The 53835-nt window shown below is 48.0% G+C and overlaps 2 protein-coding genes across 2 annotated transcripts; both read left to right on the forward strand.

Moving 5' to 3' along the window:
* The first annotated feature begins 10888 nt into the window (after window positions 1-10888).
* Window positions 10889-15939, forward strand: sox21b (SRY-box transcription factor 21b). Its single transcript, XM_056289038.1, has 2 exons — window positions 10889-11070; window positions 15179-15939. Exon 2 carries the CDS (start codon window positions 15196-15198, stop codon window positions 15937-15939), a length of 744 nt encoding a protein of 247 aa, XP_056145013.1. The 5' UTR covers window positions 10889-11070; window positions 15179-15195.
* Window positions 15940-42892: 26953 nt separating this feature from the next.
* dct (dopachrome tautomerase) lies at window positions 42893-51826 on the forward strand. Its single transcript, XM_056289023.1, has 8 exons — window positions 42893-43262; window positions 43361-43660; window positions 44232-44332; window positions 45153-45319; window positions 48232-48411; window positions 48865-49000; window positions 49113-49314; window positions 50389-51826. Exons 1-8 carry the CDS (start codon window positions 42950-42952, stop codon window positions 50562-50564), a joined length of 1575 nt encoding a protein of 524 aa, XP_056144998.1. The 5' UTR covers window positions 42893-42949; the 3' UTR covers window positions 50565-51826.
* Window positions 51827-53835: the final 2009 nt, after the last annotated feature.

Consider the following 53835-nt stretch of genomic DNA (forward strand, 5'->3'; position numbering starts at 1 on the left):
CACACCGGTACCGGGCGAGGCCACTGCAAACGTGAATGTGTGCCTCCATCTTCCCTGTGCGCCTAACTGACTCCATAAGATCAAATCCTTTTCGCCTCCCAAACACCAAGATCAGCATCTCTCAAGTAGTTTTGATATTTTCACTCCCGCTGCCAAACTTGGTGTCTGTTTTAACCTGGCGCGCATGCATTTCTCTTCTCCTAATATTTTTTTTACCTCATACGCTCCTAATGTTGCTGATGTGAGGGTACCCTTTCAAAGGTTTAAAGTGCAAAAGTACTCCCCCCCCTTTTTCTCGCCAGTTGTACCTGGCCAATTATCCCACTTTTCCGAGCCGTCCCGGTCTCTGCTCCACCCCCTCTGTCGATCCAGGGAGGGCTGCAGACTACCATATGCCTCCTCCCATACATGTGGAGTCGCCAGCCGCTTCTTTTCACCTGACAGTGAGGAGTTTCACCAGGGGGATGTAGCGTATGGGAGGATCACGCTATCCCCCCCCCAGTTCCCCCTCCCCCCTGAGCAGGCACCCCAACCGACCAGAGGAGGCGCTAGTGCAGCGACCAGGACACATACCCACATCCGGCTTCCCACCCGCAGACACGGCCAATTGTGTCTGTAGGGACGCCTTACCAAGCCGGAGGTGACACGGGGATTCGAACCGAAGACCCCTGTGTCGGTAGGCAACGGAATAGACCGCCACGCCACCCGGGCGCCTGCAAAAACACTTTTTGATCGTCGTTAATTTCTTCTCAAATGTGGAATTAATGCGGGAAAAAGGGAAACAGTCAAGGATACCTGCTCACATTTGCAGAAAAGCTTCTGTGTACAATATGAATAATCATGCATCACTCACATATACACACTAATGTGAACACACACACACACACACACACACACACACAGATACACACCAAGAGCCGACAACATATTCTGTAACCTTCAATTACAATGTGTTTTGAGGAAGGTCCCCTGTTGCATTCAGAGGAGAAAGCACTCCAGCAATGTCATTGTACAGCAGATTTCAGTGCTTCAGAGCCACACAAAGCCCACTCTTTTCACCAAATGATCAGGCCATCTTAAATATTACACAATGCACCTGAGACTGAATAGGTGTATAGTGCACCGCCGAGGACTCTTTTCTTTCACCTGCCCCCGCGCAGAGGCTAGGGAAGTATTAATGAAGCCTTACCCCTTCTTCTTACCTTGATCCTCTCCCAGAATCGGAGACATCGTCTCCCTGTCTCTCTCTAGTTTTTACTGTATTACCATAACCCTGGTGCGAGGTCCATTTAGCGTCGGGCCTGAAAGACCAGCAAAGGGGGCATTATTGTGAGAAAAGATGTATAAACAGCTCAAAAGAATGGAGGGCACCGCTCATAATGGAATCCCAAAGCTTTCATTTTTGTTCTCATTGTCTCTCCTTCCTTCTCTAAACAACCTTCCCTTTTCCAGCTATCAATACAAAGTTCTTCTAGAGAAAATGAAGTGCATTCATTCCCCCTGAAAGGGGCTTTTAAGGTTGAGTACAGCTCAGACAAAAGGGAAGGTAGGCTAGCGCTGGCCTGAGAATGACTCGATGTTTATAACCTCGCCATGCAGAATTCAAGAACACTGAGGAATGGATGAATACAAATGAACGAGGCAGGCTATTGAGCAGACCCCAACCACAATGCCGGCAGTCTTATTGGTATTCATCGACAGTTTGTATGGTGGTTGCTAAAGCGATGTGATGTATTGCAGGTTTTGTGAAACGTCTCCCGGTTATTAAATACAAGCTTTTCCAAGACACACACACAAAAAAAAAAAATATTTCCGTTGAATTTCAGTTAGCAGAAGTGACGCCCCAAAAAAAAAAAAAAAAAAAAAACGGATACTGTCGTCGTCCCCCCCCACATTTCTCTTTTCTCAGCGGAAACTGTCCTTAAGAATAGTATAACTGTATTTCTATTGATCGGGGGTCGCCGAGGAAGATGTGCATCTCCAAGATGAATGTACACTTACGATAAGATACAAAGAGCATTTTTCTTAGCCGTCACCCCCCCCCCCACACACACCCTCTCTCCTCCTCCTCCTCCTCCCCCCCCATCGCTCCGGGCCCCCTTCTCTCCCCATTTTGCTAACTGGTGCTCAAAGCCTCTCCTCCGCTGACCAAGCATCAGCTTCCCTGCTCTGATAAATGGGCTCCTTTGAATTGATGGCAGGCTGGAGGAAAAAGAGATAATCCTAGATAATGTGGACACAGTTTTCATTTCTTGTCACCCAATTAAACCGCAATTATCCCAAGTGCAGGAGAGGAGAAAAGTGGAAAGAATGGCCGAAGAATGGAAGAGCGGGGCTCCCTGGGACACCCTCTACCAGACACATTAGCCCAGATTTGCTCCGTCCTGATAAAAGAGACCCATTCCTTGCACTTGGCAGTGCACAGCGAGTGGCGGACCAGCTGCAAACCTGGGGCTTAGAATAGAAAAGGGCTCGACAACGTTTGTGCCGCGCCTTCAATGTGGCCGGGAAGAAAAAAGATCAAAATGTGTACAGGTTGTCTCCCCGCCGAAGCGGTGCGGCGTTTGTATGGCCTTCTTTGTGCCCGGAGCATAGCCGAGGACGTCGAGGTTTGATTCCCTACAGGGTTTTTTTTTTTAACATTTTGTTTTATGATGCTAATGCCTGTGACACGTCGGCGGGAGGAACACAAGTCGGCCTTCTCGAAACCTTTTGTGGACGCCACCGGCGAGCGACCGGTAAACGTAGGAAACCCCAAAAGCAGACTGCGCGGGGGGCGGGGGGGGGGGTTCGGGGAAACCTTCAAACATTTCCTGGTCATACTCGAAATCTGCTTTGACCCGGCGCTTGTGAGGCCTCCCCCCCCCCCCAAACAATGTTTCGAAAAGGAAAGGAGGGGAGGCGGCCTTGAGCGGCGGTTGCCCTTTAGAGGAGTCGGGGGGCTGTGTGAAACCCCTTCCACTGGCACAAAATCCAAGTAGTAAATGAATGTCTTTCGTAATTACTGTTCCACACCGTAATTAACACACCGGACAATTTATGCATCGCCTTATTGATTTGACTTGACCCCTGGCGTGGGGGGGGGGGGCTTCGTTTGGACAGGGAGGACACTTTTGGGCCGGCGCTGTCGAATTGCAAACGGGCCCTCGGGGGGCCCCGTTGCAGCTTTTCACCCCCAGGCCTGGCGTGGCCATTTTTTTTTTAGCCGGGGGATCTCCCACAGGATGACGGTCCAGCTCTTTGAGGGTCCGGGCCTTTGGTTAAGGCCAGCTATTTAGGATGGAGCGCTGCATGGGTATCACCTCCTCCTCCTCCTCTTTTTTTTGCCCAACATAAAAGCTGCACTGGTGCAGGAACGAAGAGGAGCGTTCATAATAGTCCTCCGTTAATCTTGACGCACCCGATTAGGGCTTTGAAGTCTTTGATTCGTAAAAAGCCCCCCCCCTCCTCCCTCGCTTCGCTACCCCTCCCCCTGGCAGCCTCTTTAGATAAACATAGGAAATAAACAGATTATTTAAATCATTAGGGCTGAACATTATCTTAACACACAAACTGCCTCCTCTAGGACGCTGTCAGTGTTGGCGGCACCGCAGTAATGGGTCGGTGATTATGGGGAGAGGAGGACGCTCCGTCAAGAACCGGATCAATACTTCCCATAAGCGTCTAGCGGCGCCGTGCATGATGAAGCAACGTGGGAGAGGCCGGCGTGAATGCGACCTTCTCCACTGCCGTGCGTCCATCAAATAATGAGATCACCGGAGACGGCCACTGTCAATACAACCCCCCCCCCACCCACCCACCCCGGCCACCTCCACCGGCCACCCACCCCCCACCCACCCCGGCCACCTCCACCAGCCACCCCGGCCACCTCCACCTCCACCGCATCACCGCTAACACCCCCCCCCCCCGCCCCGGGTGTTGGGTATTCGCTAGGACGAACTCTTCCTCCGCCGGCCGCCACAAACTCCAAACGCGCCACGAGTTTAAGGAACGGTCACGTGTTTTGCCCCCCCCCCCCCTGCGCATGTCAGACGGCATGACTGGGACGAGGTTTACCTCGAGGGACGTGACGTCCCGCTCCCGCAACGAGCCATCTGCGGGAGTAACTCTGTTACTTCGCCCTATTGAGGAGAGGGTGCTTTCCCCTCCCCCCCCCCACTCTCTCTCCCACAATGCCATGGTTATTATCTTGGTCACTTAATCTCCTCAAATAAGATTGATTTTCCCTTTCAAGCAGTGTTAAGAGTGCCTCCGTCAGAAGGCATCCGGGCCATGGGAACCATTGAGTTCCGACGCATTCTCACAGTGTCTCCCGCTTGATAGAGGTCACAGTCTGCCCGGCTGCTTCTTTGACATACTGATGAGTACACGTACAAAGGGTCTTTCATTGTCACGACTGATACGGAGGAGCACGGGTCCGTCGGCAAAACGACAGGAAGATGGGCTGCGTGTCGGCGGCATGAACACGAACGTGCACCCCGATGCGTATTGTAGCGAATTCGGGGGGCAACCACAGGAGTCGCCGCAGCCGGGACGCGAACCCGTGTCTCCCGCACCATGGGAGACATTGCTAACCGCTTGACTAAGTTAACGTAGTCGCCCACAGTGTGGGAGATACATGTTGCCGTCCCGGCTGCGGCAGTTCCTGTGGTTGCCCCCCGAATTCACTACATTGGTGTCAGAAGTGGGATACGCGCTTTCCCGAAGGAGGGGGGGGGGTAGTGTAACGTCCATGGATAAGTAGACACCTTGGCTGACGGGTCGGACCCCTTAGTCGACCGGTTAACGTTGTCAGTTGCGGTGCGGGAGCCCCAGGTTCGCGTCCTGGCTGTGTCGATTCCCGAAGGAAGGGAGCACGATCACGGATAAGTAGAAACGTTGCCTCACGGGTCGGACCCTTTAGTCGAGAGGTTAGCGATGTCTCCCGCGATGCAGGAGATACGGTTTCGCGTCCCGGCTGCGGCAGTTCCTGTGGTTGCCCCCCGAATTCGCTACAGTATTTAAGCACGAGCGGCTCGGGGGGGGGGGGAAGTTCACCGGTAGCGTCTCTGAAGGCCAAGTCAGAGTCTTGACGCACCCCACATGGACCGGGGTCCGCTGGGGTCCACGCGGACTAAAATGACGCAATAGCGAACCTCAGCGTACGTTCGCCTGCCCATGTCTTCTTCTTCTTCTGTTTTGTTGGCGAATTGCAACCAGATGGAGCATTATCGCCAAATACTGTAACATTAAAGAGTCCTTCATTCATATCCTTTCCATCAGTCCAGCGTCTTTGAGAAAGGTGAAGATGTATTTAAGCACATCATTCCCAGTGTTCCTTGTGAAAATTGAGTTTAGGTCCATGTGCACAATTCCTTTTTGCTCCAATATAGTTTGTAGTATGAATCTCTCTCTTGCATATGTTGGGTAAATAAAAAATAAATGTTCTATAGTCTCTGGTTGGCGGCAGACATCACAATTCCCAGTTTGATGTTTCCCGATGAGTTGCAGTGAGGAATTCAGTCTAGTATGCCCTAATCTTAACCTGCTAATGATGTTCTGTTCTCTCCTGCTCTTCCCCCGAGTCCTTTCTACTCCTACTTCCTGTTGGATCCGGTACAGACGTCTTCCTTTTCGATTATCGTCCCATAATTCCTGCCACTGTGGCTTGATTTTGTGTCTTAAACAAAGATGTTGTTTCTGCTTTGCTGACTGGTACTGACAGTTCTGCATGACTCCCTCTCCATCCGTTTTTGGCCAATTGGTCCAGTTTCATTTCCCCTAACAGCTACATGAGCTGGTAGCCACATAAACTGATGTAAACTACTGATAAGACACGTTAGCCCCTAGCTAACGGGTCTGACCGTTTAGCCTTGTGGTGCAGTACACCCCGTATCGAATCCCGCACCTGGCAAGAAAATAACCGGTTACATTGGTGGCAGCGGTGGGATCCGGAAGTGTGCAGATCCTCAGAAGTCTCTTCGGAGCGCGGGAATAACAAAGCGCGAGGGCGCGCTTCCGGGGAGGGTGACGACTGTAAACTACTAATAAGACACGTTAGTCCCTAGCTAACGGGTCTGACCCTTTAGCCGAGCGGTTAGTGACGTCGCCTTGTGGTGTAGTACACATCGTATCGAATCCCGCACCGGGCAAGAAAATAACCGGTTACATTTGTATATGTATTTTTTAAGCTATTTAAGGCTGCACTCGAGTCTGGACAAATTAAAACTCGCCTTGGTTGAACGTCCTGCCCATGTCCGCGCCAAGCTAATTTTTTGTGACCGCGCGTACCCAGCGTTCGCGTACCGGTGTCACACAAAACGTGGCTCGGCATGAAACTGCTTCACATCGACATACATTTCGTGCGGCACCGGAAACCTTATTTGTTTCTTCTTCGTGGCTTTACAACTTTTATACAGTATGGGGGACGATGTTTTTCCTCGTCCGTACTGCTCATATCCCTCACCAACATGCTGAACTGCCCCTCTCTATCGCCCCCGTTCGTTTAAGTGGTCGAACATACCACCTCCGCGGGGGGGGGGTTTCTTTCCAACATAGCCTGGCAACGCTGCAGAGCGCGTGATTTTTTTTCGTACCCGTTTTCCGTGAACTCTGCCTCTGATTGGCTAGTACTCGTTGCCTCCGCTGATTAGGTTGGTTAAGGTTAGGGTTAGAGATAGGGTTAGCCAATCAGAGATAGAGTAGGGGCGGGTCTTCCCGGAATCCACGTGAACGCTCTCTCAACGAGTACCAGCCAATCAGAGGCAGAGTTCCCGGAAAACGGGTACGAAAGATAGAGTAGGGGCGGGTCTTCCCGGAATCCATGTGAACGCTCTCTCAACGAGTACCAGCCAATCAGAGGCAGAGTTCCCGGAAAACGGGTACGAAAAAAAATCACGCCAGCAAGCCCTTCTTCCTCATCCGCGGACAGCGCCATGTTGTTTACGGCCTCTAACTTCCGGCGGAAAAGGAAAACGACGCGCAAAGATCGTGGGAAGTAGGCCTTGGGTACGCGTTGGTACGACTGGCCAATGAAAAGACTATGAAAAGGTGTGGCCCGTCCGCACGTAAGCTGTCACGTCGCTAATATTTTCAGCGTTAGAGGGCGCTACTTCAAAGACGGACGCTAGTTTTGTGCCGCTACTTGGTCTGACGTCATATCCGGTCTGGGAAGCGCAGAGCGCCCTAGCTGAGGTAAGCGCCGATTTACCCTTTTTCGCGTTCTAAAGTGGGAAGAATTGAACTTGACATTTTTTTTGTAATAATCTTCTAGTGAAAAAAAATCTTCACAATTATACATTTGTACGCCATTTGTAAGCAGTAAAGAACACAAGAGAGCCACAACAAAATACATGGAAAAGCCCGTTTTATCCCGTTATGAATGTTTTGTCTGTTTTAGCGAATGGGCTTATTGGGGCCACCACGTGGGACTGGGTTTCATTTGATCAGGCACTGAACAAAATGTGAACGTTTGCAAATCCGGCGATTGTCTTTCTGATTTGATTTTGCTTCATTCGGTCGTTTAATTCCCTGCAAAAAGCTCTTCTGCGAGACTCGCAAGCTTACCGGATCGTGATTTATTTATGATTATGCTCGTGATTTAGCCGTCTTAAATACTTGTCTCACACTGGGTTGCGTTTTTTGATCAATCGCTATTTTCGCAAGTGACTAATTTCATGCAAGCTCATTGAAACCGTTGTGAATTTGAACGGGGTCCTTTACTCTTCATCAGCCAAACTGTTGTTACCTTTTGTTTTCTCGCATTGTGTTATAGATGAACATCGATCCATTCAGGCTGCACGGATCCAAATCCAGGCCCGGCACGTCATTTCGCAGCGGTATCATCTGTGAATCTTAAGAAAGTCAAAGGCTGTCGACAAAAGCTACACAGACGTACTGTACTGGCAACTTTTACACAGAAGCGCGGGCGTCTGCTGCCCCTTGACTGTTATAGATGAACAACGCCAGTGGGTTTTCTTTCCTCTCCCTCTTTCTCTGAAGGACGATGGCACACTATGAAGGCCCAAATAGCATGTCACGGCGCTGCCACGGGTTCAAGGAGATTGGATCACTTTCTGTTTGCCAAGCGGCCTCAATTCTGCCTCCACATAAAGCGAGAGAGGGAGCGAGAGAGACTGGGAGAGAGCAGTCTATTGTGAGGTTGAAGGGAAAGGGGTGGATAAAAATTGCCTGGGTGCATCAGTTTTCTCTGATCCCAACTGGAACTATGAATGTATCTGAGAGATGAGCTATCTACAGCGGGCCGTGCCACAAGCGGGCCTTTTCTTTCCCTCCCCCCCCGTCCCCATGATGAGTTAGCAGGACCTGCAGTGATAAAGCTGATGGAAGGGGCTGCTATCAGGTGGCAGTCTGGGTAATTACAACTCTCTATTTGGGGCTTTGCAGCGATGCTGTGCCGATAAGGGGGATATAATGAGAAAGAAAGGCCGGCGATAATGTATCCGCTAAATGGTTGGAAATGATGTATCATGGGAAAAGTCATCGCGGTGCCTGCAGGGGAACAAGTATCTCTGGGTCTGAGCCGTGGGGCTCGGTGACAGAGAAAACGCGGAAGGTTTAAGCTAAACATTTGCCCGGTGGGTGGCGGGGAGAATTGCCGTTTTGGGAAATCTGACTTTTGACCAAAAAAAAAAAAAAAAAAAAAAAAAAGGCTGAGGAAGGCCGTTTGTTCTTTAACGATCCAGGTTTGACTTCAACCGTTATTTCGTTTGCCCCTCGAGGTGCGGAGATACTCGGCAGTGGGAGATTATATATTATCCTCTGACGAGATGCGGTTTAGAGACGAAGGTCTTATCAACCATACGGACTCATTGCCTTTCTGTATAGCTATTCTCCTCCCATAATGTGCTTTCAAAGTTTGTTGTATCTGCCAATTCAAGCCCTTGAAGATTGAACTGACAATCACTAGCCTTTACCCCCTCTTTTTTCTCTCTCGCACACACACGTGCACGCACACACGTACACACACGTGCACGCACAAACACACATATTCCTCAGGGCCATCCATGCCAGCCCCTAGTTTTTAATACACAGCGCAGTGTTTTCTATCTTGTATGGCTGTGTTATTGTGTGGTAGAGATTCACACACTAAAGGATCATGACCACTATCAATAGTATTTCCACTAATGTGATTAAGTTAATACTGTGCTCTATGAGAGGATTATTTCTGAATTCCTCTTGATATGCGTAATATTTAGGTTGTGGTAGAGTAAATATTTTGGTTCTTCACCCGAAATAATTCCCACTGAGACAAAGACGCGGGAGTCTGCCCTAAGGAGCAATGAGGACTGTGTAATTAGAACGACTACAGAGCCGCACAACTAATTTGGCACTTATTGAATATATTTTGAGAACACAACATTCAAAATAGGTCACATCTTTCAACCACGACAAAAATATTAACTTTATTCCCATTAATTATGTATTTATTCGGGCGTTCTGTGTGACTCATTTGAAGTGATGCCGAAGTCTGCATTGTTTTTTTTTTCTTCCCCCAATCCAATAATTATGTTGCTTTGCACCTATAAGCGCGTTTTCTACGTATTGTAAACACTGTAAAGAGAGCCCATTAGACAAAATGACTCCTAATCTCGGCGCAGCCATCTTTAAATAGAAGTCAATTGGATCCCTCACAACGCTAAACTGTTTGTCATTAGCACTTTATCAGAGGCTCACACCGGATGAGATTCTGCAGCCCGCGGCAGATCCACCGCCAATACTGCCCGGCTCGCCGCATCACGCCGGGGATGTTTTGTCCTCCAGCATATTTAACGTGCGCTTTACTGTGAAACGTCCTCGCGTCTCGTGAGACGCCCCTTCTTACTCTCTCCATCAGCAGCAAATTTATTTGCAGCGATGATTAATAAAACTAGGCCGCACCACCAGAACAATTAATCACATAGAATTATCAAAGAATATATATATATATATATATATATATACAAACAAAACATTTGCATATCTCCCTTCTTAGCTTCAGTGTCGTTGGCGCCTATAAATTGCTCTCATCCAAACCGGTGCAGTAACAAAGTGTCAGTGAGTCCTTAAATCAGAAAATCGGCTGTGAAAAGTGGAGCGGTTCGGCATCGCCGTGCACGGGTTGAGGAGAGCCGTCGCCGTGCGGAGGAAAACCAAGACCGCTGCCTTCGACCGTGAGGCGTTCGCGTCCCCCTGCTGTATCTGAGGCCCGGCCCTGACGCGCCCCGGCTGAGGGGACGGTGAAGGTCCCTGCGAGCCGGCGGAGGGGGATGGACGGGCCTCAGACCAGCAGAGGAGACCACATCGGGTACACAAATCAGGACCCCCCCCCTCCCTCTCCCGTCTCCCCGAACCTCCTTAGAGAGCGGGCAAACGTTTCACGTTTGGGTAAATACCCTCCAGTCCGTGGGGTCTGAAGCGGCTGACGCAGGCCGTCATCTTTTACCCCCCCCCCCCCCCGCCACCCTCCCCCCTCCCCGGACTGACTTTCAGGTCCACAGGAGAGATATCTGATAGCGAGAGGTCAGCTCCTGTTCTCTCCAAAGCCATTTCTTTCATGTGAAACGTTTGATTCACCCTCTCGGAAGAACACCCGCCCCCCCCCCCACCCCGGTTTTAGAGAAGGACAGTAAACACTGTAATTATCTTGGGGAGGAAACGGGGGTTACGTTCTCCATCCACAACAATTATTTCATTTAGACCAACCGTGATTATCTGGGGGGGTCCTCATCGACCCCCCGACCCCTTCTCATGAGACGTACCGGCTTTTCTCCTACAGGGGTAGTGGAGTGTTGGGTAGTATCACTGCTTGGTGCTATCTTCAAGGTTCTTGCACCTCGGGGTGGTGTGTGTGTGTGTGCGTGTGTGTGTGTGGGAGTTACATTTCAGAGTGATGGCTTTAGTACTTTAGAGTGAACTGTGTGCGATCTCTCCTGGTAGGAAAAAAAAAAAAACCCCGTCCCCATGGGCTTGTTGTGCTGCTGTCTGCTGTCTATTTGCATGATATTTTTCTATTCAGTCTTATCATCGGCGCGCTGTGAGGTGGGAAGTGCTGGCTCCCTCTCAGAGGCTGGACCCGGGTTTTATCGGCAGGTAATTCTCCCTCTCTCACTAACTCATCTTGAATTATTTAAGCGTTATTTCAAGGATCCGGGCAAAGGTAAACATGACGGAAAAGGGGAGGGGGGGCGGTTTATCAGGGACCGGTGTCATTGTTTTGGATTTGGTTGATCATAATTACATGACGCTGTTCTTGCAAGCTGAGAAGATTTTGTATCCCGTCATTAAATAGATCCACTGGATGATGGACACTCAATTGATAAGAAAGCATGCCTTCTTCACCTCCCACAAATGTACCATTTACCATATGAAGACCATAAACACATACATACATACATACACATATATATATACACACACACACACACACACACATATATATATATACAATAGGCTGTGCGTGAGCAACAAGACAAATTCTCCACAATGTCAGATAAACCTAGATAATAGTAATGAAAAATAAAAGCCTTTCAGTGAGAAATGGAAATTTTGAAATCTTGGGGATGGGCCAGAAATGTAAAAAGCATGGTGCTCAGTGGACTGTGGACCTATACCATCAACTAGTCCTACTGATAAGAAGAGTCGCTGTAACTTATTCATAGTATAATTCATAGCAATTTTTGCCCGTTTGTGTCACTGGAGTATAGCTGCTCCTGCAAAGAGACTCATCGCTGGAATGTCATCGGAGTAAATGACAAGCGGACAAAAAGGGATGTGTGTTGTTGAGAGATGCAGCCGTACACTCCATAGACTCCATACACTCTGTAGACGCCATACACTCCATATACTTCATACACTCCATACACTCCATAGACTCCATACACTCCATACACTCCATAGACTGCATACACTCCATACACTCCATAGACTCCATACACTCTGTAGATGCCATACACTCCATAGACTCCATACACTCCATACACTCCATAGACTCCATACACTCTGTAGATGCCATACACTCCATATACTTCATACACTCCATACACTCCATAGACTCCATACACTCCATAGACTGCATACACTCCATACACTCTATACACTCCATATACTTCATACACTCCGTAGACTCCATACACTCCATAGACTGCATACACTCCATACACTCTATACACTCCATATACTTCATACACTCCGTAGACTCCATACACTCCATAGACTCCATACACTCTGTAGATGCCATACACTCCATATACTTCATAGACTCCATACACTCCATACACTCCATAGACTCCATAGACTCCATACACTCCATAGACTCCATACACTCCATAGACTGCATACACTCCATACACTCTATACACTCCATAGACTGCATACACTCCATACACTCTATACACTCCATATACTTCATACACTCCGTAGACTCCATACACTCCATAGACTGCATGCACCCCATACACTCCATACACTCCATACACCCAGAGACTCCATACACTCCATACACTCCATAGACTGCATACACCCCATACACTCGACAGGCTCCCTACACCCCATACACTCCATACATTCTGTAGTGTCCATACACTCTGTAGACTCCATACACTCCATAGACCCCATACACTCCATAGACCCCATACACTCCAAACACTCCATAGACTCCAAACACTCTATACACTCCACACATACCATACACTATAGACTCCATACACTCCATACACCCCATACACTCTGTGCTGTCAGGAGGCTGGTCCTTCTGACACGCATCATCCCCTGCTTGTCATCAGGTTGCCTACCTGAGACAAAAGCACAGCCTGTCAGAGGGCTTTCTCCCATAATCCTTTCAAAATAATGTTGATGATAGACTCAGCCTTGTTAGCCAGAATTTTAAAAAGCCACATTTCGCCACCTTGGACTGGGGTTTAAAAATACAGCTAATTCAGAGGAGCACTGTAACGTCTGCATCCTCATACAACTTTTTGCCTCTTACACAATTTGGTTTTATGTATAAACTTCATTGTAAAGACATTACACACACACACACACATACATACATTTATCTATCTATTTATATATATGTGTGTGTGTGTGTGTGTATGTGTATGTGTATATTCTGCAAACAACAATAAAAACGACAATAGCAATAATCAATAAAAATAATTATAATAACAGTAATGATAATTCTATTTCTTTTTTCAGTCATTCTTATTGGACACAGGCATGTTACTGGCGACTGAAATTGAAACAAGACGAAATCGTTAAAAAAAATAATAAAAAAAACCCCAAAAAAAACAATTCTGGTGAATTAAATTTGACATCATTTGTATCGACCTGTATAGCCTGATTCGTCATTGGTAATATTGTTCGATACAACCCCTTTCTCTATTCCCTTTTTTTTTTTAATGTTTTTTTTTATTATTATTGTAGAGCCAAGGTGCCGAAACAAACCACTTAAACACACAATTTGCTCAACAAGTCTTTTAAGATAGCTGTAATTGCGTAGTTGAATATTCGACAACCTAATTTCCAGTTGTCGATTCGCTGCCCTTGGGAAAGTCCTTTGAAGTGGCGGTGAAAAGGATTCCCGGAAAATAATTATAATTTCACCAGGCGCGATTAGAGACACGCCGGCCCCCGCGCCACGTTTTTAGGAGCAGCCTATTTGTGACAAAACGCAACAATATCGCAAAATTAAAGGAGTCGCTACATTCTTTCCTCCTTTACCTTCGCACGTGTCGGTGCCGGTGCCACCCACGGGGCAGGGAGAGCACGCACGCACGCACGCACGAGGGACACTATACTGTACTATAGCGCCACGTTTTTAGGAGCAGCCTATTTGTGACAAAACGCAACAATATCGCAAAATTAAAGGAGTCGCTACATTCTTTCTTTACCTTCGCACGTGTCGGTGCCGCCCACGGGGCAGGGAGAGCACGCACGCACGCACGCACGCACGCGGGACACTCTACTGTACTATAGGGGAGACGGAGAATACGCACAGGTGCGAAAGCTGCAAGGTAAAGCGGACACGAGCTGCTCTGACGGACAGCTGGCCGGACGAAGAAACGTCAAGGAGACGGGAGAGAAAGTGTCTCTCCCCCCCTCCCCCCCCCCCGGCTGCCCCACCTCGTCCTCGTCCACCGCCGCTACGCGGCCGGCATGTCGGGCCTTGGAGCCGGAGTAAAAACGAACGTTTAAACGGGAAAAGCCAACTTCCGGCCGCACGTGCACTTGCCAGTTTCGCGCGCCCCCCCCCCAAAAAAAAAACAATCGGCGCGTGCGTCCACCTCGGGGCAGGCCGCATCACGCACGCTGCCACCTTCAGCCGGGCCGAGGCGCCGCGGCGCGTGGTGCCAAATAACAACAAAAATACAAACGGGAAAAAAACTTTCTCGTCTCGCAACGGGTCGCCACGGACGAGACGGCACGAGCTCAACACGCGTCACGACACCGCGGACACGCACGCCGCAGCCGCCGGGACCTGGAGACGGGAACGGGTCCGAGTCCTGCTCGGGGAATGTCGTGGCCTGATTTTAACCTCTCCATCGCCGCGGATACAAACGCAAGACAGCATCGGATATACGTCCCCCCCCCCACCCCTGGACGCGCCCCCCCACCCCACCCCGCGCCGGCTCAGGGTGGGATTAGAAAGCGCTCGCTGGGCTGCGTGTCGGGCGCTACTGCGCATGCCCGAGCGACACTTTCACTACCTGCTGCCGCACGATCCTGTATTTCACACGGGGCAGCCGGGAGTTCTCGTCCACTTGCGTGAATGCTGCCGCCGCTGCTGCTGCAGGGTGGTGCTGCTGCTGCTGCAGGGTGGTGCTGCTTAACAGGCGACGGGAGTTAAACAAGGAAGCCCCCCCTTTGCCCCCCCCTCTCTCTGATGGATGCCACCATGAATCAGAACACATAGCTTCTGCACCTTCATGAGGACGTTTCCGCCGCGCCTCCGGCCGCTGGGATGAAGTGTTGAAGTCTCTGTAAGTACGGCGCCACCTTCACTCCACCCGCCTGGAGCACGCGCTGCATGCTGCGCGCCACGGCTCGCTTTTACGCGGGATCCGCTTGTGCGTAATGCGCTTCTGTGTTCTGCCTGCGCAGTTTTGAACTTCCTTACCTGTGCCACGTATTTTGTTTAGTTTTTGTTTTGTGTTTTTTCTCTCCCCCCTCTCTCTCTCCCCCCTCACCCCCTCTCCCCCAGCAAAACGTCGTGCCGATATGTCTAAACCCATGGATCACGTCAAACGCCCGATGAACGCTTTCATGGTGTGGTCCCGAGCCCAGCGGAGGAAGATGGCCCAGGAGAACCCCAAAATGCACAACTCCGAGATCAGCAAGCGGCTGGGCGCGGAGTGGAAGCTGCTCACCGAGTCGGAGAAGAGGCCCTTCATCGACGAGGCGAAGCGGCTGAGGGCCATGCACATGAAGGAGCACCCAGACTACAAGTACCGGCCGAGGCGGAAGCCCAAGACGCTGATGAAGAAGGACAAGTTCTCCTTCCCGGTGCCCTACAACCTCGGGGAGCACGAGGCGCTCAAAGTCAGCGGGCTGACGGGCGGAGCGCTGTCCGAGTCCCTCATCGGCAACCCGGACAAGGCGGCGGCGGCGGCGGCGGCCGCGGCCGCCAGGGTCTTCTTCAACCCGTCCATGTCGGCGAACCCCTACTCCTTTTTCGACCTGGGATCCAAGATGAGCGAGCTTTCGCCCCCCTCGTTCCCCTACGCGTCGCCGCTGGGCTACCCGGGCGGCGCCACGGCGTTCTCCGGAGCCGGCGCCGTCACCGGGGGCGCGCACACGCACACGCACTCGCACCCGTCGCCGGGGAACCCGGGCTACATGATCCCCTGTAACTGTACGGCGTGGCCCTCCGCGGGGCTCCAGCCGCCGCTGGCCTACATCCTGCTCCCGGGGATGGGCAAACCCCAACTTGAACCCTACCCCGCATACGCCGCGGCGTTATGATAGCCCGTGCAGGCCGCTTTTTCTTTTTTTTTTTTTAAATCTTTTTTTTGGGGAGGGGGTGTCGGGGACTGAAAGAGACTGAAATGTGAAAAAGGAAGAACAGAAAAAAAAATATCCATGCAAGAGTTTATTATGCATGCACCAACTTGTACATGTGATGAAGTGCTCGTCGTCTCAGATATCACATGTGAATGTATATTGATTAATGCCTTTATCTAAGGTCACGCGTATTTAGAGAGCTCTCTAATCTCTTATTACCCCGCCGTCGCCTCTCGGAAGCCAGAGGGGGGGGGGGGGGAAAGGGCACTTTAGGATGGCGGCGGTGCGCAAATTGGAGAGAGAGAAGTAACAGGAGACCCGGTTTCGCCCACGTCAATGTGAAAACCCGGGTGAGAGGCGCACCCGCCGCCCCGCGTGCAACCCCCTCCTCCCCGATCCCCGTGTCACGCGAGCTGCCGGACCTGTCGGGGGGACCTGGAGCCGCGGTCTAATTAGCGAAGGGCAACGCGTTAATAGCGGCCGTGTAAATCACAGGCTCGTCGCCACGCACGCTCCCTCAGACCGGGTCCGGGTCCGGATCCCCGTCCCTCGGTGTCTTTAGCTCGAGAGGAGGAGAACGTCATGGCTCGTGGTGCCCCCCCCCCCCTGGGGAGCAGCTGTAAATGTGTACAGAAAAAAAAACAACAAACAAGGGACCCCCCCCCCCCACTCTAGTTAATTTGCCATTATAGGCTGTAGTGTTTGCGGTAGGGCCCCGGAAGTTGCGTACCTGTTTCCCTAGAAACCCCGGTTGTACATCCTTGAGTTTTTAAACCCCCGTTTTCTATAGATGTCTGTAATATTTATTGTTTTAGTGGAATCATTATGGTGACCCGGACAATTCAAGGACAAACCTATAGTTCTGTACCATTTTTGCACACGAAATGTAAGAGGATGTAATTTATTTTGAAGGTGGTATCCAATTATTGCAGCACCCTTCTTTTTCTTTTTTTCTCCTTCTTCAACGAAGTTCCTGCAGCTGGCTGGAGTTTATTATCAAATGACGAGATTTTTTCTTTTTTTTTTTTCCTGACAGCATCCTCCCTCCCCTCCCCCCCTCCTCCCCCTCCTCCTCCGCCATCATGTGCAACAGAATGCGTTTGACTAACTCATATGGAATTTGTATGTTTTGTGGTTTCTTTTAACACCGTTGTGTATTTCAAAGCTGTTGCTACTCTTGTTCACTTGTCGAGCACAACTGAGGACTCCAAATAAAGCGTGACTCTGCGGACGAAAAGGGCGGCGTCGCGCTGCAGTTCTTGACGGTGTGTTGGGTGCAGGTGAGCCCGGGTGTGTGTAAAGGGATCCCGCAAAGGCCGCTTTTGTCCCGCGCTGGGGAATCTAAATCAGCCCATTGTGACCAGGAGCCAGGAAACAGGGGGGGGAAAGGGAGGCCTAATTTATCACATTTTTTAATCGCGACATAGGAAGGGAGGAAGAGGGAGGAAAAAAAAAAAAAAAGGAAACTGGGGTAGGGGGTCCCCCCCCCCCACCCCAGTTTTCCCAGGCTGGGGAGAAGAAGGTGCGAGAACAAGCACGGCTTTGAGGCTTATTTAAAACCGGGTGTCCCGTTTCCAAGTGTTTAAAAAAAATAAACCCATTTGAAATAAACTGAAACGGTTCTGAAAAAACAACAACAAAAAAACACGCTGATCGGCGGCCTCCGAGGCGCGCGCGTGTGCACGTGCACACGCGCGCCTTCTACGTATCCATCGTGAGGTGTGTAAAAGGAGATATAGAGAAACGTGCTGTAGGCCGTCTAAGCGGAGTATTGCCCCCCTCCCTCCTCCTCCCCCCCCCGGTCACATTAAGAGATTAATTCATAAGGCTCAGGCCCCGATTATGCAAAACTAATTTGGACAGTCCAGGGATAATTATCTCCGTCACGCCTAATTAAACCCTTTCACCGCCGCGCATTCTCCGCGGTTGCGGCCACGGTCATCTCTCCCCACGGAACTTCCGGCTTCGCCCCGCGACGTTAGCGCGCGAGTGACCTCGTGCCTCTTCCAGCTGACCAAAAAAATAATAAAAACAAAACAAAAAAAACAACCTGACATTTAGCGCGTTTTTAAATTTTTTTTGCTTCTTTCTGACGCCATTTGGACCCGGGCCTGCACGACCAGAACCAGGGCACGTGGACCTGCACATTTGTAATTTTCACGACATTTCAAAACATTTTTTTTCCAAAAAAAAAAAAATCCTGTTACATTTTTTTGGGGGGGGGGGTGATTGTGGAGATGACGAGAGAGGGGAGGGTTGGGGGGGGAGGGGGGAGGAGGGTATTGGGGGGGGCAGCCAGCAAGTTGTGTGATTAGAACACAGGAGAGGTCGTCAAGTTGGCATAAAGGAACTTGCGTTGCTTGTTCGGTGAGCGTTTCCCTCTCTTTCTTTCTTTCTGCCCTTTTATTATAGTTTACTTGAGGCAAGGGGAAAGAAATCTGAAAGAGCCCCCCTCTCTCTCTCTCTCCCTCTCTCTCTCCCCCTCTCTCTCTCCCTCCTCCGGGAGACGGTTTAGACGGTCGAGGAGGTTTTGTGTGGGAACAAAACGCGGGTTGGGAGGTTTTGTGAGAGTGTTGTTTGTTGAAGTGCAGCTCGGCAAAGGCGGCTGCTTTCCCTCATTGTGATGAAAGCAATCAGTGGTATTTGGAAAACTGTTAGCATTGTGCACTTCTTCTGTGTCCATTGTGGAGGATTTCTTTTCACAAGGTTTTTTTTTCTTTTTTTTTTTTTTTCTTTCCTCCTCCCCCCCCCCTTTCTTTTTTCAGCCCATCCAGCTGGCCGGAGTGAATAGCAATGCAATGTGTACACGCTTTGTCCCCGCCAGCCCTTCAAGTAGCCCACAGTGAATAGAGTGAGTTGACACTGCATGACAGCGAAACAACATAATAAAAAATACATGAGCGCGTCAATAGAGGCAGCCGCATAAATAAATAAAATGGGTGGCCAAAACTGGATAAAGTGAATGACAAAACGGTGAAAGGGGGGGAGGGAGGGAGGGGGGGGGACAAAAAGATATTTAACACGCCGGATTAGCATCAGAATGCAATCTACAAGCCAGAACAATTGATGAATAGGTTTACCGGCCAAGAAAGAAATGGACTAAATGCCTTTTGAATAGATAGCCTATATGCTTTTATCTATCGGGGATGGTGAGTGAATGGGGGGGGGGGGGGGGGGGAGACAGGAGATGCAGCTATCCAAAATAATTGGGGAGGAAAACTTTCTCAGAAAGTGTTTTTTTTTTTTTTCCTTCTTCTTCTTCTTCTTCTTCTTCCAGGAAGGGACGTCAGGACAGACTGGCGGGTGGAGGGGCGAGGGAACGTGTTTCATTTGAAAATAAGCTCAGGAGTTATTTCACTGCACGTTTTTACCCCCCCCCCTTTATCATCTATTATCCAAAGTGTGCAAAGTTGAGCACATGCACGCACGCATGCATGCAACTTTGCATGCATGCATGCGTGCATGTGCTCAACTTTGCATGCATGCATGCACGCAGACACCGTCACGTCGGATGGGCTCCAGTTTGGCCCCGCTGCACCTCTCCCCTTCCTGCGAGTCGTCATCGCACATTAAGCCTGAATTCGGTATACGCGTCATCATTATGTTCGGGGAACAGACGTGTCGTGACATCTGCTCTTAAATTACCCGCCCAAATTGACTCCCCAGCCATCGAGATCTAATTACACTCAGGTTTTCATTTGCTTGAGTAAATGATATGGTTGAATACCAGGGAATAAGTGTCTGGTGCTGATGTAAATACAATTAAGGGGCTGTTGAACCATAGGAGCACTTGAACAATATTGTTAGTGGATGCAGCCAAATGCTGAAGGGGGAAATGAGAACCTATAATTGAATGAAATTAAACTAGTTGTCAACTTCTGCACGATCCGCCGCCTGGATGAAATAAGAAGACAAAAAGCTTCCTCCGGTGGAGGAGAGGTCAGATATTTATCGTTTCACAGTGTCAAGGAGGGTGTTGGGAGTCACGCTGTCACACACGTTTTGCATAAAAAAAGCAGTTTGGTCATTTTGTCAGTCATTGATAAGTAGAAGAGTTTGCTCCCTAATTTATGAAATTCCGATTGCATAACGACGCAGCCGGCCCTTACACAAACTTTCCTTATGTGGACGCCGCAAGACACAAAACGAGGCCCGGGCTGCACCGGTACAGGCTGACATGAAATCTCACGAAGCAGCTTTTCTTTTTAGAGATGCAGCGTTGGGGGTCACATGCTTGCGTGTGCAATTTCAGCTCCATAAACCAGCAGCACGTTGACAGACAGACTGCATAAAGGTTCCTTGCGTGAGATTTAAAGCTCTGCCTGCCTCGTATTTTCCTAAACTAACCCCCCCCGCCCCCATCTGATGCCCTGATATCATTATGTCGTAGTGTTAAACCCTTTACGTGCCTGTAAGACATTTGTAGACGTGAGATTACTAGGCAAATTAACATACATATGTAGCACCGGTTCAACCATGTTGACCTCAGAGGGATGCCACAATGGTTTTCACATCCCTAATTCGCCCGGGGCTGCCCTGCAAGGATATGGATTATCACCTAGCTTCAATGGCTCGAGATGGATCGCATTTAGCTTTTTTTTTTTTCTTCCTCCCCCTGACATGAATAATATATCAACATCGTCCCCCCCCCCACCCCCACCCCCCTTTGAGGCTCCTTTCCTCTATTTGTTTGCAGGAGCCTCACCTGGTTGTCATATAGTCGTGGTATGTGCTGCGCTTTGCCGAGAAATAGACTGCCGGGGCTGGCTTCTCTGTTAGGAACCTCAAACGCTCCGATCACCGACTTCTCCATCTCATTTTAGGCAAATCAAAGTGTGAAAAGTGTCTCCTGCAGCAATATCTTCATCATCAGGCTGTGTCGAGAATGTTTGTGAAGGCTGTGTGTGTGTGTGTCTGTGTGTGTGTGTGTGTGTGTGTCTGTGTCTGTGTGTGTGTGTGATATTACCTGTAATCTGCAGAGCAGGGCCTGCTGTATTTCTTACTTCTCTATGCTCCCAGGGGGGGGAAGGAAGAGAAAAAAAAAATGCCAAAAATTATCTTGCATTGCACCTTTTCCACAACACCTCAAACATGGCAAATCAAAGCCTCGAAACCGTACGTGTCGCTGTGCCCAAGGTCACCGGCAGAAATGAGAAACTCCTGCTCCCTTGTGCAGACCATCCCCGTAAACACGCCACACACACCCTCTGAAGTCCGACTCCGCTTTTAAGGGCCCCCGAGTTTGTTTAACGGTACATAATGCAACGAGCAGATGGACCCCCGCCGGACTTCAGAGATGGGTTGCTAGTCGAGGTTGCGGGGAAGGGGGCACCTTAGGGCACAGCTACCTTTGCAGCTGAAACGGCATATGGTCAACAACAATCCCTCCATGTGTACCAGATTGCACGCGGCAACAATCTGCAGATTAAGCACGTTGACGTAAGTTTTGACTCACATCTCAAGTTGATTGATAAATTATCTAATTTCTGCCCCCCCCCTCCCCTCCCTCTCCATCCCACATACTGTTGCACATCTTCACCGGTATGTGGCACAAACTGTGCGGCGTGCACCTTGGCTGCACCCAGTTTGACGACACACCGACGGCGTCGGTGACCCGAAGACGACAGACTTTCAAGTGCCGCGCGAAGGATTCTCGCGCTCTTGCTCATCGTGACGCATGTCCGCGCTGATTGTCCACAAATTCTTCTGTATGTTAAGACGTTGCACACAGTGACTAGGCTCCGCAAGCTCGACACTGATATGTCTCTGATGGAGAAAAGCCTTGCCTGAGATTTACACGTTCCTCACAGAGCAGAAAGGCCAGTAGTCTGTCTGTTCTCTGTGCAATCAAAACAATGCTGGGTTCAGCGTTAAGCACCTACTTCAGAGTGTCTGTTGACCCCGTGTCAGCTTTAAACGGAGGATGTGCTGTGAGAAACAAGCGCTCTCCTGCAGCTCGCAGCAGGCCCGCCTGACTCCACGTCGCCCACTGCTGTCTGAAACGAGGTACTACACGTCCGAGGCTACTCCCAGCGTTGGAGCGTTGCGAGAATAAGACAGACGGCCCAATTTGAAATCCCTCCTCACATACGGGATGATTCAAGAATGACAGGACGCTCCTTAAAGGTGAGGATGCAGTAAACGAGGCGCCAACGACACTCGAGGATCACCGAAAAGTTTGCATCTAGTACTTCGCCAGCAGAATCAAGTGCTATTTTGAAGTCACTTCAACTAATCCAATTAATAACAGAAATAACAGAAGATATGCAACACTGGATTATTGTCTGAATCCCATCAATAAATTAGAATAACATTGGTGTGCAGTTAGAACCCCCCCCCCCACACACACTATAAACTGACATGACATTTTTTGTTCCACTTCCAAAATGACCGCTGGCAGAGATTGCCGGCTCTTGCATTAAATTCTCAGGTTTTTAAGGGGGGGGGGGGGAATATCTATCGCAAGTAGAAATAATGAAGTTGAAGAGCCGATGCCCCGAGGAGCAGTCACAAAGAATTATGTCCCTCTATAATACAGGACACAGGCGAAAGATAAGTACCTGTCAGTTGGCACATACTCTCTCTCCGCTGCTGCTGCACGTGCCCACCAATAAAGGAGATTATTTCCCTGCTTATTCCGCCGGAGATCTGCGGGGCTGCAAGATTGCACCTTTAATGAGAAGGAATGATTCCCTCCTGCACACCCGCAACTACACCGAAGTGAGTGAGATGTAATGCTATCAGCTCTCTCTCTCTGTAAACCCCCCCCCCCCACCACCACCTCTCAATTTCTCTGAAATCTCATTAAAACAACATATTGGCCACGTTACATTCGCAGGCATTATTTGTTATTGCGTTGCAACAGGGTCACGATGAGCCAGACTTGATTCGGGAGTCGCACCCTGCGCCGCGGTGCCGCGGTGGGGTCTAATCTCCATGTGCCGGGGCGTCCGGATCCCGGAGGGGGGGCTTTTCAGCGGATGGTGAACTTGGGTTCTGGTTGTAGATATCGGTGGATGGAGGTGTGACCCACCCTACACCCCGCCCCGTAGTGAGACGCTCCAGTCCAGCAGGCAAAAGGTGACTGGCATGCATTTACACGTGCTGGATTTTGAGGTTCAGTGTCGGAGACGTTGTGTGATTTATTGTGTTAGTCCGACGACAGCTGGACCTTTAAAACACATGTGAACGTGTTAGTCCGGCTGACTGAAATCGCACTACATCGAATTTCTCGAAGTCGGACCAACACACCCTAGACCAGTGGTTCTCAACCTTTTTGGGGTCCTGGACCCCCCCTGCGTATTTTTGATCTACCCTGAGGACCCCTCCACCTGATCTTGGGGGCGGGGGGGTTGCAATTGATAGAAACAGTAGAAACTGCATTTTAAATTGCATTATAGCATTTATTCACTCTTTGGGGCAAAAATAAGAGCTTTCAGTTGTAACTTAGATATAGTTAACAAAACAGAATTCTTATGCAGTAACTTTCAGATATATGTAACAAAACAGAATATGTATTCAGTAACTTTCAGATATATGTAACAAAACAGAATATGTATTCAGTAACTTTCAGATATATGTAACAAAACAGAATATGTATTCAGTAACTTTCAGATATATGTAACAAAACAGAATATGTATTCAGTAACTTTCAGATATATGTAACAACACAGAATATGTATTCAGTAACTTTCAGATATATGTAACAAAACAGAATATGTATTCAGTAACTTTCAGATATATGTAACTAAACAGAATATGTATTCAGTAACTTTCAGATATATGTAACAACAGAATTCTTATGCAGTAACTTTTAACAATGCAAACGGGAGCGAGATCTCTTATTAAAATACAATAAATTACACTTGTGAAACAGATGTAATTAGAGAAAAAAGTCCTGTCACCCTTTATAGTTTAGGTAGATAAAGGTCTCAGTCACATCTGAGTAAAATAATCCTATTTCTATAAATGTCATAGGATTTTTTTTTTAAAGATATTTTATTTTCACGGACCCCTTGCAATTACACCACTGACCACTAGGGGGTCCGCGGACCCCGGTTGAGAAACACTGACCTAGACGATGCGGCTGGGGACCGGTTTACTCTGGCATGTACACGCTCCAATCGACCCAGGCGTTCTGCGCATGATCCATACTTCCTACGGTGGACTTTCAACCGGTAGCAACCAGCTGAAAGGGGGCATATCGCCCCCTACCGTACCGGGGTCGGACATACTTCCGGCAATAAATCGATTCTCCCCCGGTTCTTGTATACTGGGGCGACAGCAGTCCGGTTACACGGCCCAGTCGAGCTGTAACCGTAGCTCGACTCAACTGCGCATGTACACGCATTGACGTTTAAACGGTGTTAGAAAAAGTGGATTTACTGCGTCAGTCCGATTAAAACTGGACTTTTACAAACCGAATTTCTCGGAGCCGGACTAACGCACCTAGGTAACGCGGTTGGGGATGGATTTACTCCGCTCCAATCGGCCCCGAGCCGGCCTAGGCGTTCTGCGCATGCTCCGTAGTTCCCGCGGCCGGCCTTTCACCCGGAAGTCGAACGGCGCGGCGTCAATATGGCGAGCGCTAGAGCGGAACGTACGGCGCCGTGACGTGGTCCGTGTTGTCGCCGCTTGCCGACGGATCGTCTCAGGTCTGTGGCCGTCAGCCACCTTTCTTTCGCCGTTACCCGCCGTTGTGGCCACGGCGCAATTGGCTGTAACACGCGTACGGATGCATTAGTAATGTAGCGAATTCGGGGGGGGGGGGCAGTCCGAGATACCGTCTCCATGGCCGGGACGCGAACCCTTATCTCCTGCACCGCAAGCGACAACGTTAAGCAGTCGACTAAAGCAGGGGTCCCCAATAGGCGGCCCGCGGGCCACGTCCGGCCCGTGACGGGTTGATTTATGGTCCGCGAGAATTTTTTGGAGAAATGCCAGAAGGAAGAATTTTTGTTATTTCCCTACCAAAAAAAATAATTTCTTAGTAAATGTAATATATCGGAAAATAGATGAAAAATCTCTGTTTAAATTATAATACCTGCAACGTATCGACACTAAAACAAACTAACGAACAACATGCTGCTGGAGGTTGAGTGGCCGTGGTTTTAAAAGTGGCCCGCTATGAAAAGTAATTGGCCTGGACTAAAGGGTCCGACCCGTTAGTCAAGGACCAACGTGTCTTCTTATCCGTGCACGTTACACGACCCCCCTCCTTCGGGAAGCGCGTCCCCGCGTTTAAGCATATCAGCTCCTTCACGCCTCAGGGCGCATGCGCTTCCGATGGCCTCACGGTCGCTCCATCCCACTTCTGACACAAATGTAGCGAATTCGGGGGGCAACCGCAGGAACTGCCGCGGCCGGGACGCGAACCCGTATCGCCCGCACCGCGGGAGACATCGCTAACCCGCTAGACTAAAGGGTCAGACCCCTTAGTCAAGGACCAACGTGTCTGCTTATCCATGCACGTCACAGTAATAACACGCACATGTAGGCGGACCACCTCCATGACAACGGTGCGGCGATGTCTAAGGGGAGCGTGGCTCATTCCGCAGCCAGTCCAACGCCCGCCAGACGCTCCTTTAATCTCCAAACGTGCGCATCTCGCCTCCCGAGACACGCGCCATTTGTTATACTGATTAAGGGGCATGACATCGTTCCTTAATTGTGACGTAACGTCAGGGTCCTCAGAGCAAATCTATTATGAATGGTCCCCGTGGAGATCACAGAGGTCCGGTCAGACACCCGACACTCTGCAGCCACACAATCACGCTGTGCCCGTGTTGCATTGTGGTACTTTCCATGTTCTTTGTTGTGAGAGTAAAAGAGGACATTGAAAAGTAATAACACGCCGACTGGGTATTTGAACTGGCTTTGTGTCTTTTTTTGGGGGGGGGGTCCCCCCCCTTGTTCTCACCAGTTGTACCTGTCCAATCACCCGACTCTTCCAAGCCGTCCCGGTCTCTGCTCCACCCCCTCTGCCGATCCGGGGAGGGCTGCAGACTACCACATGCCTCCTCCGATACACGTGGAGTCGCCAGCCGCTTCTTTTCACCTGACAGTGAGGAGTTTCGCCAGGGGGACGTAGCGCGTGGGAGGATCACGCTATTCCCCCCAGAGGAGGCGCTAGTGCAGCGACCAGGACACGTACCCACATCCGGCTTCCACACCCGCAGACACGGCCAATTGTGTCTGCGGGGACGCCCGACCAAGCCGGAGGTAACACGGGGATTCGAACCGGCGATCCCCGTGTTGGTAGGCAACGGAATAAACCTCCATGCTACCCGGACGCCCCCTTCCTGGGGCTGGGTATTTGAACTGGCTTTGTTTCCGAGTACGTGGGGAGGAAGAGATGAATATCTGAGCGGATACGAGAAAGCGAATGCAATCAAAGGCCCGGGCCTTCGCTCTCGTTGTGCTGCCAACAAAAGGTAGAGGTGGCAAGGCCAAGGCCAGAACCGACACGCAGGAGCAACCTTGGACATCGCCTCTGCCGAGAGCTCCCTTTCTCTCTCTTTTCTCCTCCGCACTGAAAGATCCTCCATTTTGAATGCCTTTTCATTTTCGTGACATGTAGACAGAGGGGGACCTGGTCTCATCCAGCCTCATTCTCCACACGGTCAACGTCTACGTGTCACCAATAGCAACACCAGAGCAGTGGTACGGGAGAGAATAGCCGGCCGAGGCCTCCGCTGCCGCTCGGCATTTGCTCACATGGCGTTCTCAAGGAAAGGTCTGCAAACTGCCTGCACGGCATCGCCGGCACATTGGGACTCGTTTGTTGTCATATGAAATGGGGTCATGTGGGACGGTGTCCCTTGAATTACCTCCTCCAGATGGTTTGAAGGCACCCAAGAATTTCACCAAAGTTTGTGTGTGTGTGTGTGTGTGTGTGTGTGTGTGTTCAAGAGCCTTTATTGTTACGTCTCATTATACACAAGAGAGTAAAAGTTTTGCGTTTCGGCTGCTCAGCTCAAGTAAAACCAATGTTATTTGTATAGCCCAATATCACAAATTGCAAATCTGCCTCAAAGGGCTTTACAGCAACACAACATCTTGTCTTAGACCCTCACACTGCAGCAGCAATAGCAATAAAACCACAGCAAAACAAAACAAAAAGCAGAAGTAATAATAATAAATAGTGTGTGGTGTGGGGTAAGGTGCTGTGTGTATGTAGGCTGTGCCTTCATGAATGTGCATATGTGTGTGTGTAGTTGTTTGCATATTTGTGTGTGTTTGTGTATGCCAAACTGTGTGTGTGTGTGTAAATTGATCTGCTGAAGACCATAGGTATAGGTCAGTACCAGTGTGTGTGTGCGTCGTTCTCTCTCACCCTTTATTCTCCGTGTACCTCTCTCCCTCTATTCTCTCTCTCTCTCTCTCTCTCTCTGTCTCTCTCTCTATTCTCTCTCTCTCTCTCTCTCTCTATTCTCTCTCTCTCTCTCTATTCTCTCTCTATTCTCTCTCTCTCTGTCTCTCTCTCTCTCTCTCTATTCTCTCTCTCTCTCTCTCTGTCTCTCTCTCTCTCTATTCTCTGTCTCTCTCTCTGTCTCTCTCTCTCTATTCTCTCTCTCTCTCTCTCTCTCTCTCTCTCTATTCTCTCTCTCTCTCTCTCTATTCTCTCTCTCTCTCTCTCTCTCTCTATTCTCTCTCTCTCTCTCTCTGTCTCTCTCTCTCTCTATTCTCTGTCTCTCTCTCTCTCTGTCTCTCTCTCTCTATTCTCTCTCTCTCTCTCTGTCTCTCTCTCTATTCTCTCTCTCTCTCTCTCTATTCTCTCTCTCTCTCTCTCTCTCTCTGTCTCTCTCTGTCTCTCTCTCTATTCTCTCTCTCTCTCTCTCTCTGTCTCTCTCTCTATCTCTCTCTCTCCCTCTATTCTCTCTCTCTCTCTGTGTCTCTCTCTCTCTCTCTGTCTCTCTCTATTCTCTCTCTCTCTCTCTATTCTCTCTCTCTCTCTCTCTCTCTCTCTCTCTCTCTCTCTCTCTATTCTCTCTCTCTCTCTCTGTCTCTCTCTATTCTCCCTCTCTCTCTCTCTCTCTCTCTCTCTCTCTCTCTCTCTCTCTCTCTCTCTCTCTCTCTCTCCCCTCACAGCAACGGCGCCCATGTAAACTCTTATAGGTGACACAAATGAAGTCGAGAGTCTTAAACCGTGTCGTCACACCCCGCTATCGGGGCAGACGGGTGTAAAAATACACATAGTTGACGCGGAGCAATAATGAGAGATAGATTTATGTATGTAGGGCACTAAAGAAACGCCGAGCTTACGACCGGGGCTGTCAGGTTCACTTCCCTGTTGCGTCATTCACCTCGCCGCCATGTACGGTGCGGCGCGGCGCAGCCGAGTTGGGTTTTGCACCTGACTATCTCTCACATCACATGCGTCCTGATCTGCTGTCAGGCAAACGGAAACATCGCGACTTGTCGGATCGCCTCGCGTGCAAACGAGCTGCAAAATTCCCCCCTCTCTAATTTGATGCACAATGCACCTCGACGGCGAATCCAGCTCGTGCAGATCCCGTGTTGCGCCACCAGTCCTTCGCGTCTGCTCGTTTGAACGCTAAGCCTGTCATAATGATGTCACCCCCCCCCCCCCCGCGGACACACATTGATTGATTTCTGTTCGACTCTCTTGTCGTTATCGCATCTCTTTGGCCCGATCTAACCCGTCGCCTCGAAATAACACGCAGCCGCCACGCTCAAAGGTGGCGAAAAGAGATGTGGAGTGAATGGGGTGTGTATAACGTTGCAGCCAGAAGCGATTACGGAGGTAACACGAACACTTGGAACAGATACTGAGACGGGGCCTTTTTTTTTTTTTTGCGCCTCTTAAATTGCTGGACGGCTCCAGGGCTGACATTTAAAACATAACATCACCAAACAAAAAAACACATTAAAGGAGAAAAGCTGAGCAGGGGGCTTTAAGCGAAACCTGAAATTCAAGTTTTTGGCGACGGCGACTGACCCAAATTTCTTGCCCCCTTCTTCTCCTCGAACGTGCTTCTGCAAGCCCGAGCCCCGAGGTGACGTATCCCTTACACAGGGATTGCCAGTGCATTTACATAGCATGGTTAATGAGAGATCAACACCGGGGAAGCGTCTTGAATATAAAGCTTTCTTGTAAAAAATAATGAGCGAGCGATTGATCCATTCTCAAACAAGCCGGTTTGCTGAGTTAATACCAAAGGCAGATTATAGCCAGTGCCAAAAGTGCCCTGGCGTGCGACGCCTTTTGCTTAGAGGGTCCCCAAACTTGTCATCACATTAGCACATGGTCAAGGAGTACATCCTGCCACTCTCATAATCTGCTTTCCTGCACAATTAGCCTTCTATAATAAGGCAGCTGCCTGACAGCCGGCAGGGAGAAAAGGGGGGAAAATCACTGGGTTTCACACGGGATGGATGGATCCTTTACTGCCGCTGAAATGTAGACCGGGGAGGTTATTCTCTCTCCGGCTGCTCGCCGCCTCGCCACGGGTCCCCGTGCTGTGTCTGAGTGACAACACCGAGACTTTCCCGTGCTTCACTCTCTCCAAGCATCCGTGGCACTTTGACGAAGCTAGACAAAGGACGAGAGAGGGAGAGAGAGAGAGATGAACAGAGAAAAAGAGAGGTAGACGTATAAAGAACAAGAGAGAGAGAGAGAGAGAGAGAGAGAGAGATGGGCAGGGAAAAGAGAGAGGTAGATATATAAAGAATGAGAGAGAGGGCGGGAGGAGAGGGAGAGCACCCAGGGCAGGGTAGATCTGTTTTAGCTCAGGAAAATCAGATGCCAGAGAGGGTAGAATGGCAGGGGATGGCAAGTCCCCTGAATAAAATATTAAGATAATTTCATCCCAACAAAAGCGAGGAAACTATGGGCAAGTGGAGAAAATAGCAGAAACGGGATGGAGAAGGGGAAGGGGGTTTGAGAAGCATAAGAAGAATTCAGTGCTGCCTCTTGCAAGGGGGAAAAAAAACCCCACTGATGACACCCGGTTCCATTCTTCCGCTCTCCCCTTTCTCTGCTCCTCGCCTCGCAGCACGGCGGGCTAAGCTGGGAGCTGTAATGTCATTAAATTGCAAATGCTTTTTTTTTTTCATTTCCGACACACACTGTTTACTTATCTGGCAAAAACATATGTTGGAAGGAATCCGTTAAATTCTGCCCATTGCCTTGGGTGAAAGTGCAATAGAAACGGGCCCACTGAGCTCCTTCTGTCGTCTCCTTTTAGCACTTTCCCTTATCTACAAGGCTGCTTAGCAGCAAACTGGCGAGTTCAATGAAAAATGAAGATACAGTGCAAGATTAGGGAAGAACAGTGAGGGGAGAAATGCTTGGAGAGAGGGTCATCCCATTGCAAATGATTTCACTCCTCTCCATCTGCATAAATGACTATTTTTAAGGCATCTCCAGCGTCTGTATATTTTTCTCACTCTGCCACACATTTAATTTCACGCCCCGTGTTCTGAATATGCTTAAATGCATATCTCTGATGCACCTTTAAGCCAGAGGAAAGAGGCTGGGTGGGGGGAAGTGGGGAGGGTACGAAAGCAAAATTAAAGATAAAATGGTGTGATTTGCACTACAAGTCTATTACTTTATGGCATTTACATATAGTTTACCTCTGCAATTCCAAGATTTTTTTTTTTTACCACCTTCCTATCAGTATTTGGACTTGTATAAATATGTATAAATCTTTGTTGAGGGGAGAAAAAAAAAAACAGGATTCCCAGTTGCACTGGAAAGTTTGACGGGTGCACTTTCTTCCCCCAACTCCCCCCCACCACCACCACCTCCCGCTGTTACCCCCACCAGACTGTCGGCGTATCTGCTGAGGGTGGGGGGTCACTCCCACCTTACCCCACACTAAGGCACAGGCTCCATTATCACCCATGATCCCCCCCCCACACACACACACACACTCCTGTAAGTGGCATGGGGTCAAGGTTCGGCTAGGGCTCTGCAGGACGGGATCGGTAAAGCTTTGGTCCATGTGTGTGTGTGTGTGTGTGGGGGGGGAAATCAGCTAGAGAGCCGCCCAACTATAGTGCCACATGCGGCATAAGACGGCCACCTAAGTTTGTCGTGAATGTCGTCACGGAGGACACTGTTGGCGTGACAACAAGATTCGTGCTAACTCACCCACAAGGTCTCCCGAAGTGACGGCACGAGCGGCGCCTCAGAACTTCTCGCCGTGACCCCGCCATTCGATGCCATGCCTGCGTTGTTCTACAGTGGCCGGGAAGTTTCTCTGGAAGGTGGAGAGGGTGAAGGCCTAGGATTGGCCTGTGAGTGAAAGGAGGGAGAGAGAGAGAGGGAGAGAGAGAGAGACGGGGCTATTCAGAGCACGATTCCTTCCCCTCATTGTTTGCCCGGTTAGATTTGAATACACTCACTCAGAGCAGATGAGAGAAAAATGCTTCAGCCACTCACATTGTTGGCTTTCTCTCCCTTCTTTTCTATTTGCAATTAAATGCATTTCAAATGGAACAACTGTAGAGAAAGCAATTCCGATAAGGAGGAATTCCATTGCCTTTAACCTCCTTTGTAATGGCTTTGCATTTTCTGAGCATTCTTATGTGAATTGCACAATCAAAACATATCTGTGAATAGAGAATGCCATACAACTTAAGTAGCGCTTCATTGAAAATTAAATTGCATTGGAAAATAATTTTTAGCACCCCTCTCTCTCTCTCTCTCTCTCTCTCTCTCTCTCACACACTCTCTCTCTCTCCATGTGTGTTCCTCTTTTTGGAGCCAATCTCCGCGTTCCTTGTTTTCGGTGTTTGCGCGTTAAAACACCGCGCCTTGACAGGACCCTCGTGTCCCAAGCGGCATCATGCACACTGGTCCTCGGCACAGGGACGAGATCAGTCAATTAGAATTAATGTCATCTGGTCATTTACGGCTAAACACCCTCCATATGCATTGTGTCGGGCTTTGTGTGCAAAGCGTCGACCGCACAACCAATCTCGTCCCCCAGACATGAATTTTTGAAGGATTTGAACGCTGTAAATAACTCCAAACCCTCTCTTACGAGGTTTACCCCCGGAGCACTTTGTAACTTATCAGGGCCGCCTTGTGCCTCCTCTAATGCTTGCATTATGCTCGAATGTAAATCGGTAAGCTGCCAGAGAGGTGGGCGGGAATCACTGAAGAAAGAATCACCGAGGGGGTCTAGCCAGTATTTTGATTGGGCCGTGCAAAATAAACAGTATAGTTTTATTATAAGCAGCCACTCGAACAAAAAAATGTTCAAAAACGCATCACATCACCTCGTTTTATTCAAGAACAATTGGTTTTTAAGTGTCTCATCGCTTCAGATATTCATGGCTAAAGCAACAGAAAAGCAGAAATTATGTCCTTTTAAATATTATTAGGGGTTCGAGAACTATTATTGGGGGCAGAGTGGGGGGGGGGGGGGAGTTGGTTGCAGATGCTTTTCAGACTCCCAATGCTGTTATCAATGAAACGGGATAATTTATTCAGGGTGAATGACGCCCCAGGGTCTGTTTAGGACTTCTAATTTCCATCACTAATGGTACAAGGAACTGATTAGTAATTAGGACGGGCCCATTTAAATGCATGTAATGAGCGTTATAGGTTTCTCGTATACTGCGGCAGCTCGCGAAGACGGCGATGGATAGCATCTTTTCTCAATTTCAACGCGTGTTGACCTTTAATGGCAATTTATCTACAGCATCGTTCTTCATGCCGGCTTGTCCTTGAATTGGCTTTACAGTGTAATGATTATATCTCCAGAGTCTCCCAAATAACTGACCTGAAGCGTGTTTCGCAGCGTAACTATTAATCTTATTTTCCAGCGAATAATTTGATCATTTTTGCGAGTGCACCAGATTTATTTCAAAGTACAAACCGGTGCAGAGGGGATGTGTGGCCCCCAGATATTAGTTTGAAGGTCCTAAAGAGGATTAATACTTTATACAGGCAGGCTCCCGGTTTTATACGTCCGCGTGCCACCCAGCCCCGTGTGTACGCTGTCACTCACTGCTGGGCATGCTTGAGATTTTAAATGGTGACAGTTAAACTACAAAGATGTCCAATCCTAGACTATTTCATGGCGTATTTGGTTGAGCATCCTGAAGGAGACGCAGGAGTTAGGGCCAATCATTCCTGTGAATGAGGGAGGCCAGAAAACAGCAATACTGCCCCCCTCCTCCTGTTTAGAGATATTGCATCTCTTTCCTCCCCCCCCCTCTCTCGCTCTCTCTCGCCTCCCTCGCTCCCTCTCCCTGCCAACCTCTCCCCCTCTCTCGCCAACCTTTCTCTCGCTCTCCAACCTCTCCCTCTCTATGCCAACCTCTCTCTCTTTCTCTCTCACTTCCCCCCTCTCGGTTTCTCTCCCTGTCTCTCTTCCAACCTCTCTCTCCCTCTCCCTGCCAACCTCTCCCCCTCTCTCGCCAACCTTTCTCTTGCTCTCTCTGCCAACCTCTCCCTCTCTATGCCAACCTCTCTCACTTCCCCCCTCTCGGTTTCTCTCCCTGTCTCTCTTCCAACCTCTCTCTCTCTCTCTCTCTCTCTCTCTCTCTCTCTCTCTGACATATACGCTCGCCGTGAGTTATGGAGAGAAAGCGGAAATGCTGCCATCAGGATCACACGTTCGGCTAATGTTTCCACCACATGTGTACGTTAAAACGATCGTGCTTTACCTTCTGGTTTAAAGTAGCAGTGAATAACTCAGATGACAGAATACGCTTACGGAGCCATGAGAGATGTCGTAACTGCAGGTCTGTCGAGGCCTTCGCAGGCCTGAAGCAACGCGGTGTTAAAAAGAGAAACAAAAAGGGCCCGGTACATTTGTTCAAACCTGAGTAATTCAGATAAGGTGTTTCACAGGTTTAATTAGGTTTGCCGTTTGTCTCCGTATCGAGATGGGAGCTCGGTGCCGTTCTCCATCACTGGACATTCACTTTTCTTTCTTTTTTTGTTCCGAGAGTCACGGACATTTCATAAATCACTGAGGTTTAATTTCCAAAAAAGATCATTTATGTACGTTTGCAAAATTTGGTCAGTTTGTCTGAATCCTGCCATGACAGTATAAGACCTATCTACAGTTCATAAAAATGAACATAGCACCTGTATAGTTTGGTTTTATTGTTCTGATATAAGATCTTGTGTTTTTTTACACGTTGACAAATTCCATACAACTTCATTTGTTTTTTCAAAACACATGCATCATCATCATCATCAGGTCGAGTATCCTCGCATGGATCTGACCCTCTCTCGCTGGAAGCTCCTCAGATGGACTTCCTGTGTCGTCGACAGGTTGACTGATGTAATTTCTTGCAGGCCTTCCCACGCGTGTCTTTCCACGTTTGGGTGACCAAAGCAGAGTGTCGCTTCCAAGTTCTTCCTGCTCCTCCAGCAGTGACCGGCAAATCGAACCCTTCGTTCTCGGGTAGTGTTTGAGATGGCGGGTACATTGCCATAGAGACACTTCTTTGTAGGGTGCTTCTTTCAGGATACAGTTAGTGCAGCACGCGGCATTCTGGTGAAAGCCCCATCAAGTATAACATGTTGAAATGGAACGTATCAGTTATCATCTTGTTTTTTATAATCCCTTGTTTCCTAGCCAGCCAACACTGCCACGTGGGTAAAGGCTGGACCACAGCACTATGAATGAGCGATACGTCCCTGCATCCGTACTTCCTCTACTCCGTAGTTCCTCCTCCTGTCAGACCCCTGAGACCGACCTGCTCTCCACGAACTTAAGAAGTGCCATCAATGACAATGCAAAACAGGTTTCTGTGTTCACCAACACGTATTCCTGGAAAGGTGTGCAGAGTGTGCAGGTTACAGTAAGTGGAATATTCACATAGTCATTACAGAAATGGATGCATTTTGCCATCGGCATGGTAATAAGTAGATCATTCCACAAATTAAGCATCACCTCCTTCTGTGATGTCTCTTTGAAAGGCTATTAAAGGAGATGTTTCATTTGCCGCGCTTCAAAGGCTGCATTGCGTGCTCCGTCCTCCTCTCTCGCGATCCCGGCCTTTCATTTGGAAGTATCCATTTCAAAACAATGGCGCCTCCACCGGGGATGACCCGGAGGACTCTCGACATCGGTGGCCAGTTATTGTTCCACGCTCAGCGGGGATGACACCATGCATATTCCTCGCCGGTGCAATTTGTAGCAGAGCACACATTGTTCCTCTACCGAACACCAAACCCGTTGCTGTGATCAAAGGCTAATATCCGATTAATTTAAGTTGTCACATGGAGTGGCTACTTAGCATGTAGAGATGCATTATGGGCTATATGGTGCACGTCCTTATCTCCAACTTGAAAATGAGGATTCCATATGAAATGACGACCGAGAGGGAGATTGCAATAGATTATGGCCTGCACAAGCACTGTCTAACACAGACGACATGAATAAAATCCCCTCGCCGTTCTTTTATCGTGACAAAGTTCAAGTTTGGGGCCACAAAGCATCTTCAGATAACTACTGCAATACATATTATACAGACAACAGCCCCATCCATACTAGTGGTATCATGACTACTGTATGTGGTCATATTAAAACATATCAGCAGAGGGCTCCAGATCTTTGGAAACAGGTAAGACTGCAGTTATATGTGTAGACTGTAATTTTGAATTAATGCATGTTTTTCTCTGGGGTTTTTTTTTTTAAGTGAATTACATTCTGATCAATGAGAATTATTTTAAAATTGATTCTGCAAACCAGGCCATAATTGCTGTACTTAGAGCATATTCGCAGCATTTCTAGTCCTCCATGATGCCCCTCGCTTGTCATTAAAACGGTTTTACTGATTTTTCTATGGCTCTCTGGCACCATCCTGTGTTACAGTGGTGACAATGGGCCATTTTTGAAGGACAATTTCTGAAAATGGCATTTGTTTTAAGTAGTAGTAGTAGATTTGTTTTTAGAGGGGGTAATTTACTGTTGACCGCAGTTACGACACCGTGATCAGTTCATAGTGGTGGGGTAAGACTGAAAGAAGCTTGTGAGTTGATTCATCAGAAAGTGTGCCTGCTGTGCACAGAGGAGCGTTTCAGCAGATTACAGCGCAGCTTCCCCCAAGCTCAATCAGATGGTTCGAGTGTGACTTCTGAAACATCCTGAAGGAATGAATGTCAACCTTTCCACTTCTGAGAAAAAAAAACAACTATGGCAGCTATTCCACATTTGCATAATTTACAGGGCTATGCCTGAGCTTGACAGGCAAAATCCATAAAAGGTTACTGCGTTTTACTAAAACCTTCGTTTCCTCCAGAAAATGAATTGAATTGGAAAGAAGCGAGCCACTTCATTCGACATTGTATTCTTACAATGAATGTGTTCTCTGCATGTAACCCATCCTGTTGTATAGGAGCAGTGGGCAGCTGCAGCCCCCGGGCACCACCTCCAGTTCTTCTTCTTTCCTTTACCTTGCTCAGGGGCACTGGCAGGAGTATTAACCCTAACATATTGTAGCGAATTCGGGAAAGCGCGTCCGCGCGTATCCCACTTCTGACACCGATGTAGTGAATTCGGGGGGGCAACCACAGGAACTGCTGCAGCCGGGACACGAACCCGTATCTCCCGCACCGCGGGCGACTACGTTAACCAGTCGACTAAAGGGTCCGACCCGTTAGCCAAGGGCCAACGTGTCTGCTAATATACATGCACGTTACAATATCATCAATCTAGCATGGTGGCACAGTGGTTAGCGCGGTCGCCTCACAGCAAGAGGGTCCTGTGTTCGGGGTAGTCCAACCTTGGGGGTCGTCCTCTGTGTGGAGTTTGCATGTTCTCCCCGTGTCTGTGTGGGTTTCCTCCGGGGGCTCCGGTTTCCTCCCACAGTCCAAAGACATGTAGGTCAGGTGACTCGGCCGTACTACATTGTCCCTAGGCGTGAATGTGTCGGCCCTGTGATGGTCTGGCGGCCTGTCCAGGGTGTCTCCCCGCCTGCTGCCCATTGACTGCTGGGACAGGCTCCAGCATCCCGTGACCCCGATGGGATAAGCAGCTTGGATAATGGACGGATGGATATCATCGATCTAAATAAATGAGAACTCCGTAGAGAGCAATGTTATTCATTTGTTGATTTTTGTTTTGACAAGTTGTCCAGACAGATTATGTGCAACTTCTTCAGAATGAAAAAGTGAAAACAAAAAAAACCCCTCATAACTAACTGTCTGTTAACAAATTATAACTATAATTGCATTTATAACAGTTAATTAATTGGTATAAATGCAAGACACCGCAGTGTCCGTACATTTGGCACCGACACGAGAACTGTCTCCCCCTCCAGCCTGCAAGACTGCGGTCTTGTGATTACTCTAATGGCAACAGCAAGTCATGCGATTATCCGTTATTGGCCCTGTTCAGAGACCACAAGTGCAAGATGGTGTCAGGTTTGATGTCAGGGGCCCGCCGCCTGAACCACTGAACCTCAGAGATTTTCTCAGACACCCTTAAAGGGCCAACACACTACTTAAGCTTCAGAAGTTGTGACTTCCTGTGCTATTTTGTTAGTACATCCTGTTAATTTAATTTTTTCTAAACCAATCAACAGGGTACAGTGCCGTGCACAAGTATTTGCCCCCTTCCTGATTTCCTCTATTTCTGCACATTTGTCACACTTGTTTCAGATCGTCATACAAAATGTAATATAAGATGAAGAGAACCCGTGTAAACACAAAATTCAGCTTTAAAATGATCATTTTATTTATTTAAGGAAAAAGGTCTGACCCTGCGTGAAAGAGTATTTACCCCCTTAGTCGCTCAATCAACCGATTAACCAAATTTAATTGATCATTGGATTCAGTTACAGCAGACACACCCAGGTTAATTACTGCCAGCCCTGTTGAATCTAAACATGATTTACATAGAAGCTTACCATCAATGTGAAGGGGGCAACAAGGTCTCAACAGGCAGCACACTATGCTGCCGCCATCAAAAGACACTGCGGCAGAGAGGAGGGGGGAAAAAGTTGAGATACGTCAGTCTGGAAAGGGTTAAGAAGCTATTTCTAAGGCCCTGGGACTCCAGTGAACCACACTGAGAGCCGTTGTCTCCAAATAGAGAAAACTCCGAATAGTGGAGAATCTTCCCAGGAGCTGCCGGCCGAGCAAAATTCCTCCAAGGGCACAGTGACGACTCATCCAGGAAGTCACACACACAAAAAAAACCCCGGACAACATCTGAAGAGCATCTGAAGACCTCTCCAGCCTCAGTTAAGGCCACTGTTCATGATTCAACATTTAAAAAAAGAGCCTGGGTAAAAATGGAATTTGTGGGAGAGCTGCAAGGTGAAAACCACTGCCAGCTAAGAGAAACATTAGTGCTCGTCTCACATTTGCCAAAAACCACACGGATGACCCCCAAGCCATTTGGCACGATGTTCTGTAGACAGACGAGACAGAAGTGGAACTCTATGAAAGGCACGGGTCCGGTAATGGCTGGTGTAAAGCGAACACAGCCTTTCACTATGAGAACATCATACCAAGGGTTAAACATGGTGGTGGTCATGTGATGGTGTGGGGATGCTTTGCTGCCTCAGGGCCTGGAAGACTTGCCATCATTGAAGGAACCATGAATTCTGCTCTCTACCACAAAATGCTGGAGAACGTCCAGTCCATGATCTGACGCTGAAGCGTAATTGTGTTACGTAGCAGGACAATGATCCAAGACACAAGAGCAAGTCCACCTCAGAATGGATCAAGAGAAACAAAAATGAAGGGGTTTTTTTTTGGGGGGGGGTCTCCCCCCTTTTCTCCCCAATTTTATCCGGCCAATTACCCCACTCTTCCGAGCCATCCTGATCTCTGCTCCACCTCCTCTGCCCATCCAGGGAGGGCTGCAGACTACCACATGCCTCCTCCCATACATGTGGAGTCGCCAGCCGCTTCTTTTCACCCGACAGTGAGGAGTTTCACCAGGGGGACGAAGGGCGTGGGAGGATCACGCTATTCCCCCCAGTTCCCCCTCCCCCCCGAACAGGCACCCCAACTGACCAGAGGTGGGGCTAGCGCAGGGACCAGGATGCATACCCACATCCGGCTTCCCACTCGCAGACACGACCAATTGTGTCTGTAGGGACGCCCGACCAAGCCGGAGGTAACATGGGGATTTGAACCGGCGATCCCCATGTTGGTAGGCAATGGAATAGACTGCTATGCTACCCGGGACGCCCTCAAAATGAAGTTTTTGGAGCGGCCTAGTCAAAGTCCTGACTTGAACCCCATCGAGATGCTGTGGCAGGATCTCAAATGAGCAGTTCATGCTCGAAAACCCTCCAACGTCGCCGAATTACAACAATTCTGCAGAGAAGAGCGGCCAAAAATCCCCCACAGCGATGTGAAAGACCGAGCTCCAGTTTTAGGGAGTGTTTGGTTCCAGTTGTTTGGTTCCAGCTGTTACAGGTGTCACAACCAGTTACTAAGGTCAGGGGGGCAGTTACTTTTTCACATGGGTGATATGGGTGTTGATGGGTGTTGGGTAACGTTTTTTTTCCTTCGGTAAATGAAATGATGGTTGGAAAACTGTATTTTATGTTCACTCAGGTTCTCCTTGTCTTGTATTGCATCTTCTACGAAGAACTGAAACCATTCCAGTGTGGCAAATACACAAGAGTGGAGGAAATCAGGAAGGGGGTACTGTGTCGTGTTACTGTTGAGTAAATACGCACTCACGCGAAGACCCCCCCCCCCAAAAAAATACAGTAGAAATGCAAGTCCCATTTACGTACGAGTCGGCGTGGTGCAAAACAAAGCGAGACTTTGTAAATCTATGAATTTGACCGGACCGGAAAACCCTAAAAGTTTAGAAACGGCTCTTCTGCGGCGGTATTAAATATGGATTTCCACTGGCGGTGGGAATTCACTGCTTCTCTGTGTGTGAACCAAAGCTGCCTGCAGTCACATGCTGCTCCATAGGAATGCATCAGGTGGAGAAACATGACTCCATATGCTCCCCTCCAACTAAAGGAGGGCTCTGCCCCTACACAAAGACTGCTTAGTCTCAGGGGGTGTTGGAAGATCAGACTTCTTCCTTGTTTTCTTTTTTTTTGTTGTAAAGAGGCCGGCGAGACACAAGTTCACAGTACGTAGTCTCTCTGTACGGCCATTATGTAAACCAAACAAGACCTCATGTCGGACGTCCACAGTGTCACTGACTGGAGCACGTGTGCTGCTTCCCAGTGACCTCACTGCTGGTTCTGGGCTGGGTTTCAGTACTCCCCCAAGACACGGAGACACGGACAGAGAGGCAGAATGAAAGACAGACTGAAGAGGGAAAGACGGACAAAATTAAAGAAAGACAAAATTAGATAAAGAATGAAAAGACAGACAGAAAGAAAGAAAAAACTAAAGAAAGAATGAAAGAAAAAAGGAGAGACAGATAGAAATAAAGAAAGGAAAGAGAAATAAAGAAAGAAGGAAAGAAAAAAGGAGAGACAGATAGAAATAAAGAAAGGAAAGAGAAATAAAGAAAGAAGGAAAGACAAATAAAGAATGAAAGAAAGAAAAGGAGACAGAAGGAAAGAAAGGAAAGACTTAAAAAATGAAAAAAGAAAGAAAAGGAGAGACAGACAGAAATAAAGAAGGAAAGAAAGGAAAGACTTAAAGAAAGAATGAAAGAAAGAAAAGGAGAGACAGACAGAAGGAAAGAAAGGAAAGACTTAAAGAAAGAATGAAAGAAAGAAAAGGAGAGACAGACAGAAGGAAAGAAAGGAAAGACTTAAAGAAAGAATGAAAGAAAGAAAAGGAGAGACAGACAGAAATAAAGGAAAGAAAGGAAAGACTTAAAGAAAGAATGAAAAAAAAGAAAGAAAAGGAGAGACAGACAGAAATAAAGAAGGAAAGAAAGGAAAGACTTAAAGAAAGAATGAAAAAAAAGAAAGAAAAGGAGAGACAGACAGAAATAAAGAAGGAAAGAAAGGAAAGACTTAAAGAAAGAATGAAAAAAGAAAGAAAAGGAGAGACAGAAATAAAGAAGAAAGGAAAGAATGAAAGAAAGAAAAGGAGAGACAGACAGAAATAAAGAAGGAAAGAAAGGAAAGAATTAAAGAAAGAAAGAAAAGGAGAGACAGACAGAAGGAAAGAAAGGAAAGACTTAAAGAAAGAATGAAAGAAAGAAAAGGAGAGACAGACAGAAATAAAGGAAAGACTTAAAGAAAGAATGAAAGAATGAAAGAAACAAAAGGAGAGACAGACAGAAATAAAGAAGGAAAGAAAGGAAAGCCTTAAAGAAAGAATGAAAGAAAAAAGAGACAAATAAAGAACGAAGGAAAGACAGACAACGACAGAAATAAAGAAGGAAAGACAGAAACAAAGAGGGAAAGACAGAAACAAATAATGAAGGAAAGACAGACAGAAAGACAAAAATCAGAATACTTTATTCATCCCGAGGGGGAAATAAAGAAAGAATGAAAGAAAAATAAAGAAAGAATGAAAGAAAAAAGAGACAAATAAAGAACGAAGGAAAGACAGACAACGACAGAAATAAAGAAGGAAAGACAGAAACAAATAATTAAGGAAAGACAGACAGAAAGACAAAAATCAGAATACTTTATTCATCCCGAGGGGAAATAAAGAAAGAATGAAAGAAAAATAAAGACAGAATGAAAGAAAAGAGACAGACAGAAAGAAAGACAAAAATAAAGAGAGACAGACAGAAAGAGAAAGACCGAAAGAAAGGAGGAAAGGCAGCGAGACAGAAAGACCAGTAAATAAATAAATACAGACCAACTGAGAGACAGATAGGAAGAGCAGAACATTTTGGGTTTTGCCAGAATAAAAGCGGTCCTTTGGAAGTAAAAGCCACAGTGCGTCCCTCTCCTGAAGGCCCTGCGGTCCTGCCGGGCCAGTGAGCGGAGTGTCTTGGCCCGTCCCGTCCCGCCACTATGATTAAACGTTTAGGGACAATATTCAATCACTGCGTACTACATGCGAGCACAACGCCAATAGCGTCAAATGATCTGCGTTCCAGTGGCGCGCAAATAAACATGGAGTCGGTTTTCTATTTTCAGCGTCTCTCTGCGCTCAACTTTCTTCTCTGGTTTGTCTTAAGGGGGAGACCAAACCTTTTTTTTTACAGGGCGCCCCTATAATAACAACCCGTTGACCGGATTTAAGCGATTAGCGGCCAATTAAGACTTACACAACCGATCTAGGGCGCTTACAAGAGCGCTGGTTTTCCCCCCCAGACAGCTTGTCTTTGCAAAATGTTTTCATTTAAGTTGACAAAACAAACGTATACTTGCGTACGTGCATCCCCGCGTACTTACGGATCGATTCATTATCGTCCTACTTGGTGAGATCTGTTGCTATGGCCCGTACGGCCAAACACATTTTCACCGCCAAGCAACCAAATAAATACACAAGTTCACATGTACATAAATACCTCCATGCTGACGCATTTATAAACTACATACCAGCCTGCCTGGCAGTTAACGGGACGTGGTTACACACATGAATAAAGACTCTCACTTTATCAGAAATGGGTTCATATGATGTATATGTTCAGATACGTGTTTGCTTTTAAATAATTAATTTTCGTATTTTAATCAAATCTGCCCACATTATGTTTAATATCCTCTTTAGGAGTTTTAACAGTTTCACATTTTGGTAGCAACTCCGATTCCCGATTTATGCAGACTGATTGTGCGGAAATATATGTTCCCCTCGGGGTGGGGTGGGGTGGGGGGGGGGTGTCGCTGGGTTTTGCCCTGCTTTTGGTTCAGCTCAATAGTTCTGCTGTCAGGTGATTATCACGAGACCAATGACTTAATCCCTTCTCCGCGCTGCCTAAAGGAAGAACAAATGTGCATGTAACCAATTGGAAAACGCAGTGGGCTTTGGCATCAGCCACTTCTCCACAGATGTTAAGTTATCACTGTATCTAATCTGAAGATACACAACAGAGGGGCCGTTGCAGAGCGAGACTCCATGCCATTCCGGGGGAACTAATCGACTGTTTCCATTGGAGGGAATTGGTGTAAAACTGATTTGCTGCAACTGATGGAGGGAACGAAGAAGAGAAATATGATGAAAGCCGTGGGTCTTGGCCTGCTCTGTCTTTTCCTGTGGCCCGAACCCACACGGGCTCAGTTCCCTCGAGTCTGTTGCACGGTGGAGGGGATCGTCTCCAAGCAGTGCTGCCCCGCTCTTGGCTCGGACCCGGCCAACGTCTGTGGGACTCTGTCGGGGAGAGGAAGCTGCGCCACCATCCGAGTCGACAACAAACCCTGGGGAGGACCTTACCGACTGAGAAACGTCGATGACAGGGAAAGGTGGCCGACCAAGTTCTTCAACCAAACCTGCAGGTGCACCGGTGAGTGACACAGATGTTAGATGAAGCCTCGGAGTAAACCTGCAGTATCAGAAAACCCTGCCCGTTTCACCATTTCACCTTTCCCTCTGTGCATCCAGGTAACTTTGCAGGATTTGACTGTGGCCAGTGTAAGTTTGGCTGGACCGGACCAACCTGTGATCAGCGCAAACCCCCTATTGTGAGGAAGAACATCCACTCTCTGACAGCCGCCGAGCTCCAGGAGTTCCTGAACGTCTTGGATCTGGCTAAGCAGTCCATACACCCAGACTATGTGATCGCCACCCAGCACTGGCTGGGGCTGCTGGGGCCAAATGGGACCGAGCCTCAGTTTGCCAACATCTCCATCTATGACTTCTTTGTCTGGCAGCACTATTACTCCGTACGAGACACTCTTCTTGGTGAGCATCAGCTTCCCATTTCTTATGCAGCGAGTGGAGAAAATGTGTGGAGAGGTTCATTTTAGAATGGTTAATCGTTCGTTAGCCAACAGTCAGACTGGCTTTCGAAACTTAACCTTTTACCAGATTTTCAAAAAAAAAAAGAAGAAAGAAGGACTTTGGTGGTATCAAGATGTTAATGTTGGTATTAGAGATAGTGAGGTGGACAGGCATCATTTCTTGCAGCTATTGGCATTCTGAGATTAATCTCAGAATTCCGGCTTTAGTCTCAGAATTCATACTTATTCTCAGAACGCCAATCATTTTTTTCCACGCAGCCTCCTCCATATTTCCCTTAGCCCCCTAACAAAGATCTTCAGTGTGAATCAGATCTATTTTTAAATCTTTCACAAGCAAGACCATATTGTACAAGTAGGATCATCCATCATGCATTAAACTGAAATAATTTTAAAGATAAACAAGTTATCCGCTAACTTCCCAGCTTTCCATGTTATAAATGCTAAATGAGACGCATGACATTACCTCGCTCGCCTGGACGGGGCAGCTTATCAAAGACTATGTTTTCCCTCAGGTCCGGGCCGTCCATTTAAAGCCATCGATTTTTCCCACAAGGGGCCCGCTTTCATTACCTGGCACAGATATCACCTCCTCAGCCTGGAGAGGGAGCTGCAGGTAAATACGGAGTTGGGAGGGAAAAAAAATAAAAGGCCTCAAACGCCTCAGAATATAGCCGGGAGTCGTCAGGTAACTTCTGATTTGATACGACGACGACATTTTAGTGCCGATTCAACACGTGGCGATTTGTCAAAGATCACAATATGATGAATGTTGTGAGTCGACCGCTCAGTTTTTGAAGTTTCCATCCCCGCTCATCTATCTTATACCAGTAAAATGTGCAAAAAGTGCAATAATGTAAAGAAAAGGAGCAACAAAATGTATTCATCTAAAGTCTTGTGTTTTGCAAAATGGTTAAAACACGAGTACGTTTCCCCGAGTTAACAGTCAGACAATTCAGATGTGGGCATTCAGAGACGTAGAAGTCATCCCATCAAACCTCTTCAAGGCATTTAATTGTGATTTAACAAAGTAATTTAGCGGAAATGTTGCAATATTCAAATTGTCATGGTTTAATATGGCTATATTGCACTGAAGCGATTTTTGCCTCTACCCCTACCTTGAAACACGCACACACACACACACATATATATATATATATTATGTATGTGTGTATATATATATATATATATATATATGTAACAAACCATTAAAACACAACTAGTTTTTATAGTTATAGTAGTTATTTCTAATGTGGAAAAGGGCTCATGAAATTCACATGTGTCTGGAGGGAGGATATCCCTCTACTTGTTATCGAGTCATTGCCTTGGAATATTTATGCATTTCTTATTCAGATCTAATACAATTCATTAAGACTGTTTTGTTTCTGTTTCCTCTGCAGACATAACATTAGTCAAATCTGTCTTGTTTCCTGCAGAGATTATCAGGCAATGAGAACTTTGCGGTGCCGTACTGGAACTTTGCCACGGGGCAAAGTGACTGTGATGTGTGTACCGACTCTCTGCTGGGAGGACGCAACCCAGACGACCCCTCCCTCATCAGCAACCAGTCCAGATTTGCCAACTGGGGCGTGGTGTGTAACAGGTCTGCTGAATTCTAAATGCAATAAACACCGCCAGGACATAACAAAAGCTGTGTTTTGACGGGGGAGTAGGGCTGAGCGATATTGGAAAAAGTCCACATTGTGATTTTTTTTTCCATTTTCTTTTTGGCAGCTTTTAACTTTCAAAAGCTCCATTTGCAAAGAATTTATATCACTCCAGCAGTGATTCAGGTGATTTTAGAGGACGAAACACAGCAGTTGTCCAAAATGTCATTGAATCAGAATAAACTATATTATTTGTCAGATGCACGAGAATATTTTTCTTCAGCAGTCTAAAATAAGTGGACCTTGCTAGATTTCATTTTCTATCAAGCGGTAAGAGTTTCAGCCTAGCATGACTCACGGGTGGCACGGTGGTTAGCGTGGTCGCCTCACAGCAAGAAGGTCCTGGGTTGGAGCCCTTGGGGGTCGTCCTCTGTGTGGAGTTTGCATGTACTAAATTGTTCCTAGGTGTGAATGTGTGTGTGTGTGTGTCGGCCCTGTGATGGCCCGACGGCCTGTCCAGGATGTCTCCCCCCCCCCCCCCACCTGCCACCCAGGGACTCCAGCATCCCTGCAACGCTGAGTAAGGATAACTGGTTTGGGTAATGGATGAATGAATGACTGATGGGTAGGGTTGGGCATCATTTGGATTTCAACGATTCTGATTCCGATTCTGCTTTTCGATTCCGGTTCATAACGATTCTCGGTTCCGGTTCTTCGAGAGGCGGGGGCCAAAACAGGTCACGTGCAGATTTCACAGAAGGGATTTTTATTTTTAAAAAAACTATACAAGCCATTCTGTTTTAAGAACGGATCATTCATGTGAATGCCTCATTCTTATATTTACATTTACAGCCACTGTCTTCATACATTTTATCATTATTATTATTTATTTTATTTTATTGTAAAGTGACTTTGAGTGTTAAAAAAGCGCTATATAAGTTTGATTTATTATTATTATTATTATTATACATGAAGATGAAGAAATAAAGACACCGTCACACCCTGGTCCGGACTACCAGGTGTTAAACTCCTTAAATCGGAAACAGTTCGTCTTGTTTAGGATAAGGAGCGTCGCTGCCTTCTCGGGCCGTATAGGCGAGCGTTCGGTGTCGCGTCCTGTAATGTTTATCTTGTACCGCCGCTAGGAGGCACTGCTGGGTAGTGAAACGCGTGTTCTACTACGTTAATGCCGTACGAAGAAGAAAATATAAGATGGCGGCTACGCACGTAACGTCGAATGCGTAGCGAGCTCTGTAAAACTTTTCTTAGCGTTACCGAAATCTACCACGAACGATACCACGCCCCCTAGCGTTTCACTACCGACAAAACGTCACATTTCAGTGTCTGCATACAGTTCACAGCAGTTCGCTCGTGTAGAAGTTTGCTGTCTCGCTGTTGCGAACAAGACAAACGTTATTAGTGTAAACTACTAATAAGACACGTTAGCCCCCTAGCTAGCGGGTCTAACCCGTTAGCCGAGCGGTTAGCGGCGTCGCCTTGTGGCGCGGTACATACATCGTATCGAATCCCGCACCGGGCAAGAAAATAACCGCTTACATTAACGTTCACCTACCCAGTTGCGACGCGGTGCTGCTCGCTGTGCGCAGGGTGGCCGGAGAGGACGCCGGGCGGGGCAGGAGACGGAGACCGGCGGTACGCCGGTTCGTGTGGACACCGTGTGGGCCAAGGTGCCGGGCCAGACTTGTCGTGCGTCCTCCCTTGCATGAAGTAATGTTGCCACGGGCGTCGCGCTGTGCCAGCCGCCGCTTACGCCGGTCCGTCATGGCGCACGTTGAACTTGCGGAAACGGAAACTACGGAAGCTGTGTGCCGCCACTAACGAGCGCGAATGAACTTTCTTCAGGAAGCGATAGGCAGAGTCGAAATTTGAGTTTCTTAACGATTCCTTCGGACTCGGAGCGGTTCTCGATGCCCAGCCCTACTGACGGGTCCACATCGCCTTACATTTCACCCTTTGCAAATGTGCCTTCTTGTAATAGCAGACCGGTCGCCTCCTCTTTACGTGTCTTTACGTGGACACGCTTCTGCAAGTCACTTATACGTGTTCATTGACACGTATCTCACAGGTGCCGCTAGGGGCGCCCTGTAGCCTACTAGGTCTGTCATGGCCATGGTCGTGACGCAATAGAATGCCAGAAATATTGAACCAAGATGGCGGAGCGATATGTGAGTCGTAGCTAAATTTGCCATCTTCAAATTATGTTTTGAAGCGGATATGTACCACGTTATTGAACTAACGTTATATGTATGGTGTTTACAATTTAGGAAACCCCGCAACCCATAGAGAAAGAATTCACGTCTGCTCCGTTTGGCTGGCTGGGAGAGTAACGCTATCTGGTAATGATGCGTTTGTAATCCGGTAAAATGGCGCGCAAATCTCACCATTGGGCAATAGCCAATTCTATAAAAAGGATGTCTAAATTAACATTTTACTTAAATATGTATTAGATGTAACATTACCTTGTGTGGTGGAGAAATTGTGGTGAATCCCGACCGATACAGCTCTGCCTAGACCTAGAACACAGGATTGCGCCCCCCCAGTGGCCAGAAAACGGGATTGCGGCCCCAGTGGCAACTAATACGTGTCCCTATACACGTATTTCGCTCTCGCAAAAACGTGTCCTCTGACACGCATTGTGATGTAGTGTTGCGTAATATATGACGTGGTGGAAGCCATGTCTAGTCAGTCAACGACGTTTTTTATTCTGGGGTCTCAATACAAACACAGTAACGCAACAGCAACGTTACAGTGCCGCCTAGCAGTCACACCGAGTAATGCACCTTATTCAAATACCCTACACTGCTGTTTTAAGTGTGTTTAGCGTGTTGATTCTGAAAGGAGGAAACTTTATCCAACACCCCCCCCCACCCCTTTGTACTCCCATCAGTTTGGATGACTACAACCGCCTGGTGACTCTTTGCAACGGCACCAACGAGGGCCTCATAAGGAGAGGCGCCATGGGGACGTCTAACCTGACCCTGCCCACCATGAACGACGTCAGGAGCTGTCTGAACCTCAGGGACTTCGACAGCCCGCCTTACTTCACCAACTCCACCTTTAGTTTCAGGTACAGCTACACGACCTGCATGCTAAAACAATAACATTTTTAAAGCTCAGCATATTATGGCGGGGGGGGGGGGACCTGGATGGGCCAACCATCACAGAATGACCTTTGACCCCCCCCAACCCCGTACAGAAGCAAAACATGGGAGGCTCTAGAGTTGAACTGAAGCATATATTTGCATTTAAAGTTTTGTTGTGTTGGAGACAGTATGTCATGGCAACAAATTGGGGACCCCCCCACCCCCACCCCTCGAATGTCTTTGTGTAATTTGCACACAGCTTCTGCCGGTACACTGATTAACACCCATAAGTTTCAAAGCCGCCGGTTGACTCAGTCATGCATGCAACTCTTTCCACCACTTAGAACATTTAAAGAGGCCCTTTCTTCACAGAGACGTTTCAGAACCCTGGATATATCTGTACGTAGACGCAGCTCTTGTGCTTTTATTACTCACAGAAATGCTCTTGAAGGGTACGACAAACCGGATGGAGAACTGGACGAGTCCGTGACCAACCTGCACAACCTGGTCCATTCCTTCCTCAACGGAACCAGCTCTCTGTCTCACTCCGCGGCCAACGACCCCATCTTCCTGGTCAGAATCAGATGCCGGGGGGGGGGGGGGCACTTGAAATGAGACGCTGCCACGGTTGGGGAGGTTTCTAACTCAATAACGACTGATGTGTTCCCCACTGGTTGTGCTTTAGGTGCTCCACGCCTTCACAGATGCGATATTTGACGAGTGGATGAGGAGGGTCGCCCCAACAAACGCCACCTTCCCGGAGGAATTGGCCCCCATTGGTCACAACAGAGATTTCAACATGGTTCCCTTCTTCCCCCCTATCACCAACGAGGAGATCTACGTTCCCTCTGAACAGCTCGGTTACTCCTACTCCATTGCCCTGGATGGTGAGAATCTCTTCAGACCAAAAGAAAACAGTCTCACAAGACAAAACGCTTGCATAGGTCTTGCAAGCCCCAAAACATGTCGACTGCCAATGCATCGATGAATGAGGACCTAGTTGAGGACATCTGCAGAGACCTGCTTTTAACCTCGGTTTACGTGTATTATAAGGTTTTACAGCCGGCCCCCCAGATCCCTACCTTACTTAAACTTAACCCATCTGCAAACATTACCATTTCTAACCTTACAACTAAACTAAACCATCTCTTATCCCCCCCCCCCCGATTTTCTCCCTTTTTCTCCCAACTGTACCCGGCCAATTACCCCACGCTTCTGAGCCGTCCTGGTTGCTGCTCCACCCCCTCCGCTGATCCGAGGAGGGCTGCAGACTACCACATGCCTCCTCCGATACATGTGGAGTCACCAGCCGCTTCTTTTCACCTGACAGTGAGGAGTTTCGCCAGGGGGACGTAGTGCTATTCCCCTCCAATTCCCCCTCCCCCCGAATAGGCACCCCCACCGACCAGAGGGGGCGCTAGTGCAGCGACCAGGACACGTACCCACATCCGGCTTCCCACCCGCAGACACGGTCAATTGTGTCTGCAGGGACTCCCAGCCAAGCCGGAGGTCACATGGGGATTCGAACCGGTGATCCCTGTGCTGGGAGGCAACGGACTAGACCACCATGCCACCCGGACGCCCCATAACCATCTCTATTTTAATATGTTAACTTAACCATTTCTAACCATGGACCTAAACTCGGCCATCTCTAGTCTAATATCTAACGCATCACATGCATGTGACAGAATGCGGTATGTGTATCCTTGTCACCAAGCGGTGCAGTCATGTCCGGCCGGCCTCGCAACATTTTCTCACATGCATGTGAGAGATATTTTACATAATACCCTTTATACAAGTGTTCTGTCTGTGAGACTGGGTTGCCAATTTAATGCCCCTGGAAAAGGTTGCAAAACTAATCTATAAAAATTGAGTTGCATGACTTTATCACGGTGAGGGAATATCGACTCCTTGTATAAACTTGTTTTGACACTATTATCTCCCCCTCCGACGCCACACAGATACCGACGGAGGAGCGAACGTGTTTGTGCTGGGCTCGACTCTAGGCGGTGTCTTCATCGGCCTCCTGGCGCTGCTCCTTATCTTGGTGCTCTACCTGCGGCAGCGGAGGAATAGAGGCTTCGAACCTCTGATAAGGGCCGACTTCTCCAATAAGAAGTACACGGAGGAAGCCTAGACTCGGCATAGTGTGGAATATGGTGCGCCATAATCTGTGATGCACAAGTACGACCCACGGTGAAACAAACAAACAAACAAACAACAACAAAACAGGGAAGCCGAATCCTGTGAACACAAAGCGTTGTTATTTTTTGATGAAACATTCAAATTTTATCGACGATGAAGTTCATGGCCTTGTAAAACATCACCTCTCGGGACGTACACTCATTTCTAAAGAGAAATCACCGCACTTGTTGAGAGAAAAAGAAAATCTTGTGAATGAACGTGTAGCTTTTAGTAGTTTAACTGATTTACCTTTGTGATATCGTGTCTGTACGACACCGCCGCCGCCACAACGTGGAAAAAAATTGCTCATTTTGTTTTAAACAAGTGATCAGATACGAAGCTACTTGACACTTTTTAATAAATATTTATTCTCAAGAGTAACAAAAAAAAAACAAAAAAAAACAAATGCAATCATATTAACTGCATTGAAAACAGTAAGGCATATTTGTTTCGCTTGATCGTAACGGCTGTCGGCTTGAACGCGTTCTCAGACGGCAAGCAACGAGACTTCAGGAGGAGTTGAATTCTTTAAGCAATGCATTTAATATAAAAATAATGATGAATAACGTTTCTTGCTAATTCATTTTTTTTTTTTAGATTTTTTTTTTTCCTCTGATCCATAGACGTCAATTTTCAATATTTTATTGCAAAAATATTACCATTAAAAGTGCAATGATAGAAAACCTTAAAGAGGGGTATCCTGTTAGATCCTTTCCAATCAAGTCATTTTCAAGGACACACACACACACACACACACACACACACACACACACACGAGACAGAATATTTGCACTCCACATTTTTTCACGTCGCTGCTGTCCTTAAAAATCTCTCGATGTGAAAACTAAAACGCACTCAAAGGCAAAAAAAAAAAAAAAAAAAAGAAAAAAAAAAGCACAAAAATCTTTCATTGTAACGCTGCAAAGCCCAGCGGATCGGGCGAGTGATATAGAGTATTATACTGGCTAATTCCCTTAATATGCAAGCTTAGCGGGCCTCGGTGGTTTATTGAGCTAAAGGCTCCCAGACAACAGTGGCCGTACAGTGCTGCTCGAGGCTGGGTTTCGCTGGCTGGAGTTCTGCTGGCTGGATGCTGCACGCCCCCCCTCCAGCGCCGCCGAGCCTTTCACATTCTCTGTAAGCATGCTCGACTGAGTGGCTTTACCGGAGCATTGAGCCCTGTCCAGCCTGCACAGATTCTCATTTCACAGGTGACTGTGGTCGGCTCGGAGCGTGTCTGTGGTGCAGACTTAACCATTCAAGCTTTAGAGATAAATTTGGACCCCCCCTTCCCCCCCCCCCTTTTTTTTTTTTTGCATTTCTAGCCACCAATATGTTCTGTTTGGTAACTTATTTCCTAATAGTTTGCCCAAGCTATAATGGCGCTAATGAGATAACGGTCACAGTACAGCTGTGGTTGACTTGTTGAGACCGACTCGCCCACCACATTTCTTCAACCTTAGGGTTTACCTTTGAAGGTTCGTTTGAGTTTTTTTTTTCCCCCCCCTCCATCGAAACCTTTGGGACTCTGCAAGTGATGTCGACATCACCCGGGATGCCAAACTTGCAAAGCGGATCTGTGAAATTTAGTAGTTTCTCATAAGGAAGACATCTGCGGAATTTTCAGGCGGCAAAATTCCTCGCCAAATACTCCTCACGAGTTAATCTCAGAGTGTCGAGCCTGGTAATAAATAAGCAAAGGAAAAAGCCCTTAATTAGATCCTACTTGATGCAAGGCGGGGGGACAACGCCATCTTGGGAACTCGTTTCAGTGGTAGGGGCTCTCCTCTCCTGCACTCTCTCTCACACGGCTCCCTTTCACTCCTATCACAGATCATCGAAAATCCACGCCAGTCATTGCCAACGCGATTTTCAGGGGTCACCTGGGACCTTTTTCATAATGGAACAAAGGAAAATGTCAGACACGTTTGAAAAATGCTCATCCGCGATTCACAGAGACCACATCTGGTGAGCGGGCGCCTTTACATACGGGCGACATCAGCGATGCCGTTTGGTGGGTTGAACAGAAGATCACGGCCCCACGCCGCTCGCTCTCCAGCACGCACACGCAGAAACACCGTGACGCGGTGAAGACCCACGCCGGAAGTCATTAAACTGGCGGTGGGATGAACGCCTAGACGGGGCGGGCAGACATTTTTGCAAACAACTGAATACTGTGCAAGGCAGGTGTGCAGAAAAGTAGGCTTGTCCAGTTAAAACAACGTCGCAATACTGCACTGAGAGCATCTGAATCCTGAGTTGCCAGATAAAGTTTAATTTTGATGTAACAAAAAATATATATATATCCTATAAATCAACAGTTTGATCTAATTTTGTGTTTACAGCCTGCTTCACGTCTTAATAATCCCTTTTCTTGGATGAAATGTGGACTTTGACATGCGAGCACCCCCCCCCCCCTCACCCCGTTTGAAGAGCGTGCCTGGTAAATTCTAAGTCTGTGGATAAGGCGGCCATTGTTCCACTTCAATGGACAGCCAGGGGCGGCCTGGAGCAGACCCATGACCGCCCCATGACAAAACACACCGAGGACACATCCCTAGCGCATGGGTCCATTCTTATCCTTCCATTCATAAGCTCATGTTCATTAACAAGTTTTGAAGAAAAGAAACACGAAAGAACCCACGAGGTCATGGTTATTCGCCACCGCCCAAAGTACGGATGAAAGTAGAACAAGGTTGTGTTAACATTTCATAATACCGGCGCCTCGTCCCTCTTGGATCAGCGATCGTTCCCTGGCGCGCGTGACACGGCGACGCGTTGTGGTTCGTACGTCAGCGGCGGATGTGCGATATAGTTCACATGATGTTCAAACGAGTTAAGTTTCTGTGGAAAAGGGGAAACGTCACACATCTTCCCGACAGCGGATCACGGCGTAAGCTGTATGTTTCGAGTCGCGACGTGAACTGGGTATCGGTATCTTCTGCGTGCCTGTAGCGGGGCGTAGACCCTCAGATCGCTGTAGAAAACCCTCGGCCTCGTCCGGGCCCCTCTAAAGACCGTATTTCTGACACGGTTCGACACGCGATACAAATTTTTCATGTGGAAAAAAAAAAAATCTAAACAATCAAAGTGCGTGAGTTTTGTTTTTCTCGTCCCCCCCCCCCCCCCCCGGCGACACGGAGACCTTCATCACTATTAGCCGTACGTGAAAGAAATACGATTCTTTTCAGCCTCTGGAACAAAGTTCGTTTGGGTGGCGTCAG

The sequence above is a fragment of the Lampris incognitus genome, chromosome 11 (genome assembly GCF_029633865.1).
Source record: "Lampris incognitus isolate fLamInc1 chromosome 11, fLamInc1.hap2, whole genome shotgun sequence".
Lineage (NCBI taxonomy): Eukaryota > Metazoa > Chordata > Actinopteri > Lampriformes > Lampridae > Lampris > Lampris incognitus.

Coding starts and splice junctions, on each gene's coding strand:
- dct (XM_056289023.1), top strand. CDS start 42,950: ATGGAGGGAACGAAGAAGAGAAATATGATGAAAGCCGTGGGTCTTGGC. Junction 48,412..48,864: donor AACTCCACCTTTAGTTTCAG/GTACAGCTACAC, acceptor TATTACTCACAG/AAATGCTCTTGAAGGGTACG. Junction 49,001..49,112: donor CCAACGACCCCATCTTCCTG/GTCAGAATCAGA, acceptor GTTGTGCTTTAG/GTGCTCCACGCCTTCACAGA.
- sox21b (XM_056289038.1), top strand. CDS start 15,196: ATGTCTAAACCCATGGATCACGTCAAACGCCCGATGAACGCTTTCATG.